This window comes from Ostrinia nubilalis, chromosome 1 (assembly GCF_963855985.1).
Source record: "Ostrinia nubilalis chromosome 1, ilOstNubi1.1, whole genome shotgun sequence".
Classification (NCBI taxonomy): domain Eukaryota; kingdom Metazoa; phylum Arthropoda; class Insecta; order Lepidoptera; family Crambidae; genus Ostrinia; species Ostrinia nubilalis.
Genome location: NC_087088.1, coordinates 5,683,664 through 5,755,752, shown reverse-complemented (window position 1 = coordinate 5,755,752; position 72,089 = coordinate 5,683,664). Strand labels below are relative to the sequence as shown.

At 37.0% G+C, this 72,089-nt stretch overlaps 1 protein-coding gene and 2 non-coding genes across 8 annotated transcripts; 2 read left to right on the top strand and 1 right to left on the bottom strand.

The window, feature by feature from the left end:
• Positions 1–26,276: 26,276 nt before the first annotated feature.
• Positions 26,277–26,348, top strand: Trnaa-cgc (transfer RNA alanine (anticodon CGC)). Its single transcript has one exon. It is a non-coding gene; the product is annotated as a tRNA-Ala (tRNA).
• A 24,921-nt stretch (positions 26,349–51,269) lies between these two features.
• On the bottom strand, positions 51,270–51,402 carry LOC135077322 (U4atac minor spliceosomal RNA). The gene has a single exon (XR_010258442.1). It is a non-coding gene; the product is annotated as a U4atac minor spliceosomal RNA (small nuclear RNA).
• Positions 51,403–54,059: 2,657 nt separating this feature from the next.
• LOC135087791 (uncharacterized) lies at positions 54,060–60,305 on the top strand. Of its 6 annotated transcripts, none has more exons than XR_010260917.1 (3): positions 55,155–56,358; positions 59,306–59,456; positions 59,878–60,302. XR_010260917.1 is itself a non-coding variant. In XM_063982587.1 (3 exons), exons 1-3 carry the CDS (start codon positions 56,333–56,335, stop codon positions 60,273–60,275), a joined length of 558 nt encoding a protein of 185 aa, XP_063838657.1. In that variant the 5' UTR covers positions 55,155–56,332; the 3' UTR covers positions 60,276–60,305. The 6 variants fall into 6 exon arrangements, 2 of the variants coding, with proteins under 2 accessions (XP_063838664.1, XP_063838657.1); XM_063982587.1 differs by lacking the exon at positions 59,306–59,456 and adding an exon at positions 59,127–59,260 and having other exon boundaries at positions 59,878–60,305; XM_063982594.1 differs by lacking the exons at positions 55,155–56,358; positions 59,306–59,456 and adding an exon at positions 54,060–54,881 and having other exon boundaries at positions 59,878–60,303.
• Positions 60,306–72,089: the final 11,784 nt, after the last annotated feature.

Sequence of the window (72,089 nt, the reverse complement as noted above, 5' to 3'; positions counted from 1 at the left end):
TGTCAAAATAACTAAGTTCAGTCAACTGCTTAAAAAAGGTTCCATCAGCTTCAATTTTTGTGAACTCCTTGCTAATTCCAGTTGTAATTTTAACCTATAGATGACCCACGCTGAACTGTCCCACCAAACTCAATGACAGGGGGGCGCTACCATCGTTCAACTATATGGTTTCCAACATGGCAAAAATCGGAACCAGCGATCCGGTATTGACGGTGGCGCCCCACTGTCAATGTCATGCATAGGACAGTTCAGTATTTTGGAACTATATTAACATAACTTTTATTACCTACTTGATTTCAAGCTTAAGATAAGTATGTCTGAAATTACAATACTATCTAATACAGAGAAATCTAATACCAAATTATCGCTTTGCGGCTACCAGATTGAACTTTCACGGATATAAAAGAGCGTGTGCAAGTGTTCTTAAGAATTGGTACATTTTATGTAGGTAAGTAATCTTATAACGTTTTATGTAAAAATACCAATTTAATTTACTAATAACCTAAAAAATATTTTATTAATAGTTGGAAAATATAGAGCTTTGAGAAAACTATTAATCCTGATTATTGCTTACCTACGTGACTAAAGCTAATAATGTATAGTAATACCATATCTTATATCAAATACGGATCTACTTAATTAGTTTGTTCCGTATTAATTAATCTACAAATCACTGTCTACCTAATGTGTCGTATAAATGTTGTTAAAGATAGCATGTAATTATAATTAGTCTGTAGTATACGAGACACATTGAACTTAATTATTTCATCATCGGCAAATCCCCAGAGAAATTTGGCCTACAAATGTTATCAAATGACAGTGGTCGACAACATTCACTGCTGAAAAATACAGCTAGTATTTCTTTAATATATTTTTAAAATAGCTAAAATTAAAAACCTGTTAACAAAATGTTGAGAACGTAAATATTTCAAGAAAGTGAAACCTGGAGGACTGTCCTCGAAACGTGCAATATGTACGTATGTACGAGTAATTATTTATTTTATTCTTTATAGTTTTATTGTAAATTAAATAATAAATAAGAAAATCCAACAAAAAACGGGTTTAATGTATATGTATATCTGAGTCGCAATTTTCGTGAGGCGTGTTCCTCAGTTACTTTACTTATTTAATTTTTTACGCCTTGACACAGCTGTGAATGAAATCTTTTGAAAACCAAAGGTTAGCGACTTCTGCGTAAGGGCAGCGTCAATGTGCGTGCTGGCACGTCTGTCTGACCGGTCGACCATTGTTTATGTTGTTATCATCAAATACCGAAGTTCAGTCCCTTATCATAGGCTGCGTGGACAGTGCGTGCACGCCACCTGATGGGAAGGGACCCGCTGCCTGCTACATGATAGTCACGTCCTATCACTATAGGCCTTTTAAGGAAGCTCAAAGTTGTACAGCGTGCTATGGAGAGGGCTATGCTCAGTGTTTTTTCCAAGATTGAATTAGAAAATCGCTGACATAGCGACAGATCAGCAAGCTGAAGTGGCAATGGGCAGGGCACATAGTACGCAGAACTGATAGCCTATGGGGCAGCAAGGTTGTAGAATAGAAGCCACGTATCAGCAAGGCGTGGAATGAATCCACGAGGTGGACATATTATTTCATAAAGGTTGCGGGAAGATGCTGGATGAAGCTCGCTGCGAATCTGCAGCAGGGGACTTCCTGTGGCTGCAATTATGATGATAGTCTTTTGTTTAGGATGGCCTAAGTTCAGTGGATTATCACCAGCCTGCGTGGCTAGCACATGCACGCTACCTGGTGGGAACCTGCAGCAGTGGACGTCCTGTGGCTGCAATTATGATGATAGTATTTATTTACGATGGCCTAAGTTCAGTGGGTTATCACCAAGCTGCGTGGCTAGCACATGCACGCTACCTGGTGGGAACCTGCAGCAGTGGACGTCCTGTGGCTGCAATTATGATGATAGTCTTTTTTTACGATGGCCTAAGTTCAGTGGTTTATCACCAAGCTGCGTGGCTAGCACATGCTCGCTACCAGATGGGAAGGAGCCCACTGCCTGTTACGTGACAGTCTCATGACACAATTAGTGGAAGATAATTAAAATAATTAAAATCACCGTGTGAACTTTGGCTTTGTTAACTATCGATTAAGTGTCTGTTGGAATCGTTTTAATTATGTATCGATAAATTTAATTGGCGACGATGTCCTTTACCAAGCTTATAATGGATGTAGGTACCTTATTTGCACATAATTATATTATTGAAGATATCTTGCCCATTTGCCTATTATCTTGCACAAGTTTTGATACTGTCGTGACCGTTTTAAAAAATATAGAATATAGAATGAGAGACAGTGATAAAATTATAAAAACATTTGGTCTGGATTTTATACTAAAGAAACGAACTGAGGTACTAAGTAAGTACTACCTTTTAGATTCAAATCTAGGTATCTTCTTTTTATTATGTTTTGGATTAAGACTACCTATCTACTATACCATTCAGATTGTGATCAATAGCGTAAAGTTTAATTAAAGAAAGCGTTCTTATTATTTTATATCTTATACCTACCTTATTGATCGAGTAAGTACCTAACTACGGCCAGCATCAAAAATGGATGGGCACCTTCGACTAATGACTCTACAATCTGTCACATATCTGCTATTGTTGCGGACTCTACGTGTTATTTTAACAGTTGAGGATCCATCGAGCAGAATGACCGTACTTATACTTGCTGCGGAAGTGTGTTATGTAACCGAATGCGCCGGAGCAGCGATCTATACATAGCTGCTTATCTGCGCCACACGCCATTATACTTCCTGTGCTTCCTTGTTTATTGTTGATACTTTTACTATGAATTATCATTACTAAAATATTTAATACGAAGTAACATTGATACTAGGTACTTATCATGTAATTATGCGCTGATTATTTATACAATTACTTAAACACTTTTGTAATAACTTTGAACGACTATACATTATTTAACAAAAGAGCCAATTTATTTTAGTTGCAGATTGGGAAGTTAGCATTCGCAATTAGGTAGGTATTTATTGTTATTACAATGGTTATTACTGAAATACTAAACGTACCTATAATCACTCAGTATTTTGTGTTATTACAGTAACTTAGTAGGTAAATAGGTTATTTTTTCCACAGATTTTTTGAAGGAAGGATAACATGGTTACTTACTTAAATACTTGCTGAAGTCAATTAACCATTAGGTAATTGTTTTCAAAGCTACTGAAAATCTCATTAAATAGTAAATTGAAAACTAACTGTTTTCACGACTAGAAGGAAGTGTTTTTGAAGAAGCTGTGTTTTTTATTTGTTATTTAATGTCATGCTTCGGAGGACATTATATCCGAATTGAAAAACAACGCTTAATACCCATTGCAATCTCCTTCATAAATCCTATCCTTGCAGTTCAACCAGTCAAAACCCTTACTCTAGATTTAGATAGAATCGAATTTTGGCTTTGTTCTGTAATACAGACATTATAACAACGGTTTAAAGCCCACAGGATAAAAAATAAAATCATGATCCACCATAATGTCTGCGCTGGCGCAGCTCGTCAATGGGATCGCGAGAACCGTTAAATCACGCGAGAGCGGCGCGGTCCCATCGAGGTCACTCAGACTGATGAGTGATTGTAGTTAATGATAGGCCCACTTCTGGTTCGCGAATTAGTTATTGAGGTTCCGGATTTGGTACAAAATGTTAAATATGACACTTCAGTGTTTCATGTGGATCCCTAGATAAAGGAACGTACAAATTAGATATAGTAGTTTTAACAAAAACATTAATATAGTTTTATTGCATGAGCCCTCCAAACTACTTAAGGTCGTCCGGTTTAAGTATAGCGAAATTGTTCAGAGGAAATAGGTGAAGGTAATTATGAATAGTAAAATATAAAAAGTAAAAAGGTGCAAAATAAGCGATTTGAAAGTAAGTAAACTAGTTTTTCATCCAGAACCGAGATCATCAGATAACTCACTTGACCTTGCTGGCACTTCAATCGACATGTCTAGCCATGATTAATTAAAAATGTAAAGGGACTTTGCTGAATGCCTGAATTAATCAATTTGCATATTATGTAGTTGAGAACCTTCTTAATTTTGCATTGATTTCCGAGCGGAACACGGCCGGAAGAGATACTTGCCCAATTCACGCTTGGCCGGTTCTGGAGGTCGTCATGACGACTTCAGCTATTTACGAAGGTGTCCTATTCATCTAAATTTAAACTACTGGCCAAATTGTGACGTCATTAAGCGCAAAAAATGTATGCGAAGCTCATGCAGATGCACGTGACATCTGTTATTGTAGCTCAGCAAACATGACAGCATTTCATGATGATTCGTTTTTGATTTGGATGTCGCATGTAAAAAGATGATCAGACCCGAACATAAATAAAAAATAAAGGCTCGTCATTTCAATTATGACGATAAAACTGCCGCTATAAAACAGTTAACATATTTACAAGTCTTATCTTTTGGGATGCAGCGCTGCGTGATAAGATATCGTGTATGGGCGATGGCCTTTACTGTTATCTTCTTTCACTCAACTTTTGCCACGAAGTTGGCAACACATATTGTGACAATGTTGACCACCTTGATGATTACTATGATGATGATTGATTAACGTACCACATTATTGTTAGAGCTAACCCTTATCTACCTTAGGTGTTCCCTAATGACACATTGCAACTACTCATCGTTGTAGATATTTAAATCAAGTTATTCTACCAAATTCTAGCTCTATTAGACAACCTGATAGTCATACCTACCTAACAGGAGATGCTTGGCTTGCGTGTGCCATGAATTATTCAATACAAATAACGAAGTTTATGTTCTTCTTTTAGTAACATATAATTTGTGCCTAATTCACAAATCACCATAAGGGACTCGAAATTCGGGGTATGTGTACCAGTTTTGGGGCTTAGTGACATTGCCCTCGGTCATTGTGGTCAGCAAATCAAATATTTTTGCACTTGAAAGATCGAAGTGCAGCATACAAAGCTGGATGTTATTGTTTGTTTGACTGGCCAACCAGTACAGTGTAAAGGTTCTCAGGTTACTGTTTACAAAACAAAGATAATTCCTATAGCGTGCTCAGTCGAGTATTATTGTATATTCTGAGGCATTTACGACAATTTACTTGAGGTCACTGCAGTCTTTTAATATGATTACCATCTGATTACTTTAAACGCAAGATTATCATAATGTTTATTAAGTTGAATACCAGCGAAAATGTTTTTCTTTGTTACACGTTAAGCGGTTTTCTCTACCTACATTATTCTCTACATTATTTTCACCTACTGAACTACTAACAAAGACTGCGATAATGACATATTGTATTACGGCCTATCTGGGCTACATTCGAATGTTTTTGTCGTTCGTAAGTTTTGTATTCATATTGTTTTCATCTATCTCTAGGTAACGAGTAGTACCACTACCCTACTCGTAAAAATACAATTCTATGTCCTTTATTACATCTTACTAATATCCTACTAATATAATAAATGCGAAAGTTTGTATGGATGTCTGGATGTCAACATGTTTGTTACTCTTTCACGGAAAAACTACTGAACGGATTTTGATGAAACTTTACAGTATTATTGTTTATTTATAACCCAGAATAACATATAGGCTATAATTTATGACGATCTGTGACAAAATAAATTTTAAGCGGGTGTAGCCGCGGGCAAAAGCTAGTAATTTATACATGCGAAAGTGACAACTGGAAGCCAACTGGAAGCATATCAATGAAACTGGAAATAGTTATATGTAACTCACTTTTACATCAAAATAGCACATACCTACGCTATACTATACATATTAGGCTATTTAGTTATGTCAAAATGTACTTATGTAACTTACCTCATAGATGTACCTATAACTCTACTTTTATTTTATGTGTGATCTATGATCTCGTCTTGTTCAATATGTTCAAATTCAAACTCTTCATTGTACCGTAAAGATAAAGTCTTTTCCCATCTCATTTGTCAAATCAGATTTTATTCCAGAAAGTGAACTCGCTAAGTTAATAAGGTCGCTCCGTGTTTCGCCAAAGCCATTGACTCAAATAGAACTTATGTTTTCAGAAGAATTACAGCAGTACAGGATTCCTGAAATTGTAAAAACATATTTAGAATTTCCGATTCTTTTTTGTGATAACCTAGGAAGATGTTGAATAGGAGTTGGACTTTCACTTGTGGTCCGAAGATGAAACTTGAAATAATCTTCTGCATAATAAATGTTTTAGGTACTCTTAAATGTTTTACTTATTGAAAAAAAATGAAGTTGTTCCATAAGAATTGTATCTATTAGTTTCAGAATCTGTTCTGTATCTGTTTCAGAATTTTATCCAATTTTGTATAATCATCATATAAAACTTTCTTGGTAATATAAAACTGAAGCTGGTCTACCATCCGTACCTCTATTATGACATTGATCCAGCGTAGAATGGGAGGCAGGATTCCTCCGGTCAATGCCCCGCAGCTTGTTTCAAAAGGCGCTCTCGCTATTGAAATCTGGCGCTGCTAAAACTTTTAAAAGTTATGCCACCGAATAAATACGAGTACTTTTATACTTCAACCACGAGCTAAGTTCGGCAACTGTATTTGCAAAGTCCTCTTGGGTTTAGAACTTTAAAGGATAACTGCATAAATAATATACGAGTAGGTACACAATTGTGCATGTCAATTTCTCCAATGCAGAAAAGCAAATAAGATTTATTTGTGAAAGATAACATTAAAATTGATTTACATTGGAGAATAATAAAAACATTGGGTAAACCATTAGCAAGTTCTAAATTTTATAAGTACACTAACAATAGATTATCTGATAAAAACGCACTGAGTTATGGATATGTTTAAATTTACAAACACCTACCAACAATAAGACTAGAAAACGTGTTAATTGCATAGTAGGTACGATCAACAGTATTATTCCAATCGTAACCAGTCGAATAAAATTTAATGCTACATAAAAAATTGGCACAAATCGTTTTGCTATAATATACTTATATTTAATTATCTACGCAGTTCCTTAAACAATATTAAGTTATCTTTAAACAATGCATCTATCAATTATTATTTTTCTAGAAAAATATAGAGCTGCAAAATACGTGTAGGTACACACTCCACTTTATGAAACTTCAGCTAAACTGAAAAATGTTTGAAAAATAATCTGAAAAGTTGTAGAGACTGAACACACACTTCAAATAAACCTAAATAACTCCTAAAACTATAAAACAAATTGCCGCAGATCCAGCCACGATATCCTCTCGTGTTACACATCAATTGAACTTCATTGAGGTTTATTTGATTCTTATTGTCGAATGTCGCTCTGTATAGGAATGACCTTGAACTGCTAAAGGCATATCAATTTCGACAAATACCTTATAGGTAGGTATAGGGTTGCCAGGTCCAAAATCACAAAAGCCGGACTTTGTGCTTCATTTGGCCGGACATTTTACCCTAAAAGCCGGACATGTGACGGGGGGGGGGGGGGGGGGGTTGCAATTAGTGTCAGCTCATGAGTGAGTACTATCATCATCGGTTGCTAACCAACATCCTGATGCGTGCGCTTCGTATAATTCTGTGGCTCGGCTTTCGCCTGGCGCGGCAACCAAATAAAAAGCCTAACAAAAGCCGGACAGGCCGGACAAGGCAATATTTGGCCGGACAAGTCCCTAAAAAGCCAAACATGTCCGGCTAAAGCCGGACGCCTGGCAACCCTAGGTAGGTAAGTAAGTACTCGTATATGGATGCAAGGAAAAGTTTGACTAAATGTTAAGAGAGCTCAAATCGCTGTCCTAATCTTAATAGGTACTTCAAAGGCATTTTCTTCCAGAAGACAATTTTTATACGTATACGAATAATACTAGATCAGTCTCTCAACCATTTGCTTATAACTTACTACCTACAAGAACATAGTTTTTACTAACAGCAACATAATAATTTTATTATGTTTGTACCTATATCCAAAATTACCTTAGCATTGAACTGTCATGTTTATTTTTTACTAAATTAACAACTCAACTTGATGAGATCTTTTGATCTTACACGAGTGACGAAAGAACATCTTCACTTAACTGTCATTAGTCGGTATAACAATAGAAAAGTGTACAGATAAAGATAAACCAACTAATAATAGTGTGCCGCATATAGCAGTGTGGCCAATTGTTGGTCTCAAGTACTAATCAGGAAGTGAAAACTAATTTCTAAACCTGTCACACTTGCTGACACAAAGCGCAAAAGATTTTGCATTCTTGCATAATAAAAAAAGAACTATTGTAGAGCAGGATCTTGGTCGAACTCTCTACCTGTAACTTTCTGTTTCTTTCTATTTCCATTTTTATTGAACATTTAAGATTTTGGATGCTTAAAAATAGGAGTTGGAATCGCAGTAGGTAATGGTAAAGAGCGGTGTATGTAATATAAGTATAAAGGTATGTAATACAAGTTAAAATAAATAAATAAAATATAATGATAGGTTTCATTGCAATTAGTGTGTCTACAACTTCCACACAAAATTGGTTTTATTTAATCTAAATAACTGTTCACATTGATATTTTTATGTTACAACCGTAATAAATCTATTAAATAAAGACCTAACTTTAAAAAATAGATTTTGCTCTTCAATTTAACAACAATGCTATCAACGCCATAATAACTTTCATTTCCATTCTAGATTTTAAACAGAAAGAACTACTTTCAGTACCTATTCTGTTACCTATGTACATTGTTTGCGACGAAGTGAAAGACGCTGTCTAGAATTGATCTATTGTATTGTGTCTATCTTCTTCTCATCAGCGCTCTCGATTCAATGCCATAATGAAAACATACTTGTGTGTGACCGATGTCCTTTACATGTTAAAGACATAATGTAAACACTAGGTATATTACATACAGGTTAGAATATAATTATTTTTACAAAACCTGCTTAAATAGTTGGTATGTATCCGACGGTGGGAAGTTTGACCACCTGGGTCTGGTTTCACGTCGACAGGTTTTTAGCTCAAATCTCGATCAGTTCGAGCGATGCCTGTCATTAACTATTTAAAATACTGAGCATGTTTTACAACTGTTAATAAACTTCCTCGACATAATTATATTGTGATTTCACAAATAAGTTTGCCGCTGCAACCGCGATTCGAAAAATAGTCTGTAATATATAGTCATCTGTGCACCTAAAAACGCTCTAAAATATAGAAAATCACTGGTATCCATTGTTTGCACGAATTCCGATTATCGATTGTGTTTCCGCATTCGTTTAATGTGTCGATGGAATAATTGAAAAGTAAATTAAAAAGATAAGATAATCGAGCAAATAATGATCTTGATCTAGCTCTATTCTCTTGGTCTCGAAAATTAAGTCTGTGATAATAAGTAGAGCTTCAACGCTCTACTCTACGCCACCCACCGCAGACATAATATTAGGTATTTGACCCGCCAATTGATTACTTGAGAGCGACCACTGCACATGCCGCGCTGCGCCTGCAGCGCTGTTGCGAAGCAGCTTAAGACAAACATTTTCTTGTCTCCTAACCAGCCTTTTTTCTCATCCCCAAAAAGAGACAGGTGAGTCATTATGGCCGATCTCGATTTGCACCGACCACGCCACTCTCCGAAACCGGTAGGACAAGCCTTCGAGATCAACCAATTACCTTACTTGACCGGACCTGACTGCACTTACCGGTACTTATCAGCTTCAGAACTGATTACTGTTGCCATTGCTGATATTTGCACATACTTATACAACGTTAAAATCTTATCGAATGCACTTAGTAATCCGTTCTTGGTACAATACAAGTATCGGGGTAAAGATAATGTGTTGCGTTACCTTATAAGATGTTTAATTTCGTTTGGTTTTTTTTATACAGATTAACTTATTGAATAACACTTGTATTGAGGCGAAGGAAAACTACCTATAGAATGTAATCAGTACAGCAGTAATACCTTTAAAACAACAGTGCGGTTGAAATACCCAGACGTCGACTTTAAAATACGTAACATAGTACAGGTCTACATGACGTGTCTGGGAAAGAAATATCACATCAAGATGATGTATCGTAATAAAGACGAGCTTGTGATTTTTCTGTCATGGTGACGTCAATTTGGGTGATTTTTCCAAAGTCACCCTAGTCTCCGAACAGATTTATGCATGACAAATTGTTTTACAAATACTCTTTTTATTTACAGGATTATCCCTGTCGCTACCGCAGCATTAAAGTGATATCATGCGCAGTCATGATACAAATTAGCATATTGCGTATTTTATGATGCCGTTATGCGAGACGCAAACTTGTACGGAAGGCGGCACATCAAACTAAACAGTGGTATCTTATTCAGTTGCAATAGGTGCGGTTTTGCAACAAAAATGCAGTCTTATATGCTACTGTTGTAAGTTACACGCGATCTCTACCTAGGTATCGACTGGTTCTTGAATTACAACTTTGCTGGTGAATGTATTGAAGACTCGAATTTCTGCGCTTAAAAGAGCATGTATCTTATTAAATGTATGTCTAAAATTTTAGTTTTATTTGTCAGCTCTACATACTCATGGGAAGCTCTAGTTTAACTGGGTAAGTACCTTAAATGTATACAGCAACGTGTGACAATTTTATTTTTTATTTTTCCAAAACTCATTTTTAATAACTTTGCCAAACGAGTTATTAAAATAAGCTTAGACATGTCCTTGCACTATGAACACCAGACAGGACGTACCTAACTGTGGTTTGTCGTCTCATTATTTACCAAAGATATGTTATTTAAGTGTTGTTCTAAGAATTATTACACTATAGCATAAGCGCACAAACAGACGCCTAGACTTTGCTTTAACTTCACAGCTAGGTCAGAAAACTTAAAACTGCTTGGTCACTCTATAAAAGTCAAGTCAAAGTCAATCAACTCAAGATCGTAAGATTTGAAAACACGTTAAGTAGGTATGCAAAAGCGAGGCCGTTATAACACCTGCAAGTCCGAATATACAGCGAATCCGTCTTCTCGAATAGTGAGTAGGTATGTGAATATCCACATGCTCACGACTGGTGCTGGTGAGCGGCCTTGCTGCTAACCAGTTCCTCTAACAGTGCAAAGTCCAACCAAACTAAACCTAGTCAGCACTTATAGAAACCGGATTTTTTTCAAACAAATAATATTTCCTAAGTCTGTCATCATAACAACAATGTTCAGCATCCAAACCCAACAGGGTTTCGGCAGCAAACTGCTAAACCTCAGAACCAAAGGCAGGAAAAGTCCCTCTGATGTTAGAAACTCCGGGCCAAGTTCGCTTCCACATTAGGCCTGAATTCTGATCATTGCTTGCCTATTTAGGTATAAAAAAATATTAAAGCCATTGACACCGAACCGTCTTTTTTTCCAGTGATAAAGAAATTAAACCTAAATGCTTTTATGTGAGTCGATTTAATCAAAACGTTTACAAAACTGCCGGAGTATATTGGTGCGAACTTTTACGTGCACTTTGAACGGCCTTCTGCTGACATGATTTTGCAACGAAACATAAAATCATTATTTCACACCAACCAGTTCGTCGGACAGTCCAAAGTCCAACCAAACTATGCATTCTGGACCCTGATTTCTGACATAATTTTGCAATGTTACTTATATTTCATAACGCAAAAGTAAATAGGAGAGTTTAATTTCGAAATGTTCTAACAATGGAAAATACATAAGACGGACCAATTAAACATATTTCTATCCACATTTCGGTTGCCTTTTATTGATGGGCCTGGGTTTATGAAATAATGATGGACTTTAGACTGTTAGATTCTGACGACTGACTGAAAAAATATTTACAAGTCGGTATACGATAATTTCTATCAACATAATACACCAAATCGACGCCGGTCCAGTATTCTCTGTTGAGTAAAAATTCCTGTACAGTTATCATTCTTACTTAATTTCATTAAAATAAAGCCCGGCAACTTGTGAAATTAATTACAGTCGTTCAGCTGTGAAACTAATTGCAGTCGTTAACATAAAAGTTAATCTTTTTTCCCTGTGTATGGTGGTAAAGGTCAATAATAGTCTAACTTTACTACAAGTTCAAGTGCTCTTTTTGCCTGCTGATATCACGATGGCGTCAACTAAACACGTCAGTTATTAGGACTAGTCATTTGCGTCAGGAAGTGGACATGAGTAAATATCGTGTACGAGAAATTTTCCTCTTGTAATTGTTGTTGTCGAATGGTTGCCAGCTACATCCTCTTCGGCCATCGAACTGACTGAAGTTCTGTGTGTTTATCTTTTTAGAGACCACTTAGCTTGACTGTCATGTCATCACCTAAAAATAAAACATTGTAACCTACATATCCATTTTGATTAAGCTTTGAAAGTTTGCATTCTAATTTAATTATTTCGGACCAAGATAAATTACTATACTTAGTAACCTAAAAAGAAAACTAGATATTATTCAAATTGAATAAACAAGAGAAAGGGGAACCTGTTAACTGTTAAGTTATTACACATGACTTTATCTACGTATTTTGAAGACCTATTTCTTAATTGATTATTTCAAGACAACTTCTCTGACATCATTGTATGTTATCGCATTAAAATTAATCACAAACTAGAAATTAACTACATTACAGTCAGATCAGAAGAAAACTCAAGACGAGTCATTGTACTGCCTCGAATATAAAAGTAGAGTAGATTTGTCACCTTTCGATTTGCATTCAAGGTGCACCAGTTAGTTATTCGGTTAATACCCGTTACAGATCCGATGTGCAAGGAATTACAATGAAGTGAATGAATAACCGACAAAAGAAAATGCTCAAGACTGTTGTGTCCTTTCTTCTTAAGAGCTTTTCAAGGATTCAATCGTGTTTGCTGTAGTACACAAAGATGTTGAACCATGCTCGTGTTTGCGTGTTGTCGGCCATTTTGATCCTTTTAGTATGCAGGTATTTAAAGTTAAACAACAACCGTTTTATATATTTTACATACCTACGTCACTTTGTCATGAATTTAATATGAACCTTAATATACAGTTTATATTATTTAAATACTTGAATGAAGTAAGACATCGCAAAAGTTCACTTATTTCTTGGACTCGTCACACACTCTACAAAAATGATGTGTCTAAAGAAAAAGACGGAAGACGTAGTGTGGACAGACCTCCCTCCCTCTAGGTGGACCGACGATCTGGTGAAGGTCGCGGGAGGTGCCTGGATGCGAGCGGCGCAGGACCGGTCTTTGTGGAAATCCTTGGGGGGGGGCCTTTGTCCAGCAGTAGACGTCATTCGGCTGAAACGAAAGAAAAACAAAATCAATAATTGATTAGATTTATATTTCTCTTAAGAATTAAAAAAAAACTTATATCCCTAGCTCTGATCTCTTGTCTCTTGTATCATAATAATATGTTGCGGAATGGAGATGAGTATAGGTAGGTATGTAGGTACTAGCACATAACGCATGATTAAGATTCACAGTGATCTCAAAACACGGATGAGTTCGCAAAGTGGACATTAGTATAGATGCGCAATAAGGTGTGAACTACCAGGAAAACCAACCCATTATGTTGTCTAAAAAATATCAAGCAAACAGATTACTTAGAACAGTGTGCGTACCTATGTGATTTGAATGTGAATCACCAGATCAGGCAGATCAGCTGTTTTGGGCGAGATATTTAGATTTAAAAATCTAGGTGGTCTTAAAAATACATGCTAGAAAAACTAGTTTTAATGTAAATTATAAAGCCTCCAGCAGGTTCTAAAAATGTAGTCCAATTTTAGTAAGCCTAATGAATAAGATGGCAAATGTTGAATTGTTGGTATTTACTCAATTGATTTTATATGCAAACATACCTTTTTTAAATAAAAAAAACGACATAGAGACACAAAATAACGTCTACAGCATTCTCGTTTTGTTAATCTCGCCAAATTTTTTACTCACAAATATATTTTGAGTAAGGAAATACACATAGTACGTTTAAATTTGTTCTGAGCAGGTTAACCACATGGTCATGCAACTATTTATAAGTACCTACCTACATCCGGAACAGAATTCTCGACAAAACATATTTGCACAACTCGGTTTAACCAGATCTTAAGAAAAAGAAAAAAGTTACACATACAGACTAATACGAGAAAGGATCACCTCCTTTTTTAAAAAAAAGGACACAAAATCAATCATTAATACGTTTCAAACCGTCTCGAAAAGTATTTTTGAGAATGTAGACATAAAGTAAACAAAAAAAATATGGGAATCACCATGACTATTTATAAAACAAACTGGTTTTCAAGCAGGTGGGTTGTTGTTTTGCGGATATTAGTGTGAGTTTTACGGAACAAGTAAAGTAGTTTTTTAACAACATTAACATAGATTAATAACATTAACATCAGGAGACCTGCGTGGGTATTACAAGTATGACGTCTGTTAGGTAAACTACGTTAATTAAACACATGTAATATCTCTTATCTAAGATACTCCACCGCAGATTCGTGATCAATAAATGTTAGAAAGTAATAAAACATCTATTGCACGTGTGTACAATAACAATCTAGTTATTACCTTACTTTGACGTAGATGATAAAACAATTTCCATAAAAAAAATTGATGTGCTCGACTGAACTTTCAGTATAATTATGTAAGTGTAGTTTATTAATATTTTCCTGCATCAACACTTTACTCAAGTATCAACTTTTGATCCCCAGAGAATGTAGGTAAAATGAAATAAAAACTTTTGAAAAAGCTCCAATTTCTTTCAGCTGACGCAACCCTAAAACAGAAAGAAAGGTAAACAAATAAAAGTATCACTGCAAAAAAAATGCAACTCATTCCAAAAATTTTCCATTTGACGTCACACAACTGGTAAAAGACGTGACGTTCGCATACCTTTCGTACGAAAGGCTTATGATACTTAAGCGGTTATTTTTAGCCTTTAACATTTTATTAATTTGGTTGGTTGATTTTGGAATTAGGAACTGAAAGTAATCTTTAGAAAGTTATCTTTCATGTATTTTTAACGCAAATAAATCACAACACTATATTTATATTTTTTAGATTGCCATGTTGAACGTTACTACGAGTTGTAATTTTATTGTAACTACATATTCATTATGAATCCCTTGTCTCCAGTGGTTAAATCCAGATTTTTTAAGTATTGGCGTAATAAAGAACTTACGAAGTGTATAACACAGTGTAATTATTTTTCTGATATGTAGAGATTTAATTCCAAAAGTTGTTGTATGAAAATCGTACTGTAATTAAACCTTAATTATTTAAATTCCGCTGTATACAAATCTCAGAGTAAATTATTCAATAAACTTTTCGCTTTGAAACAAAGAGTTGTATTATCATTGTTCTACAATTTGCGAGCGACATTCTGCGGGTGCCCTTTGTGATCCTGCATGTAAAGTGGCCGCATAATATAAAATGATTATGTATTTTCAACTACTCTACTCAAATATGTACTTGACCTCTTTAATTTTAGATTTCATGCTAAAATAACCAAAGAAGTATTCCTTAGGCTGAGTTGCACCACCTAACTTTGACCGTAACTATAACGTTACCGGTGTTTTTTCTATGAAGTTTGACTGATTTTTGACGTTTGTCAAAGTGAAAGTAAGATGGTGCCACCTTAATAAACCATTATCATTTAGGCTTAGATACTTTTGTACTTCAGCCGTATCAATAGTAAGAACTATTAGTTAATCTGTACTATGAATACGATAATTAATTCTTTTAAGCATGCTTTGTTCTGATCCATTAACTACCAGGTTACCTTTAGAGTCAAGTTCGTCTCGTTAAAGGTTGCTTGACCCTTCTCTGTTAGGTAAAAAAATAATTTGAATAGCTTTTTTAAGGATCACTAATGTTACGTTACTTTGTCCAGCAGTGGACGTCATTCAGCTGAAACAAATGTTACGTAAACTGATTGTTTTGTAAACTCGGCATCAAATAAATCGCATCTCCCGCAACAAGCACTTTTCAAACGTATGCATCTCCACTTCCCACCAACTTTGGTACCATTTGAAAGCCTAGTTCTAAACTTCATTTCATTAAAGGAAAGGTTTTTACCCCAAAAATGTGTCTTTAGAAGGATCCAGAGTCACTTCTTCAAAAAATAGATAGTTACGCTTGAGCCAATTTTTATGGCTATAAAACTGTTAAGTTGGGATTAATCGCTATCCATCTGTTAAAGAGGACACGTTGAGATCATTATTTGGTTTTATAACCATAAAAATTGGTGTAATTGATCCCAGAGGTGAGCCCAAAGTGAGGTCTTTTTTCAAGTCACATTTATGGTATATGTTAATCATTTATTAAGAAAATAAATGTGTTTTTCTTTAAGGATATTTATTGGGCTTTCAAATAACACCAATATTGTTGGGGCACCATGATTGTGTCAGAACAAAATATTTAAAGTTCGCGTCGCGGAAGGTGCGATTTATTTGATGTTGAGTATATTAATACATATAATATCAGCACCTGCGTGTTCTTTCATAATATTAAGTCGTTAAAGAAGATTTATAAAGGGTTTTTTGCTGAAAATTCCTGGGATGTACCGAAAATTGCGCGCACGTGTTTCTCGGATCTCGAGTCGGCCAGTCCGACCCTTCACCGTTGGGCTATCGTGGCTATAAATAATATCGTGGGCTATTATATTATTAAACCAAGGAAGCATTTTTGTATTATTTACCTATCCTAATGTTGTCCGCTGTCCAGCAGTTACCCGCATAGGTATATGGCGCAACGCGACGCACGCGCGGCCTCCGCCAGAGGTCGGCTGACCCTCCGCTCCAGCGACCCCACCACACGTCATCAACAGCACATGAACCTACACATGATTGTTGCAAAATCACCCCTATCGCAACCGAATAAGATGCCACAGTGTTTCAATTGATGTGCCGTTGTCGGTGCAATACGCATTAGGACGCGTTAATCGTCCACAAAACAATTATCATTACCTTTGAGCATGTGATTAATTTGGCGTGATCTTGTCACGGCTAATAGAATACGTTAGTGCAAGTAAAAACAATAATAAAAATATAATTTCTCAGAAAACTTTTGTCGCTCGAGCCTAATCCAAAAACACTGCTCTTACTTTGAAATGTTAGATAACCATCTTATTTTGAATTCAGGATGTAAACTTTAACCTATCTAATCTAAAAATCATTGCGGAATCGGCGCGTGCTCAGCTTATATCCTTAATTATCCTTAAACAGGAAAAATAACACCTTTCGTTTTATCTAAAAAGTTGATAAAAAGAATAACAACATTATAATACCTACCTTGGTGGTAACAACAAATAAGTTTCATTTGATCGATCAATGCCTGATGAGCTGATAACATTGCAGTTGTTTTAAATTAATGCTACAGGTCATATAGGTACCTACTTTATCCTTAATCGCCGATTATACTTACGTCATAATTAGAATTAAATGTTCATTCTGAATTTATTTATAGGTACGTTATCAAATAAATCTTCTTAAAATTATAAAATCAAAATCGACAGCTTACGAAGCCTAGGAAAACAAGTTAATTTAACATTTGTGATAAAATAGGCATAATAATCCTACTCTACCTCGATATTGCCAGAGTGGCAAAAAGACAAAAATTGGTAGTTGTATATGATGCAGATTTACAACCAAGCAAAAATCACGAAATTACCACTAACAAAACAAAATTCACGTTGCTATTAGACTGTCTGTGTCGTGTTATGACCCCTTGTAGGTACATGTTGATTTTCTAACAACGTCCTTCCTGGATTTGTTTTTGTTATTGTTTTGTGAATATATTTATTTTATAGGTAAAATTAATATTAGTTTTTCAAATACACGCACCTATTACATTTACAACATCCTACACAATTATATTATCAGCTTATTGACATCCGACGATAAACATCTACACATTCTCCTCAGACTTCCAGAAGTTCCTGTACGGTCAAGTATAGCGCAAGCAGCCTGATGCCCGTTTTCACCATCAATCCCTAATTTTTAAATGACCCCTATCCCTATGGTACTACATTACAGGAATTTTGTTTTCATAGGGGTCACTTAAAAATTTGGGATTGATGGTGAAAACGGGCATGAATCTAGCAACTTTATGGTACTTAAGTAAGTATATCATGTGTACGTCGGTCCAGTTTGTAAGCGGTACATCAAGTATGAGTGATAAGATAAGTGGTGTCATTAGCTAATGTCGATTATAAACGAGAATTATCTCTATCCATACTTTTGCCATTTAACTAGAAGAATTCTGAATCACGTGCCACACTTCTTATTCCGGACAACTAAATCAAAAGCATTTATAGACAATGGTAGGAATTATTATGAAAAGCGGAACCCGGACTTTTGCAATAATATCCTACTGAACTGAACCATACTGCATTGAACGTTTGTGAAAATTGGAACGGAATTTCTAGTCATGAAAACCACATTCGTTCAAACGGAAAATCCAATACAAATTCAAAGAATTAACGATAAATTACTATTTCATAGTTGGAATGTGCGTTATGCGTACATTGTATGGGTGATTTATAACAATATTAAAGATCATAAAATTGGTAAACTGAAAATAAAGTCTCTTAAATAATAATTTCATACTCGAAATCCTATTATCGGTTTTGTTTAGCAGTTTTCCAGAAAGTGTAATCATCGTCAATGAATAATCTTCCACGAAAAGTAACGCACTTTATTATCGACCTTGGCAATTCATTCATATGACATCCTAAAGGGCACTGGAGCCGGCAGTTTCCATAATACATCAAACCCTTCTAGAACGAAAGACGTTCTCAATCCAGTAATGGGCCAGCAAGTGCTCAGGTCCAATTTCGATTAGGCCGCATCGCTGCACAAAGGAAGAGCATCGGGAGTCGGGACGCCCACATCCCTATTATCCCGCCTGCACAATGGCGTCTGTTATAAAACTCGGAATGTTCTGGAGGATCGTACGATCGTTACATCACCCGTTACCGCACGATGATAACGTTTGTCACAACTATGCGCTATAATACTTAGTCATATGCTGTATGAGTAATGCGATATATGCTAGGTAGATGAAAAGCTGCCAAAAGTTTACACTGGAGGAAAATCAATACTAAACTTCAAAACCCATTTTATTCTGATTAAATTCGGTATACATATACTGAAAGAACATTTAACTATTCCTGTAGAACTCACTCTCCTTTTACGAGTAAGTTTTATTAAGGGTCAAACTGTACACAAGAGTTACAGTGGTAAGAAAAGTTGGGAATTTATTAGAGTTTGTTGACTTTTATGGGGCATCAGTCTTACCAATAGTACCTACTTACTTGGAGACACAGACCAGCGAGACTTCAGTAGTCTACCGCTTCATTAAGCTTTCTTATTAAGCTCCTCGATGTCACCGCAACAAATAGGAGGTAACATACCTAATAGCACAAAGCGGATAGGTAGTTTTTTTTAAAAGGCTCCATAAAATAATAAAAAGCAAGATTTCCTCGAATTTTGTTACCATGTTAAGTCGTTGTTCGCTATGAACAATACTAAATTGTAAGTGTCGTCGACACTACAAAACCTCGGCTTTCAGAGTTCGGTGACCAAATTAACAGCTTGATGAAGTATATCACTAACTGTAATCAGTCGAAACGAATCTCATTAATTACATAACTTATAAATATAATAAATAGGACCGAAGAAACCGGGCATGAGAATATCAAATTAACTAGTATTTCCTCACGTACATAAAGCATCTGCATACCAAGTAGATTTAGATTTACATCAGACTTTATATTCCGAAAAAAAACACTTAGAACCCGAAAAAGTTCTATAGCGGTAATTCAATCTTCTGAGAATAAAATAGGTAACTATAGTAATATTAAAAACAGGTTAATTAAGCGACATAAATGATCCATTAACGAGAGTAAATATATTTTTACAAAAGACGTCATTTGGCTGAAAAGAAAGAAAGAAAGAAAGAAAAGAAAAATAGATCACTAAAGTAGGACTAGCGAAACTAAAATTACCTTTTTATAATTACTACATTAGCTTTAGCACATCATGTATTTACGCAGAATGGCTAAATATAAACCATCTACTAACACGTTTTGGATAATCCACACCACTGGTCTTCCTTGAACACTGAATCATCTACCATTACCAGCACTAAAGAGAAAGGAACACACGGAGTGTGATATTTATTTTGCTAGTAGGACTTCGTGGAAACTTTTCGTAAATCACATGATTTAAAAGAAAATATAAACTATGTAGGTACTAACTACTAATCCTAAATGTTTTCTTAACCACTTCTCATAGACAGAGTTACTAACTAGGTAATTCAACAAAATGCACACCAAATAGACGTGATTTTTGTTGCAATATCGCACCCTATACAACTACACAAGATGCTTTAGTGTTTAGCTTGGACTAAAATAAATATTATGCTATAATCTCCGAAATGATTACAAAGTGTAAGGGTGAGTATAGGCTAGGGTATTTCTATGTAATATGGGTACCTAACGTTCTTACAAATGGTACAATACATGTAAAATGTACGACGTTTTGTTCGTCTAGACATATCGTAGAGCGGCTCGTTGTTCTGTTACAAGTAAATACGTAAATACTCTAGTAGTCTCGTTCGTTCGTTTCAGCCGAAAGTACGTCCACTGCTGGACAAAGGCCTCCCCCAAGGATTTCCACGAAGACCGGTCCTGCGCCGCTCGCATCCAGGCACCTCCCGCTGGTGAAGGCATCAGATCGTCGCGTCGGTCCACCTAGTAGGAGGCCTGCCCACGCTACGTCTTCTGGCTCGTGATCGCCACTCTAGTAGTCTATACTCAACTTAAAACAAATGACGGAAAAAACCAGTGTATAACAAATGACGGCCAAAAAACCGTTTCATAGCCCGTGCGCAAATGACTTAACTAACCGAATTATCACATCTACGATTATTGGTACAGCAAATCGCAAATCCATAGATCCTGTGGAAAATTCATTGTCGCAGGTCATAAACGGCCAGAAATAGAAATTACCATACTGATGATTTTGATTCAAGCCATTGATGATTCTTGATGATTATTGAGAATAAAACAAATGTTTGATAAATCATTAGCATGCAAAAATCAATGTTTTTAGAACTACATATTGCTGAAAGTAAGTAGGTACGTACTGTACTGTACTATGAAACCGGATATTGCAGTGCGCTACATTGCAACCACTGTTAAATAATGGAGAATGATCGAACTTACTAGAAAAATTACAGCACTCATTACTGCAGTTAAACAATCTCATTTCAGATTCAAACAGAACCAAGAACGTATGTGTATGCTCTACATTTTTCTGCAAAACTTGAGTTACCGTTGGTAGTTAGAGTAATATGTAATATTACACTATGTAGTAAATAGTAATTGAGTCGAGATTATGAATAAATTAGGAAGTGTGTTGAGAAAATTCACATGACGTTTCTCAACACACTTTTGAGACGTACCTATCTATCTACATAATTATACAGTTTTGTGGTCCGAAAGTACGAATATAGCTATGCGATAAATGATATTACTTACGTTACTTACATTACATAAGTGGTGTAACTGCAACAAAAATACCAGTGCGAGTATGTATGCGGCCAGTTCATCAGATCTGACACGGTTCTCATGACAAAGCTGACTTTAGGTGGCAATTATATAGAAATCGGTATACACGGCATTTACTCACGCTGCCACATATTGCTTAGTACATTTTGTAGAACAGACATTAATGATCTATTCATGCCTAAATAATTAATTACATTAAAGCGGAACGTTTGTATTGAACACAGAAAAATCCAATGATAACTGCTGCTAAAATGCATCGTCATGATGTTTGCAAATCCAGTTAAAATCTAGTTGTACTACTCTGGTAGTAAATATTACACTCCATTGATATTAATCTGACCGACCGGCTTGTCAAACTAGTTGTGTTTGAAAATAAACAAATTATAAGACTACATCAAATTTTACCTATTTTCAAAAATTATAATTTGATATTGTGGAAGATAAAGACGATGCAATATCACAGTCTAGTCGTAGACAAGGTCGTGGCGTGGCAAAAGATTATTTTTTGTTCAAGTGACGAGTGTAGTTAAAGTGCTGCATCGATTGACTGCGAGTTCGGTAAGGGTACCCATACGTTAAGCAAGGAAAAAAAATGTATTTCAAGACTATCTAAAATTATGCTATAGTACGAGTATGAGTCTTGTGAAACATCTGTCTAGTAAGTGCCTGCCTTTTTAGTGTAAGTCCAACTCCTCTTCTCAAAATATGTATCCGGATTCCGGGCTTATGGTTTTAAGTTGTTCATTTTGATTAATAAATTACACTTGAACTGCTAAAACATTCCACACTGTAGGAAATAATGATGACTGAGATAGTTTGCGTTCTTTCGCGATCATGTGAATGGCACTCGTTATCCAGTCGAGCCGCGTCGCTGTTGTTTGTCTTTTCATACACAAAACTGGTTCCACCTGGCCACCCTACTCTATACGGACAAAGTCCACGACAAGGCATAGAACCAAAACAATGGATTCGCATGCATAAGCAAGCGGGGTCGGGTCAGTATTAGCTTTGAATGGCAGATGTGTAACTTCATAGTGCTAATTCTCCCGTTTCCTGATTTTAAAATATGTTTATTATGAAATTTCGAATTGAAATAACAACTGAATTAACAACATTATTTGCCGAAATTATAACCGCAAATAAATACATTGGCTTTCAAATGTGGATATTAGGTTCGTATTAACCTATTACTATTGTTTTGAAAATACGTAAGTCCTAGGTCAATTATTATTAAGAAATACAAGTTAGTTAGTTAGTTAGTTTATACAAATTGAATGCCAAAGTACCTACTATACCACAGTTTTAACAAACATTTTACATGATATCTACCTAGGCACAGCTTTTACCAAACATTTTACTTACATGATAGACTCTATTTTGCTTTAAAAGCTAATCGCTGATATTTTTCCCATCGTCATCATGATGGTCTAATTCGAGATACGGCAAGGGAGAGCTCTATACGAGATCACTTACCTCTCTAAAAATACATAACCTTGTCTCTAAGCAGGATTATCAGATTTAAAATAGTGATTACGTAAACGAACCAATAGTGCTATTATTTATTGAAGCGACCCTCTCATTATATGTACTATCTTGTTTATAAATTATAGGTCGCAGAAAAGTGGTACTTAGTTTCTTTATGTGCTGAGATTTAACTGATTATGGAAAAACTAATTTACATTAGGTTGCGTCTGGGTATTTAGACATATTAAACATAGCCCTTGTAAAGAACTCGTAATCACTTAATAGTAAAACCAATTAAGTATGGCAGGTTTGTAGAGTTTTCAGTTTTTCAGGTAAACCAAAAGAGCAACAACTGTAAAATTTTCATTAATAAGAGCTTGCTAAAAGCAAATAATTAAATTCTCACTTAACTTTCCATTAACCAAATGACAAACAATAAATTGTTTAAAATGTAATGTTACCTACTTAGTAAGGGTCAGGAACTTTAAATAAATTAATGTACATAAAAATTAGGTTGAACGACCTGAAGTTACAGTAAACAAAGCAGTTTAAGCAAATGATTTTGATGAAATACCTGCCGTAACATAACATGCATAAAAAATCTAGTGTCAGCCTAGGCAAAGTACACACTTACATCGTAATATTTACCAACTTGATTAGATATTCTCTAGGCTAGACCTGATTAACAGATATTCTGAAGACCTAATTATTTACAAATTAACCTAGAAATGTATTATGCAATAGATTAGACGTCCGAAGCCGCTGCTATGCAGTGTCGTATCATTTATTTGCTTGGATCGTAAATTGCTAAATATTATTTTATTTCATAATTATAATTAGGTCCGTATCTAATAGAGATCTATTGTAAAATACTGTAATATTTTATGTATGTATTTTTAAAAGGTGCGATTTTGCAAGGAAAATGTACAGTCAGATGTGTTAACAACTGTACAGTACGTATGCTATGGCCTGTTATTGTAAAATGACTAGCTTACATCTTATTATAATAATTAAATATGAAACATTCTGACAATTCATTCCACTGACACACTTCCTGCACGGTCATTTTATGAATTTAACGTGACTCTACATTCATGCTTGGTTGTAACACCTTCCTTTACTTACCATATTTTATTAGTAAAAAAGATTTAAAAATGTTTGTTTTTGCTTATAATTACTCTAGTATGAGTCTATACCTACCTATGTATATCTCATTTCATATCTTAGAAGAGATATCAGTATTGGCTTCCAATATAGTGATATCTTCATGTTTATTTTTTTAAGTGATAAAAATGAGATATAGAAACAAATAAATATTGAATGCTTCAGCGGTTACGCAACTAGCAGTCGGTCGTATGGAGACAATTGATTTTTATTGTGTCTGCAGCTACGTCCAGCCTGCTATGGTATTATGCACTGCAGTCCGCAGGCGAGTGTCGAAGAATTCAATATTATCCTAACGAGCTGATTATTATGAAGATAAAGGCTTTAATTAGATCACCGTTTACTGCAATTAATCAAGATATAAGTTAATCATGATATTATATGAGCTAAAGTGTTATCTAAAGCCTGATAACGGAACGGATTCTTCAAAACTCTAGAATAATCTGTGTTTTTAATTACAGTAAGCCATCTCTACAATTACATAGGTAGGTGCTCAAATGCTTAGAGACCATGACAATTGGCATTTTGTTAGGCCTATACATATTTACATACCTTTTGTTAGGCCTATAGGTGACTAACCTCGTAGTTACGTCAACACATCAAAATTGATGTTCAAAAGCAGCTCTTCTGACCCACCGACCAACTGGAAGACAGCAACTCCTCTGCAAAATCTTTACCCACTTAATGCAGTTTCAAACGTAAGTGTTGAAAGTGGTGATTAAGCAACTGAAACGGAAACTGAAACAAGATTCACTGCACTGATCACAATTAAAATTCACTCTCGGCGTTGGAGAGTCGCCTACTAACCCATTTAGTTACGCGGCATTTAGCGTGGGCTTAGTACAGACTTCGGCATATCAGGATTAATACTAAAGCATCTTATGTACTTTTAAAAGGTGCTATTTTGCAATAAAGGTAGTGTGGTGGTGGACTGTACCCGGGTGTACCCGGCGATAATTATATGACAAATTATTCCTAGATCAAAAGCGACCGATATCGTTTTAGATCAAAAGTAAAAAATAATTCAACATGCTACTAAATACTTACCGAGGAGGCTGTAAACAATTTTCATTTTGGCACATTGTGTCATCATCATCATCTATACAGGGTGTTAGGTAAATGGATATATGAGCCGACACTAGCCCATGTTAACATACATGTTTTCATACAAAACATTTTTTTTTAAATCCGATTTGTATGAAAAATAAAATAATTAAAATGAAGATATCAATTTCCTGACTTCACCATACCATTTATATGACCATGTTAACATAGGCTAGTGTCAGTTCATATACCCATTTACCTAACACCCTGTAGATTTCGATGCGATAATATGTGTTGTGATGATTCACTTTTTTTATTAGTAGCTTGTGGACGATGTAGTGGCGCGACCACAATCTCAAATCTTCTAAACTTTTAGCTTCTAGTTAAAAAAATAACCTACATACTTATATCGTGATAAAAAACCAGTAAGACGTAAGTATAGCGATCTTGTATACCTACTAATATCTATAAAATCAGTAAAAATGTTGTCAAATTTAGTACGTACGAGTACTTACGCTCAATAAATAAATAAATAAAAACCTATTGACCTGATTTTATTGAAAATATACAATAGGTTAGTACCTACTTAAATTATAGAAACTACCGGTATATTAAATTTAAGATCAATAAGTGGAAACAAGTAATTAATATTTCATTTTATTTATTGTTCCTTGTTTCCTTTATCCATTAGTACCTAGGATTCATTACTATGTTTTTCTAAATTAACTGCGTAGCGAATCTCAAATTATTGCCTGTAACTTTTTATCTCTAAGCATGCGTTATTTTACGTAGTAAGTGGTACCGACAACAGCACATCCAGTCTCTTATTTATTTTTATTAGCTATTTTGCAACAAAATGTATAAGTAGACTAATATAATACGTACGATTGTATGTTGATGCACGCATGACCCGATTTCGTATTTCGATCGGTCATATCACGCAGTAACACGCCCATAATACATGACCGCTCCACGTGAAATCATTCATTGAGGACAACCAACTCCGAAACTGTGTCCAAAATAGATTGTGGCGTGATCTTCTCTACGTCATAACTCGGAGAACCGGTTAGCTAATTTCGTCGAGTCAGATATCGGGGGTGTAACTCAGTGGTAGAGTGTCTGCTTCGCATGCTGAAAGTCCTGGGTTCAAATCCCAGCTCCTCCACTCTTCTCTTTTGTTTCTTTTTTTTTTTTACATTTCAAAATAATAATTGAATAACGCTGAGTCTACAAATTACTAACCAGTAACATATTTATTCTTTATCTCTTCTAAAAATTACGTTAGTTAATCTTTTTAAGTTTAAAACCTTTTTAATGACTAAAGTACGATTAACATAAAATATTATACCTGACTGGAAAGAAAACTTTTTTCTGTACGGCAAAAAGCATAATATAAAATGTAGAGCTAGGATGTTGGAACTTAGAAAGTTATCGTCCACGTATTGTATTTTAGAGCGTGGGTGCATTTTGTTGTATAATAAGCGATCAATACTCTCTGAGCACGAGAAGCGCCATCTATTGGTTGTGCTCAGTAATACATACCATCACAAACATTTGCTAAATGTAGAGCGGACATGATGATTAAACCAATGAAAGTTACCAGGCAAAAGTTTACCGTGTAATGTAGCAGAAATAAAATTATGAAGCTTTAAATATTTTTATTTATCAAAGACTGATGGATATGACTTAGATTTTAATACTTATTTATGCCCCAGGGAGCGAATGTGGGTGCGGTAGGGCATTCCGTCCTTAAACAGGGGTTTAACTCTAAAATGTATCAAGGTTGAATAAAGTATTCTGAAATCTTAGTCTCATTGCAACATTATTAAACTAAATAAATATACCAATAAATATTAGAAGCACCCTAGGTAGCACTGTATGATTTCAAAAACAATGTAGAGACGACTCAAATCAATAAAATAAAACTCAATTTCCGTATAATATTTTAATGAAAATTTAACTAAACGTATAAATCTTATTTATACTTACAGTAAACAGTTAATTGGATAAATATTTACATTATTCAGCTGGGGGCGCGTGGTACACTCCGGCCCCCAAAATTGCACTAACAAAAATATTGGACCCACGGGGTCCGGGCGACCCACCGGCATTTGGAACGGTTATTAAATTCTTCACAAAACCCTTCTTTCATTTTAGAAAATATAAACATTATCAACATTATTTAAGTTAAAAAATGCGAAAACAGTAAAATGTATGTAGTTTACCCACTTGGAAAACGCGTAAAATACTCAAATATTGTAACGATAATTCTTAATACGAATTTAACATTAAAACCTGAAGTAGCGCGCGTGAGTATTTATTTAGTTTTAATTTTCAAAATGGGTAAAGTTATACATTGATTTTCTTTAAATAATAAATATCAAATGGTGACAAGTTGACTTAGCTTAAGGTAGCATTCGGATCAAGACGACCGCGACGGGAGACCGCGACTCGAGACCGCGACCGGCGACCCATACGAAACTCAGTATGTTTGCAGTTAAAGTAAAATAGTACCTATCTGTAAACAATAAAAATAAGTACCTTTTCTAATAAAAATATGTATCATTTGAACTTACTTGTTTTATTTAATGCTTTTCCAATTTTTTCCCAAATATTGTCTCTCACAGTATTATCTTTATAAGTTTGAAGTCTCGTATCGAATACAGGTGCGTTTTTACTTACTAATTCTATTAAAATTTCGTCTTCGTGCGAAGAAAACACGGCCATTTTGCATCTGTCGCGCCACGGCACTGCCTTGTGAGCGACCGAGTCGCGCGACGCAAGTAGCCGGCAAGCCACGCCCACACGTCGCGCGACTCGGTCGCTTGCATCCGTCAGCACTTCCTATTAATTCATATAAAGCAGTGGGTCGCGGTCGCCGGTCGCGGTCTCGAGTCGCGGTCTCGCGTCGCGGTCGTCTTGATCCGAATGCTACCTTTACAATAAGTGATAAGTCAAGCATTAAAATAGCTTTGGTCTTTCTCTACCATAGAGTTGGAGAACTCCACAGTATAACACACATCTATAGTAGGTACGTGACAAAGCAGTAATGCGGTTGGAACGTATAGAGCACCATACATTTCGACCGCACTTATACTTTGTCACGTACTGTATTTTAGCGACTTTTCCCAACTATAGTCCCAAACACCGGTAGATCGCACAATATAATAACGAGTATTACAGTGTATACGCAGTCTTTACTAGCGCCTCACCTCTAGCTAGAGACCGCTCTACTACTACGGTATCTATGTATAAATCCACCACACTACATTTGACCTTTTTATTGCACATGGAAATTGATGGAATATGTAAAAGCAACTAAAGCGAATGAACAAGAAAATAGTATTTATTGTCTATCAGAACCACTAGGTTCCTGTAAAGATGAAAATTAGCAGAATGCAAGGGAATATCAAGTATTAATTTGTTTGAAATTCAAACAACTTTATAAATCACCTACCTAATCCCACAATCATAGGCGAATGTACGAACTTATCACATAGACAATATAACATAGACTTATTGACTTATTTCTTAGGAAATAAGAGCGGCTTTTACAGGACAAATGCCCCACTGTATGTACTCTCGAGAGTACTATGAATATACGGAAAAACTAATTGGAATTTTACACATTTTGCGCATAAATCCTATCATACTCCATCAATTTTGAGTTAGTTCGGTCAAATGTTACTTTCGGCGCTAGGTACGTACGCTACATGATACACGCTACCAACCTCTATTTTAACCTGTATGCGTGGGCTGCTTGTCTGTCTGGGTATTCGGAAAATTGGAAATAACTGCCTTAGCATCCGTTCGATTATTATTTTCGAAAGCACATCAACCTACCCCAATTTTGATTAATAGATATCAAACTTAATAATCAAATGTTGAAAATCCACTGAAGATTAATGTGTAGTGTAGGGTAGATTGACCTCCGTTAACTGTGTGAGTTTTTAGAAAAATTCAGACATTGAAATTGAAAACTCAGAATTAATATAGCATTATTATTACTACTTCTGCGATTGAGATGGGATTTAAAACTTTAACTAATCGGATGGAAGACAACGACATCCTGTTCCTCATTCCCGCGACAAACGCACAGCCTTACCGACTATACTAACTACGATAATAAAATGACGCTACGAATATTACTGGAAGATGTAAAGTGGCCTCGCCTATAATAAGTAATAACGGTAACAACTACAGACACATTATCCACTAGACGAGATCTGTGGAGATAAGACACGGAGATGATAAGAAGGAAACTGGTACATAAAGGAGGTAGATAACCACAATTTTCCCATTCAAGTCAATCCATTTGGAGTCGTAGGTATTAAGATATTAATTGAAAGAAACCCAAAATCTAAAACATGAGATCCTTATCTATGTTCGATGTTTTTTTAGTTCTGGTTTCAGTCAGAATTATCATTTTTTGTACCTAATCTGAATTCTAAACCCAATATTTCCCATTTTCTAAAAACATGTTGATAAAAAGTAACTAGGGGTGCCAATCTTTTATTCTTTCGATTTGAGTTAGAGTGTGTCATATCTTGCCACGTAGCTCGTCTAGTAGTTAATTCACATTCACTACACTAAACTAACGGGATTCTAGGACAATGGAGGGACTAGACATAGTGGAAGAACTACTGGCCGTTGCACCCGCTGGGAACTCGCAAAAGAACCCCCACTTTTTATTTCAATAGCTTACCACGTTTTGTTACTCTTAATTTCCCTTTATAGAAAAGGAAAAGGGTAACTGCTGGATGATTTAATTAAATATGTCGCTGGGTTCAAAAATACGACTAGTTGATGTGTTTAATTTTTTAGAATAAAGTCAACCAACTCTACAAAACTGATATTCAATAGTTTACGTTAAATGTTTCCAAGAACAATAAAATTCAAGTTAACTTTTAACAAGTACTTCCACATTTTCAACTTTCCTAAAAGATTACAATATTATTCAAAATATCGCAAATGTTATAGCATAGAAAGATTGTAAATATTAGAAAGTTTCTCAAAACTCATTTTGAAGAATTTGAAAGAGTAGAAAATCTTATAAAGATACAAGTAGGAGTATAAAAAGTTGAGCTACAAGATCCACAAGAACATTCATCGTAGATATTTCATGATATAAATGGAGTAGATACTTTCCTCAGTACCAATATCTTTGTTAGGTAAATATATTATCAAAAACAACATAACTTATCAAAAAAATATTGGCATAATTGACTAACCTATTTGGCAAGTGTAACGGCCGCTACTTTGGACTAGGGTCTAGGAACAAACGAAACGGGTCTAAGCTAAGGTTTGGCAGGGACGGGAGCATAGCTGGGCATTAACTCGTTAATCCGTTAATCGTTAATTAACGAAGTTAACATTTCTATTAACGGATTAACTTTTAAGTTAACTTTAAAAAATGTTAACGGACTCGTTAACTTCCGTTAAATTATCCTAAGTCCGTTAATCGTTAATCCAGTACTTACTATTTACAAAAAAGATACAGCAGGCACGCTGAAAAACACTAGAAAAACGCGTTCTGACAAGTACGTTCGGGCTTCCAGAACTTCCAGAACCCAAAACAACCGTTTTTGTAACCAGAAAGAAACGATATAAAAATGCTATTTTTTTTTTTATTTACAAGCTTATATAGGGTGGAATTTGGAAATGCCACCTGGAGGAAAAGTACTCATAATACAGCAGATAAAAAAATTTACTGAAAGAAAACATTCCTTTATTTTTGAAAAGAAAGAGAACTGCATTCATAGATTTTCGAAATTTTTTCGAAAATTCACTACCATACCATACAATTTCTGTACATAATTAAAATAATTTAAGATTTTATGGTTTTCCTTTCATTTCATTTATCAAGTTTGTTAGAGAGATTTCATCCATAAACTTGACCCTAGGTCAGGGTTTCCCAATTTTTTTTTGCCAAGGAACCTTAGTTGATTATACTTTTCCTAGCGGAACCCCCATACTACTCCGCCCGCACGCCCTGCCCCTCCCTTGTGCGTAAACAAGTCGGTGCGCGCGAACAACGTCGCGTCGGTCACGAAACGTGGGATAATATTTTTTACGGAACCCTTGCGGCCTTTCCACGGAACCCCAGGGTTCCGCGGACCACCTTTCGGGAACCGTTGCCCTAGGTAACGATCGATGCAATAAAAATACAGGGTGTAATTTTTAACAGATTTTAGTTTGTTCGATTCCCGGGTGTGGCAAATATTTTTTGGAAATCTTTGAATGCAGTTCTATTTGTTTTCAAAAATAAAGGAATGTTTTCTTTGAGAATTTTTTTCTATCTACAATATTAAGAGTACTTTCCCTCCAGGTGGCATTACATAATTCCACCCTGTATATTGACTTCACTTGTTAGTATGTGTGGGACAAATCTTGCATCTGAATTTAAGACCAGTTCTCCTCAACCGATTGAGCTGCAATTTGGTATACTTATGTAAGTACGATTAAAATGCAATGTTGTGGTACTTGAACTGGTCTAATGAAGGATTGATGAATGTGGAAAACCTTGGAGGAGGCCTTTGTCCAGCAGTGGACATCATTTGGCTGAAACGAACGAATGAATGATGGAGTCAGGAGGCGGCCATAGGAACTCATAAATAAAACGGCGGAATCGCATCGAATTTGGGGTTGTTGGATTTGTCTTTTCGAGCACTTTTGGTGCTAAATTGTATTGTAATTGAACCAAGGCTCTGAGTTTGAGATACTATACAGGGTGGAAACGATAAGTGATCTCACTCGATTATTTCTAAACTATACAAGATATCCAAACACTAGTTATTGATCCTGAAAGTGCTTCACGAGCTCTATCCAACGGTTTCAATAATAGGTTACAAAATAAACTGGATCTATCTGAAAATTCAATGTTTCCAGCCTCCATGCAATTACTACTGCCACTGTCATGGCACTCATGTCTTGATAATATTGTAGCAAGTAAAGACTAAAGCCAATGTTTTCCATGAATAATTTTAAATAAGAATGCAATTTACGAGTTAATTTTAAGTGTTTATTATTTAAAATGAAAAAAATAACACTTCTAATATTGTGTGGCTAGCATAGTGGCATACATTTAGTATAAAGGCTGAAAACATTGAATTTTTGGATAGATCCAGTTAATTCTGTAACCTGTTACTGATATCGTTTGAAAGAACTCGTGAAGCACTTTCAGGATCAGAAATCAGTTTGTCGATATCTTGTGTAGTTTAGAAATAATCGAATGAGATCACTTATCGTTTCCACCCTGTAGACTAAGAGCTGGTGATCGCCAGACCAACGTCATTTTATAAACGCTGAAAGTTTGTCAGTGTATGCTCCCAATATTAGGTTAGAATGTTGGTGGATTATGAAGTTTGGGTCATCGTGGCTTTGGCAGCTATCCTAAAAAAAACTGTCTGGCAAGGAGTTGGAACTGTCAAAACTATCTGGCTAAAAAGAGGAATAAATTCCATGCGCGATACAAGCTTTCGAAATTATTTGAACCTTGCATACAACTATTTTTTTCGTTTTATTATAATGTGTTAACGGATTAACGATTAACGTTAACTTGCGTTAAATCTTACTAAATGTAACGTTTTAACGTTTAACGAAGTTAATTTTTTTATTAACGGTTTAACGATTAACGAAGTTAACTATTTCATTAACGGTGCCCAGCTATGGACGGGAGGCGATAGTGCTGCCGACAGCCACAACTATCGATAACCCATCGACATCGATGGGGTAACATAGTTGTAATCTTTACTAAACTCCAATATAACCAATGCTCTCATATTTATCGAAAGCATAGCAAAATATTGTCAGTTTAACACGGTTTAACAACGCCACCACTATCATTAATACTGAAGTTGATCCTGAAATGCAGCAGATAAACAAATATAACGTGAATGTCCGCGTTGCAGAATCATCGTCAATATTTTAATAAGTTCATGTTACAATATCGACAAGTCTTTTCAAAGATGGCCTCCTTGAAATATCCCCCAAGCATCAAATTTGATAGATGATGGCCAGAGGCAGCTATAGGGAGTCGAGTCGCGTGCGCTGCACAGCCAACAACGCTGACTGTTGCTGGAGACTCTTGCGCAGCCCTTCTAATGTTTGCAACACCTGGAAAGAAAAAGTTTTAGTCGCATCTCTTGAAACAGAAGAATATCGACTTACGTTAGGGAAAATCATGAACAAATTGCTACAATATCGTTTCGCATTATGTAAGAAAATTGTCTGAATTAGTACTACCGTCATTAGTTTTCCCATTACTTGGTCAAAAAACATTAATTTCATCATGACTCTTTCTTGACCTCTATTAAATTATGAGATTTAACGATCTGTTGATTAACCAAGTATGATGTTGATTAAACATCCTTTGATAATTAACTTTTAACGACATAAGCAATTTAAATTGCGTCTGATATTATAAGAATGTGGAAATATTTGATGACGTTTGATGATTGCGTAATACAAGAGGTAAAGACTGATGTCAAGGATATTCCTCGTTCCTGTTTTTTTTTGGTCATCGTTTGTACCTTTGTAAGTATCTAGGTAACTTCTAATGTTATAACAACTGTTTACACTGATATTTGCGACATTTTCTGTCCAATAGACGTTCTGGCAGTTCTCGCAAGTAGAAGCGTGTATCTTGAGACTTTTGTCCCTTGGTGAATCGTTCGTTTCAGCCACATGACGTCTAGAGCTAGACAAAGGCCTCTCCCAAAGATTTCTATAACGATTTGTTCTGTACCTCTAGCATGAACAACTTTAGTCTTCGAATCGTTTGCGTATTCGATAAAATTCAATACTCAATCTTCGAATTAAACGATAACGTGACAATTTTGATTCTCAAAACAAGTTTCGTGCAACCACATCTCATACTAAGTTCACTTTACGACTCGTTCACAAGGGCGCTGTTGTAGATTTCTTACTAAATCTTTTGATGGCGATTCGAGTACGCAAACGATTTGACGTCGAAAGTTTTTCGTGCTAGCCGTACTGCGCTGCTGGCATCTAGATACTTCCTGCGGCCTTCTCCAGATCTTTGGGACACCACGTCTCCCAGCCCGTGGTCGCCTCTCGAGAACTTTTCTGCCCCAGCGGCCATCATCTCTACGAGCTACGTCCCCTAAATACGTTAGTGCTTACCTCATCTCTGGCATACGCCTTTCTTTTCGGTGGTTCCGAGTGCGGCCGATCCGTAGGCGAGGGGGGGTGCACCCGGGGGGCCACGGGCGGGGGGGCAGGCGCGGCCAGGGGGGAGCGGCGGGCGACGGGAGACATGGTCCTCCTCGGTTCGGGGGAGTTGGCCCTCATGAAGTTTGTGATATGTGTGCGCTCTGGACTCCGGCGAGGGGCTTCCACCTTGGGTAGGGAAATGGGTGATGATTAGTGCTGGGTTTCTATGAAATTTGGTGGAATAAAAATGAATAAGTCACAAAAAAAAAATTTATTAATCTTAAGCAGCTGCACAAGTTCAAAAATATTGTACCGTCTCTTCTCTCAGTCACCATAACTTTTTTTTTTATTAACAACGAGGCAGCTCTTGGCCTGTATCTCACCTGATGGTAAGTGATGATCACTTAGAAGACGCAAAACGTTTTACTTTAATACTCATTGTTTATTTTTTTTTTAAGAATAAGAATAAGAATGTCTTTATTTGCTTCAAACATGGTATAAGGATGTTGGTTTTTACAATGTGCTCATGTTTAGCCTTTTAAAAATAGCATGCAAATCATTTTCAACCGACTTCAAAAAAAAGGAGGAGGTTCTCAATTCGACCCGTATGTTTTTTTTTTTTTTTCTATGTTTGTTACGCGATAACTCCGCCAATTATGAACCGATTTGAAAAAATCTTTTTTCGGCGTATAGGTAATACCTCAAGGGTGGTCCCATTTAAATTTAATAATAGAAAAAACAACCCCCAAGGGTGGAAAATTGGGGATGAACTTTTTTATACGCAATATCTCCGCCGATTATAAATCAATTTGAACGATTATTTTTTTGTTGAATAGGTATTATCAAAAGGGTGGTTTCATGCGAATTTGAAGAAAATATTTCACCCCCAAGGGTGGAAAATTGGGGATGAACTTTTTTATACGCAATATTTTTAATTTTTAGTTTTTTTTTGTGTTCACGCATTTGAAGTCGGTTTTATTTTTTTAAAAAGTTAATTATCATAAAATGTCATTTCAATAAAATATTTTATACCAAATTACATTAAAGAGAGATTATTCTATTACATTCATTGTCAAACAAGTATTTATGTCAAATTCTATCTATGTCAAATTATGATTAAAATATTCCTTAATACTGTAAAAATTTTTGTTATGGAGCCAATCATACAATTTCTTTTTAAACGGTCCAGACTTCAAATCTTTAAATTCATTCGGTAACTTGTTGAACACTCTTACACACATAGCCAGGCAACTTTTACCGTATTTGTCAGATTTTGGAATAACTTTTAACACCAATTTATGCGGGTTTCTGCGCTGTCTAGAGTTTTGTATGTCATTCGCTTTTTTGAACAATTCTTTGTTTTTATGTACAAAGTTACAGATTTCCAAAATATATAGTGAAGGTAAAGGTAATAAACCAAGATCTTTAAACAATGGTCTACATGATTCCCTAGGCGGAATTCCACAGATTGCTCTGATGCATCTCTTTTGGGCTATAAAGGCTCTATTTTTGTCTGTGCTATTGCCCCATAGCATAAGGCCGTAGCGTGCTATTGATTCTACATATGCCCTATAAGACATAACAGCCGTTTTACTGTTTGTTACCTTTTTAACGTGATTTAGGGCATATCCAAATTTATTTATTCTGTTACATATGTTCTCAATATGCTGCTTCCAGTTTAAATCCTCGTCAATAGTAATACCTAAAAATTTTATACACTGTGCTTGCTGAATTTTATTAATATTTAGCTTAAAATTATACTTCGCGTGTTTTGATTTGTTAAATTGTACAAATACCGATTTATTTAAATTAATTGTCAAATTGTTACTCTCAAGCCATTCCATTATATTATCAACAGTGTCATTAATGTCAGTCTCATGATTCAATATCGAGTTATCTGTCTTATCCGTGGTCACTATTATTGAGATGTCATCAGCATATAAGATGCACTTGTGGTTTGTCGCGTCAGTTATGTCATTTACATATAATAGGAACAATAAAGGCCCTAGAATACTTCCCTGGGGAACACCCTTTTGAGTTACGCGATAATGCGAAGAATGAGAAATCATCTCTTTTTTCTCAACCTTAGCAATGGTGACACACTGCTTTCTATTGGTCAAGTATGACTCTATCCATTGATTCGTCACACCCCTTATGCCGATATCCTCTAGTTTTTTTAGTAATATTTTGTGAGAGACGAAATCAAATGCCTTAGACAAATCAAAGAATAGACCGGTTGTGAGGCGATTTTTGTTAATATTATCTAGTATAGAATCCAAGAGTGAAAAAGAAGCTAATGTCGTAGATTTCTCTTTTTGGAAACCGAATTGATCATTTGTTATGATCTCAAATTTAGTACAAAAATCTAGAAGCCTTCTATACATGCACTTTTCAAATATTTTGGAAAATATCGTAATAAGTGTAATAGGACGATAATTGTTAACATCGTCTTTATGACCTTTTTTGTAAAGTGGCTTTACCACCGACACCTTAAGTGCTTCTGGGAAAATTCCTGATTTAAAAGATATATTTACCAGATGAGTCAAGATGTCTGCTAATTCATTCATACTGGATTTAATTATTTTTGTACTGATCCCGTCATATCCTTCTGAATTTGTATTTTTTAATGTCAGTATTTCTTTTTTAATGTCATAATGTGTCATTGGTTTAAGGAAAATTGAATTTGATATACCATGTCTCTTTTTAAATTGATGCTGCATATTAATTGGCAAAGGTTTATTGGATATGTCAATGAAATGGTCATTAAATACATTAGCTATGTCACTTGGGTTTTTAATAATAATGCCATTGGAATTTATTGAGGAAATGTCATTAAGGTTTTTGTTATCAATTTCGTTTTTTATAACCGTCCAAGTAGCTCTACACTTGTTGTCACTTTTATTTATATACTGTATGTTACATATTTTTTTCGATCTATATACAGGGTGTCCCGTAATGTAACGTCAAGCCGGAACTGGGTGTTGAGGCAAGTTGTGCTGGTTATCAGAAAAATATAAAAAAAAATCTATGTGGCATATTTTAAATATAATAGGCATTTAAAAAAAATCAAAAAATTCTACTCCAGGTGACGGTCCTTTTGCTCGTGTTGCCACAAATCTTCACTTTTTCCAAATTTTTTTTTTGTTATGTAACCTTGAATAATGCTTCTCTAAATTGTTATCAAAATTACAAAACCAGCTGCTCCAGCTTGGACGAAAAAAATACATTATTCCCAAAAAAAATTTCAAAATAAAAATTTTGCCTAGTTTAAACTGACTGTACTGAAAAAAAATTGTACTACGCGAGTATGGCAAGTGACGTCATAATTTGGCGCATTTAGTAAGGATTCCAAAATGGTATAACACTTGGTAAATTCTTGCGGTAATTGTCGACAATTTTTGGTTTTTTGGAAATAATCCCATTTTTAACTTTATCTACCTTGGTTAAAAATTATTATTCTAATGAAACCAAAATTCAAGTTTCTGTGACTGACTACCGTACAATCAGTCACAGAAACTTTTGTCACCATGACAGTAATTAGTAGTTGACATACTGTGACAAAAGTCACCCGTGCGCGCGCGCCTTTACTACCTGCCCTGTCTGCACTTGTACTTGGTAACAGGGATAATAAGGATATGAAGTTTCGGTTATGGATACGGTTACGGATATTAGAATAATATTATACCGGTTTCGGTTACGGTCACGGATATGAAATCATTTCAGATTATCCGAAAGTCTCGGATAATTTCGGTTACGGAATTATTAGAATTTAAAAAATGTAGGTATAATACAAATAGCAAGATGCTGCGTGAGAGTGACCCACATAGCTACTTTATGTACCAACTAAGACGACACCTATGTATGATAAAGGTAAAACAGGCTGGCATATTAGATGGTGCCAGCGAATGCCAGACAAGTTGGTAACAAATATTAAGATTTAAGGTACAATTCCAAGACGGGCCGCAGACCGCAAACTGCAACCGCAAACTGCAAAACTATGAAATCGGCAGCGCTGCATTGCAGCTGCGGCGTGTATACTGCAAATTTCATAGAGTTTTGCAGTTTGGCCTTTATCCGAAACTATCCGTAACTTTTGAATCAGTTTCGGTTACGGTTATGAACATTTTTTTATTTCGGATATCCGATAGTTTCGGTTACGGTTACGGATATCCATAACATCCCTGCTTGGTAAGATGGCCCTCTCCGTCCCGCTCATACCTTTTAAAATGGCTTCTCCACCTCACTTAAGCCAGAAACTTAAATTTTGGGCACATTAGAATAATATTTTTAACCAAGGTAGATAAAGTTAAAAACGGGATTATTTCCAATAAACAAAAATTGTCGACAATTACAGCAAGATTTTACAAAGTGTTATACCATTTTGGAATCCTTACTAAATGCGCCAAATTATGACGTCACTTGCCACACTCGCGTCGTACATTTTTTTTTCAGTACAGTCAGTTTAAACTAGGCAATATTTTTATTTTGATATTTTTTTTGGGAATAATGTATTTTTTTCATCCAAGTTGGAACAGCTGGTTTTGTAATTTTGATAACAATTTAGAGAAGCATTATTCAGGGTTACATAACAAAAAAAAAATTTGGAAAAAGTGAAGATTTGTGGCAACACGAGTAAAAGGACCGTCACCTGGAGTAGAATTTTTTGATTTTTTTTAAATGCCTATTATTTTTAAAATATGCCACATAGATTTTTTTTTATATTTTTCTGATAACCAGCACAACTTGCCTCAACACCCAGTTCCGGCTTGACGTTACATTACGGGACACCCTGTATACATTTTTTTAAGATTTTAGAGTATGTAAGGTATTTTGTTCTATTTGCTGTTGATTTATTTTTATAATAACGAAATCGAAGAGCTCTTTTATTTGTACAGCAATTTTTTAGCCCTTTGCTCATCCATTTATGGTTGTTTCTATATGTGACCTGTTTCCTAATTCGTATGTTTGGAAAGCAAAGACTATAGAACATGGCGAATGTTTCTTGAAACTTATTGAAAGCTATGTTAACATTAGTTTCCGCATAGATCTCAGACCATGATAGTCTGTTCAGGCATTCTTTAAATTTTTTGATATTTAAGTAAGAGTAATCTTTCCTAAATGTAAAATAAGAATCAGGTTTTAACTCTTTCTGGCTTACTGGGAAGCTTAAGAGTTGTGCAGTCTCATGGTCTGACAAACCCAAAGGTAACACAGTTGCTTCCGCATTTTTAATATTACTAAGAATATGGTCGATGCAAGAGTCCTTTCGCGTGGGGACGTTAATATGGATTTTTAAGTTGTATCCATTGCATAGATCCTGTAAATGAGACGTGATTTTACCTATTTTGAAAGTATTTATATTAATGTCACCTGCTATAACGATTTTAGTACTAGTCTTATATTTTCTTGTTATGTCATGTAGAGTAAGGTTTAATTTGTCCAAAAATATATTAGGGTCAGATGTAGGAGTTCTGTATAAGCAGATTATGACCATATTATAGACAGGAATCTCAATACCACAAATTTCAAATAATTTCTGAGTTGCATATTTATGGAGGTAAGTTAGTTCTCTAAAGTCAATGTTATTCTTTATTAAAATGCATGTTCCGCCTCGTTTTTTATCCCTACAAAAGGAAGCCGCTATATTGTAATCTTTTACTTTTATATAATTGTCATACCCAGCTTTTAGGAACGTTTCGGTTAGACATAAGATATTGGGAATGCAATCTTCCTCTCGTAAGTTTTCTAACGTTAACTCTAGCAAAGATTGTTTGGAAAGAACACTGGCAATATTCTGATGCATTATTTTAAAACTTAAAGGTTTAGGATCGAAAAAAAGTGTTCTTTGTTAATTTGGGAAAATAATGGGGTATAGTTCCTTTTTTATATTGTGACACTATATTATCATCAGAGTTGCCTGAGGAAACCCGCCCCACATTGTCATTCAGAGGTTGTTTCCGCGTAAAATAATATGGAATTGTACCTTTACGTATTTTTTTCTCCAGACTTGGTTTATTACGAAATATCAAATTCTTGAGTATTTTAGGGTCTAAGTATTCTTCATGATAGTCAATACAATTAATTACGTGGTTGATGGAATTACATATGTTATACAAATTATTATAATCGCAGTAAACAAAGTGGCAGTTTTTGTATTCTTTACATGTCTTTTCAATATTTTTGTTTAAATCGTACACATTCAGGTATTTATTTTTAAAAACATTGAGAACAATAATATTGTTGTTGGCAAATGTTTTACATAAGGAACGAATCTGTGATAGAACTATATGTTGACTATAATCGTTTTCACCGATACTAATTACAAGCTTATCCTTTTCCGCTAGCTTAAATGTCTGATAATCCCGTAATACCTCGGTGCTAAAAGCAAACGGCTTTAATTCTGCTCTCACTTTATATTTCCCGTAGACATTATTTTCTCTGGAGCGTATTAGCGCGGCTGATAGGTTGATACATTGCTGTGTGCCCACAATAAAAATTTTCTTTGTGTAGTCCTGAATATCTCCTCCTGTACTTTTAGGCCTTTGCTGTGTAGAGCTTTTAGGAATAGTTATTCTTTGTTTGAGCGAAATAATGTTGTTATTTAGATCAGCTATTTCATTCTCTGCAGTCTTCAATTTGTATTCGAGGTGTGTTATTCTGAGTTGAAGCGTTTCATTATACTTATCCGTTTTATTTCATTATACAGGGTGTCCCAAAAACAATGGATAACCCTGTAACCATCGATAGGCCTCGCCATGGTCTCCCTAACGTCCAATTTTGACCCCAGTAAAAATATCACCGTTTTCAAGATTTTTAAGTTTTTGAGCATTTTTAGAAAATTGCCACCTGCGATTACTTTTTCTCATGCCATTTCTACAAATGAGGATACTTTTCAATCTAGTTTTTTTCCTTATCACAGGGGATAGTTGGGCTATCAAAAGAAAATATTAAAGTTCAACAAACTAGTTTAAAAGTATGAAAATTTTAAGAAATTGCAGAGAAGAAGGAAAAATTAATTCATTGTCTTGCACTTTTGATCAGCCATAGTGTAAAAAAAATGTAGGAAGACTATCGTGCCCATTACCTTAAAAACTTCCTTGGTTAAGTGAGATTCTAAAAAGGTATCACAAGCCTATGTATTCTGTATTATTTTTATGTTATGGCCACTTGAATAGCAACTAGTATGAAAACTGCAAAAATGAGTTTTTCTCGTAATACACTCGACATCAAATAAATCGCACCTCCCGCGACAAGCATTTTGAAACGTATGCTTCCCCACTTCCCACCAATATTGGCACCATTTGAAAGCCTAGTTCTAACCTTCATTTCATTAAAGGAAAGGTTTTTACCCCAAAAATGTATCTTTAGAAGGATCCAGAGTCAATTCTTCAAAAAATAGGTAGTTACGCTAGAGCCAACTTTTATGGCTATAAAACTGTTAAGTTGGGATTAATCGCTATCCATCTGTTAAAGAGGATACGTGAGATCATTATTTGGTTTTATAACCATAAAAATTGGTCTAATTGATCCCATAGGTGGGCCCAAAGTGAGGTATTTTTTCAAGTCACATTTGTGGTATATGTTAATCATTTATTAAGAAATTAAATGTGATTTTCTTTAAGGATATTTATTGGGCTTTCAAATAACACCAATATTGTTGGGGCACCATGATTGTGTCAGAAGAAAATCGTTAAAGTTCGCGTCGCGGAAGGTGCGGTTTATTTGATGTTGAGTATAGTTAAACTAGGACTGCATAGTGGCATTAAATACAAATGGATAATTTTTAGCGTAGGAATTTTAATAAAGCAACATTTAATCATCATCATCATCATCATTTCAGCCATAGGACGTCCACTGCTGAACATAGGCCTGTACCCCAATGATTTTCATAATGACCGCTTGGTAGCGGCCTGCATCCAGCACCTTCCTGCTTACCTTTATGAGGTCGTCGGTCCACTTTGTAGGTGGACGTCCTACGATGCGCTTTCCGGTACGTAGCCTCCACTTGAACCCTGTTGCCCCATTGGCCGTCCGTTCTGCGTTTTTGTGATTACTTAATTTTTGTTTTAAACCTTATAAATGTGCCTATAGGCAGATACCCGTGATAATACACGGCTCGGAAACGTGGATTTTTTGGACAGCGTGCTATGGAAGGGGCTATGCTCGGGTTTCTTTACGAAATCGTATCAGAAATTAGAAGATCCGTAAACGACCTAAAGTCGCTGACATACCTCGACGGATCAGCAAGCTAAAGTGGCAATGGGCAGGGCACAGTAGTTTGCAGAACTGAGGCAGCAGGGTTAAAGTGGAGGCTACGTACCGGAAAGCGCATCGTAGGACGTCCACCTACAAAGTGGACCGACGACCTCATAAAGGTAAGCAGGAAAGTGCTGGATGCAGGCCGCTACCAAGCGGTCATTATGAAAATCATTGGGGTACAGGCCTATGTTCAGCAGTGGACGTCCTATGGCTGAAATGATGATGATGATGATGATTAAATGTTGCTTTATTAAAATTCCTACGCTAAAAATTATCCATTTGTATTTAATGCCACTATGCAGTCCTAGTTTAACTATTACGAGAAAAACTCATTTTTGCAGTTTTCATACCAGTTGCTATTCAAGTAGCCATAAGATAAAAATAATACAGAATACATAGGCTTGTGATACCTTTTTAGAATCTCAATTAACCAAGGAAGTTTTTAAGGTAATGGGCACGATAGTCTTCCTACATTTTTTTTACACTATGGCTGATCAAAAGTGCAAGACAATGAATTAATTTTTCCTTCTTCTCTGCAATTTCTTAAAATTTTCATACTTTTAAACTAGTTTGTTGAACTTTAATATTTTCTTTTGATAGCCCAACTATCCCTTGTGATAAGGAAAAAAACTAGATTGAAAAGTATCCTCATTTGTAGAAATGGCATGAGAAAAAGTAATCGCAGGTGGCAATTTTCTAAAAATGCACAAAAACTTGAAAATCTTGAAAACGGTGATATTTTTACTGGGGTCAAAATTGGATGTTAGGGAGACCATAGCGAGGCCTATCGATGGTTACAGGGTTATCCATTGTTTTTGGGACACCCTGTATCTGTAGGTCTTATTAATTGGGATGATTAATGTATAAAAATAAATATAAAAATGAAAACAACAATAACGTGGAAAACAATAAGCAACACTCATCCAATATGAACTAAATAAAAACACCAACTTCCGGAAACACTACTTCAACGGCTTCGTTAATTAACAATAGACATTGTGATGCGCGTAATTATTATGATAATGTGTGGCAGTAGACACAACAATGAAGGAACAAAAGGCTTTTCATGCAATACCAATTTCACTTATCGGTCATCCATATACAACGCCAGGGACTGAACCCAATTTGTGGAATTTAAGTACCTGTTACACACACTTAACTAGGTATGTATTTAAAATTCATTTGAAGAAAAATCTTCTTTACCTAGACCGTCGGCACTAAAACTTAGGTAACTCCTAAAATCTGAAGATAGACTTGTACATCAATAGACGCAGAATGTAGGCGGTGATGTATGCAAACTCATGCAACCCCACGGCCCAAAATTATGGTCATCATCATCAGGTCATTTAATCCCCAAAGCAGAAGGATGATTCTATCCTATATCATCATCATTATTCCCATAACTTCAGCCATAGGACGTCCACTGCTGAACATAGACCTCCCCCAATGATTTCCATATTAATTGGTAGCGGCCTGCATCCAACGCCCTCCTGATACCTTTATGAGATCGTCAGTCCACCTGATGTATATGTCACCGTAAAATTGTGAATTACGTTAGATTATAATTTGACGTAGTTAGATTACAATCTAACCTAACCTTACCCACTGTTAGTTTACAATCTCACGCGTTATATTATAAACTGACGGAGTTCCCAATTTCACGTTGACATATTATATGTATAATACATCAGGTGGACAAATTAACCATAAAATATAGCTTACCTCAGTAGCCCTCAGCTCCCTCACCCGAGGGTTGTGAGGCGGCTCCAGGGGCGCCCTGGAGACGGTGACGAGCAGCTTCTCGGCCTCCCTGATCAGCTCCCGGTACTTCCTTTCGGCCTCCCGGTCGGCTTCTAACAACGGGTCCCGCTCCCGCACGGGAGGGGCGGAGGGCGCGTGGTTGCGCCGGCGCACGCGAGGTGGTGTCGCCCCTGAAGTAATACAAAACAAACATTATGTATTTTACATGCATATCTATCTTATTTTCTTAGATATTTTGACTTTAGAATTGAGGACTATCGACACAAGTTACCTACCTAAGTTTCAAAGGCTTCATTTGTTGTAAGCCATTGAATGAGATAAAAAAAAATAGTTGGACGAGCGTATAGTTTTGGTATGATGATCCTTACGTTTTGAATGTGTCACAAGAAAAAGATCGTGGGTCAATACAACAATATGACCCATGAACCCACCAGCTTTACGTTTCTTCCAAAGCACACAATCATTTATAACTTATGGTGGTTGTAAATTGATGCAAGACTACATTATCCTTAACAAACTGAAAGCAGGCAGAATCAGACAAACCGTACCGAGAACTTTTAGTTCGCGATTTAACTTTGAATAATAGACCATGGAAATTTTCTCAAATAAAAAATAAGAATTATCTTCACCTGCTGAACGAGGCGGTCGCCTCGGCGGCGGCCTGCGTCGCCTCGCCCTCCTCCTGCCAGGCGAGGCGGTCTCATCCGGCTCATCCTCATCCCCTCCATCCAACCCCGTGTCTCCGTCCGAGTCTATATCAGCATCCGAAAGAATCGCAGTCTCCCTGCCCCGGGGTCTCAGGCCTCTGCATTCCTCGTCGCTGGAGGCCCCGCCTCGGTAGTACGGAGACCGGTGGGGCTCCGGAGACCGGCGGGGTGAGGGACGTGGCGAGAGACGCGGCGACAGGTGCGGAGATAGATGCGGAGACAAATGCGGGGAGAGGTGTGGAGATCTGGGTGACCTTAAGGCCGGGTAGCAGAGAAAATGGCGAAAATGAGGTTTTCATTTTTCATTTTTGAGGTACTAAACAGTAAAATTAAAGGCTAAGATTTTTTTTGGGCATAGTTGAAGATATTTTCTAGGGCTATTAACGGATGGAAACACGATTTGATGAAGTTGACTCGATAGAATAAATTCCCAAAGTTACCTCTATTCGTTTCCTATTTATGGTTTTATTTTTAAAATAAGCGATTTGAGATTCTGAATCTTTTACTAAACTAAAGTTCAGAAATAACTTGAGGGCTTTTAACGGATGAAATTTTTATATTGCGTCTTATTTAGTTACTATGTTAAAAAATGTGGAAAAAATCGCCCATGACGGCTTGGACAATCTCAATCAGTCGCGCGGTGGCGCTTACGGAGGTCGGACGCGTGTCAGTTTTATGCACGTGACAGTTCGCAATTTGTCAATATTTTTGACAATGATGACTTTGATGAGTCACAGTATAATAATATCAGTGTTACTGGAGAAAGCTAAAATTTTTGATAATTAAGAATTATGAATTTTGTCTACCTATTGAAATTTAAATCGTTGGCATCCTTTTAAACTAAGACTCTACTCATGATACATAGTACATTCCTCAAATATGAGACAAAAGCAATGAGTTAAAATTACATTTTAATAGTAGGTACCTACCTACATACAATCGACTTACACTCTTTAGAAGAGCACACTTACACAAGTAAAATAATAAAAAATTAGGTCAGTGGGCAGCTGCACGTCACTGAAAGACGATTCTGTTTACTCGGCATCTGGGCTAGAGAACATGAATCCTTGCTTACAGATGCAGATGTAAATAGAGTTATAACTGGACAAATTTTACATGAAATGTTTATCAGAAATCAGTTAAAAGACATATACATGGAATACCATAAGGTTGCGGAGGGAAAGCTACCTATTATAAACTAGCGGCCGTCCGCTACTTCGTTCGCGTGGACCTCGTTTTACCCCCGTTAGATATGATGTTTTACCTCGTTTTACCCATGTTGATAGATGGCGTTTTACGGCTTCCCACGAATGAATATTTACAAACGTCATACCGTAGTTTGTCCAGTGCTGTAGATTTTAACCAATGACGATAGATGGCGCTTTTTAGACACGTCTTATTTATTTTATGAAATTTATTTGCCACATATCGTCATAATGTTTATCTGGGTTATAAACAATAATATTATAAAGTTTCAACAAAATCCGTTCAGTAGTTTTTGCTTGAAAGAGTAAACATCCAGACATCATGACATCCAGACATCCATACTTTAGCCTTTATAATATTGGTAAGATATTTCACAATCCAAACTAATATTTACTATTTAGCATTTACTTACAGTAAATATTAGTTTGGATTGTGAAATATTTAAAATAAAAATAATAATAAAACAAAATAGGGTTTCAAATTACCTATCTATATCTAATATTATAAAGAGGTAAAGTTTGTGTGTTTGTATATTTGTTAAATTGTAAGGGGTAATCTCGGGATCTACTGAACCGATTTTAAAAAATCTTTCACCAATAGAAAGCCACATTATATCTGAGTGTAATATGTTATATAAAAACCGAAAAATTCCACGCGGGCGAAGCGGCGGGCGGAAAGCGAGTTTATTTATAATTATGTAAGAGCATAATTATTAAAGTCGAAGTCAAACATTCTTTATTTGTGTGGGCCTATATTAACAAGAGATTTTACAAGGCGTCAAATATTTCAAGAAAAAAATTAAAAGCTATTATAACGCTAAATTTTGCTCTCATGGAGCCTTTACCTACTCTGACAAATGAAGACTTAGAGAAGAAACTAATAATAAAACTATTTAACTGTCCTGCAATGAAAAGCTTGATCGGGTACAACACCTCAAGTTATTTCAGAACTTGATTTCATTAAAAGACTCCGAATATCAAGTCGCTTAGGTATCTAAAGTCAAACGATTCTGAAATGTCAAGTGGCATAAAGTTGAGACTAATAAATAACCCATTAAGATAGTAGCGCCCTCCTGTCAATGACATACCTGGAACGATAGAGTATTAGACAACTAATAAAAATTCTTTGTCCTAAATGACTGACGGATATCGTAGAGACCTGAAAGTTGGAGGGTGTGTTCTTTGTATGACGTAGGCATCTCATAAGAAAAGATTTTCCGAAATGGGGTCATGAAATGAAGGGGGTGAAAAAAGGGCGCAAAGTTTGTATGGGACAAAGTGATTCCTTGGTTCAATCTACTTGAAATTTAGCTTAACAATTCCTTAATATAATTCATGAAAGACGTGTGGAACGGGTAGAAAGTAATTTTGGCAGTCATTTTCTTCGAAGTTGATATCAATAGTACTTAGTGCATTTGATTTAATTACTTTTTATTTTTACAAGTGTTTGAAAACTCCATGTCAGATTGTGTTCAATGTCAAGTGAAATCTCAAATTGAAATGTCTCAACCTCAATGAGGAGACTCTGTATTTATTCCTAGAATTCCCCTAACACCGTCAAATTACCCTTTCGAATACAAGACAGTGCAGTTTCCCATCAGTCTGCTTCGTAATGACTATAAACAAAGCTCAAAGTCAAACTTTAGGGACCTCTGCTTAAACTCCCATGAGTGCACAGAGGTACGCAGGTAACGGCGTGTGATGCTCATAGTAATTTTCGATACAGAACCCCGTACATACGTCATACATATTATAGAAAGAAAACACCCAGACCAATACAAACAAATATGTTTCTGCAATTTTAGTATGATATTTTTATTTATTAATAAACAAAGAGACTGAACAAAATGGATGCGTGTACTGATTAATGTTATTAACCACACGCAAAGTTTCGTGAATTGCAACAACTATAATTTATTATCCAAGCTCTAAATAATCGCTACTAAGAGTAACTTATCATAAAATGATTTTCCAATCGCTCAAGCTCCCAAAGGCCTACCGATAGGTCGGGTGACGTAATCTTGAAATTCTGTAAGCTGGCGCAGAACTTCCAGAAGGTCAGGCGACGCCACGGCCACTTTGAACCGTGTTTCTGCAGTTATATTTTATTATTTATTCGATTCTAGAATATATTCCCAAAAAGTCTGAAAGGTGTTTTAATTTGTATCACTTGGATATGATTTGTATTAGAAAGTGTTGTGAGTGTGACGCTTGAAGGGAAGGAAGTCAACCTAACCTAACCAACTGCGTATTTCTATACTGTGTAGCTGGAAATTGTGGCGGGAGCTCTTTGGCGCGCTGTCTTCGGCGAAGAATTGCGCGCGCAGATTTTGACAGCGCGAAATACCTACTTTAGCAGAAATACCAAGCCTTAAACCAAAAATAAACAGCAATTATAAAAAGAATAAATTACACACGATGCACATCTTCGTAATTTTTATCATCATCAAGTCATTTATTTTAACCCTTAAATGCATGATTTTTTATTTAGTTATGAAAAAAATATTTCAATTAGATTTTTAGTCACAGATAAGGGGAAAAATAATAAAAAAAATCTTAGTACGAAAAAAAAGTATATTTTTGAAAATTAACAGTATGTAGCCAAATGTCTACACCATGCGTTTGTATGCCGTAAACTTGTTCTATGGTTTGTTTATTTGGCTTTTCTTTTCAGCATGTTTGGCTCGCTATCTGAAAAGGAAATTGAGGCAGCTCTTGCTGCTTTAAATGATGGTGCAGTCTCAGAAGATGATGAAAATTTATATGATGATAACATCGATTATTACGCAAACGTACGGGATTTGTTGCATGATCGGGATGAGGAGTCCATAGATCATAATCTACCCTTGGAACATAACGAAGACCCTGGAACATAACCCTCCCATAGTCTATGAAGAGGAGCATATATTAGATCAGATCTTCGTTATGTTCCAAGGGTAGATTATGATCTATGGACTCCTCATCCAGACCAGATCATGCAATAAATCCCGTACGTTTGAGTAAAAATCGATATTATCATCATCTAAATTTTCATCATCTTCTGAGACTGCACCATCATTTAAAGCAGCAAGAGCTGCCTCAATTTCCTTTTCAGATAGCGAGCCAAACATGCTGAAAAGAAAAGCCAAATAAGCAAACCATAGAACAATTTTATGGCATAAACGCATGGTGTAGACATTTGGTTACATACACAAAAATCAAGTCGAAGGCACATTCGGGATAGATTACCAAAAAAATAAGTTATAATAATGAATTCTTACATTATTTCTAACACGTATGTATTTTTTTCCAATCGTTTTAGCAATTAATTCTCACTGAATCCGAAATTAAAATACCACAAATTTTAACACTACCAATTTTTTCTCTTTCGCAATCGCTACGTCAAATATCGGTTAATTTTTTTTCAAATCTACCTTCATTTGCGTTTTTTTTATTTTTATTATGATGTTTTCTATGATATTAGCGTACGTTCAGAAACGCTTATAAAATGTGTTACTTTTTATAATTAAAAAAGTACTTCGTAGACATATGGCAACACTATGCATTTAAGGGTTAAGCCTCCCCTAAGATGATGACGGTGTCTAATTTACCAGAGTCAAATGGAGTGTTTGGCCTACACTTCAAGCCAGTGAGACCAGTTGAGGAGCCCTATGATTTCCGCATATTTTTCTCTGTCACCACATACATTCACGAGAACGTGGAAAATTTTGCACATCCCTAGAAAAATACGGCTTCAACTGTAATCGGACTAAACACACATCGCAAAGCCTCCTCCGCTTTACACAACCTATTGACCCAAATCTTGCTTCTTTCACACGCGGCATTCGCGATGCCATTCATAATAGCTACCTCGACGGTACAATTCTACTGAAAATAAACAACTCACTAATCTATTGTACAAGTAAGGATTCACACGTTCCGTAAATAATTTATGTAACTAAACTTAGGTTAACGAGTAGGTATTACTAGATACATTTAAGCTTATAATACTCGTAGATTTACTCGTAAATATTTAAATTAAATCGAAGTTTTGAATCTATGATCGAATTTGGTTCTAGTTTTGTACTTCGTTTCATAATTCATCATCATCATAATTTCAGCCATAGGACGTCCACCACTGGAAATAGGCCAATCCCCCAATGATTTCCATAATGGCCGGTTATAGGCCTGCATCCATCGTTTCATAAATCAATGAATAGATGTACCTAGACCCGTATCTCGCAGGGTAGGAATCTAGCGAGTACGGTGCATGATGCAACTGCGGCGGCTGAGCCTGGGGGCACTGCAGCGACTGCTGGTGCAGCAAGTGGGGGGCCCGCCGGCGGCTGGGCGACGTGGCCCCCAGCCAGGGGTTGGTCTTGATGCGGCAGCGCGGCCGTGGCGAGGGGGTCGCGCAGACCGGAGCCGGCTCTGGCGCGCACCGACGCGAGTTGACGGTGGAGCGGCGTTGCTGGAATGATAAAAAAAAACCTTTAATGAAACTCAAACGACTTGCTAATGCTGGTGGCTAAACAACGGACTAAACAACTAATTCACATAAACTAAACTGTATAATCGATTGGATACTCATTAATATTCTTAAATCAGATTACACAACATAAATTAACCCATGTGAAAAAAATATACAGAAGATGGTTATCGTCTTTTAGAAATTGACTATTGTCTGTTTTCACCATCCCTAATTTTTTAAGTGACCCTTATGCTATGGTAACACATATCAGGAATTTCGTTTTCATAGAGGTCACTTAAAAATTAGGGATTGATGGTGAAAACGGTTCTAAAATTACGGTCAACTTTTATTAATTTGGTAGGTTTCAATAATATTTTAATTAGGTAAATGGTATTATAACCAATTTATATAGCAGTTTTAGCACACCTTTTATTCGTATAAATTATTTCCTATAATCGAGGAAAGTTTTTCGTAAGTCATTATTAGTCGATTGAGTTATTTCCTTTCAAGCCCTCTGTAAAGTAAGAAGGCCTTTCAAAAATTGCGCTCGGACTCCCTGACGGCAGCCGGGCGCGGGCGTTATACAAGATAACTTGCGGGTGTCAGCATTAGTGCTCTCACTTTACGATCACTGCGCACTATGCTCCCCGAGACAAGGAAGTGTTGGCCGACAGCTTGGCAGAAACTAAATAAACGGGAAAAAAACAAATCGAACCGCGATTCAGGGTACACCCAGCGCCATCTCTTGGTAGTTGTTGACACTAACAATTTGTGCTTTCATGGTCAGCAACCGTGTTTTTTAAATGATAAAAAAATTGTTTCTGCTAAATTAATAAATGAATAAGCAATAGAAGATGTGTTTTTTTAATATCTTTATTTTACAGCTACTGAAAAAGTTCAATTTTAAGTAGCAGAATACCGAACCGAAGTATTAAAGTTTAAAAGTAGGATTTATATTAGTCATTAAATATGTAATGAATTAATTTTAATTTAAAATACGATATTATTTTGAAACATGACCCGAACAAAAACAAAATGGATTAAACAACAAACTCGTAACAATTAGAAGCGGACCTACATCAAAACGCTTAAAAACCAAAACGAGGTGGGTTATTGTGTTTCGGAGCCATTTTAAATCCACATAATTCTTCCTATGTAGCGTGCAACGGCTTAACAGACAATGGGCGATCAGCAGGCTTTATTTAGCTCGGACAAAGGTCCACCCCATCAATTTATACGGTCTAGTTAATTAATAAAGTAAAGCCGGGCCACATGAACGCCGGTCGGCCATTGTTAGCACAAACGAAACGCAATTATGAAACCGAGTTTTAATGAATTTCACGAAACGTGATTTGCAATAATGTTGATCGAATAATCGAATAAGACCTCCGAAAAGTTTACGTCCGAATGTTGAAAACAAAGCACCATCGTACGCACGCACTACTTACTTAATGAATTCCGAAAGTTTAACTGTGCGATAGGCGATCATGATGCGTTTCCTCTATTAATAATCGACTTCATTACCGCGGATAAGGGCATCCGTTTTAATTCGTTGAATAAATGATCAACTTTATTTTATGAAAACACAAATATTCTTGAGACAAACCGGCGATTTTGTGTAAACTTACTTTCTTGTTCTTCTAATACATACAGGGTGGAAACGATAAGTGATCTCACTCGATTATTTCTAAACTATACAAGATATCAATAAACTGGTTACTGATCCTGAAAGTGCTTCAGGAGCTCTATCAAACGGTATTAATAATAGGTTACAGAATAAACTGGATCCCATCAAAAACAATACTTGTCAAAAAAACCAAGTCTCGCAACTCAGTTGTTCTACGGTAAAAAGTTGTGAGATCCATGTAATACCAAGTCCAGGCCAGGAAATCTTTAACGTTTTACATAAATTATTGACTTGGCCATCGCACTAAATAATTTAATTTACACGTGTTTTCATGCGATGGCCAAGTCAATATATTTATGTAAAACGTTAAAGATTTCCTGGCCTGGACTTGGTATTACATGGATCTCACAACTTTTTACCGTAGAACAACTGAGTTGCGAGACTTGGTTTTTTTGACAAGTATTGTTTTTGATGGGATCTCATTTCTTTTTGTATTTTGTAGACAGCAGTTATGTATCTAGAAAACTGGACCGAAATTGAAAAATTTTACTCGACTTGGCGGTTGCGCTACCGTGCCCCCAAATATTTTAGTTTTTCCTTGATTCATACACCAAACACTACTTATATTCCAAATTTGAAGCTTCTAGGTCTGCTAGAAGTGCCTTAGAGTTTTGATGATCGGTGAGTCAGTGAGTCAGTGAGTCAGTGAGTGACAAAATTAAGTAACTTTGACCCGTTATAATTCTTAAACTACTGGTTCAAATTGAATGAAATTTTAAATATACCGTGTCTTTACAATGCCTGCATAGCTAATGAAAATTCAGCCTTCTAGTTTTATCCACAACGAAGTTACAGGCGGTCGAAAATGGCCTGAATTGCTTCGAGAAAAGGATGGTACGGCCGTGCCGCTTTTTTGCTCGACTTGGTGGGGGCACTGCCGTGCCCCCAGATCTATCCGAAAATTCAATGTTTCCAGCTTCCATACATTTGGTAAAGTCACATTATTTTAAAAACTACACATGATATCGTAAAACTGATTACTGATTCTAAAAGTGCTTAACAAGCTCTATCCAATGGCATCAATAATAGGTTACAGAATAAACTGGATCTATTAAAAAATTCAGTGTTTCCTTCTTCCATACATTTAGTACTACCACAGTCATGAGACTCATCTCTTGACAATATTATAGCAAGTAAAGCCTAAAACCAATGTTTTCCATTAATAATTTTAAATAAGAATACAATTTACGAGTTTATTTTAAGAGTTTATTATTAAATAAAAAAAATTTAACTTCTAATATTGTGTCTGGCATACATTTAGTATGGGAGCTGGAAACATTGAATTTTCAGATAAATCCAGTTTATTCTGTAACCTATTATTGGTACCGTTTGAAAGAGCTCATGAAGCACTTTCAGGATCAGTAACAAGTTTTTCAATATCTTGTATAGTTTAGAAATAATCGAGTGAGATCACTTAACGTTTCCACCCTGTATAATAGAGACTGTTGGCGCTTCTCGGGTCCTCGGGCTTCTTCGACATCGATCGGCCATCATCGTCTCCGCGCGAGGCGCCGGCACACTCCGTACGTGCCCGACGCCCACTCAGCCTCACGACCGTCACCGGTGTCAGACGCGGCCCTCCCACGTAGGCGCGAACTAGCGATATATTTAATCATTACACCTATGAAATACAGTCCGCCTTTAATTTATATCTTAAGTCTAGTAAGACCCTAACATTGGTCCTTATCTCGCCGTCTACTCGTCTGGTTCCTGAGTGATCGCTGTACAACTGCGTGTCACCGTTCGTCGTGGACTTTGACCGGAACAACGTGGAACCGTCGTCACCTTAGCCGCGTGGAAGAGGATCCTGGAGCTGATGTCACCTTTTGTTGGGGAGTATACAGTTCATGCGTGAGTCGTTCCAATTAGTCGCTTCCCTATTTGTCTATTTTTTTTCAACTTTGCCGAAAATCGTTCCTATTTGCCAACTTAATTCATATTTTCTCATTCATCGTCTTGCTTCTCACTTTATCAGCCCGCAAACCTACTATCTGTCTCTTTCTTTGCGTATTTTTTTGCCAGCTCGTGTTTACGTACACGCGGTCAATAACCCTAACGGGACCCGCCTTCCTTACGTAATCGCACTAAACTGCATTGACTGCATCAATCAGCTGTTTGCGCGCTATTCATTTCTTTTATTACGCATAATTTCCTTTTCTTTCATTAAACTTTACACGTGCTTGCTCAAATCAAAATGGCTGACATAAAATCTTTACTTAAAAAACGAAGCACTTATAAGTGTAAGCTCACAATCTTTAGCAATTATTTAAATTTATTAAACACTGGATCCAAAATTTCAGAATTACAACGTTTAGACCTCGAGGAACGCTTTAGTAGATTCAATGTTATGTACACTGAATTCGATGCATTGCAGAGCGAGATCGAGATGCTCGAGGAGGACCCCGAGGACCTGCTCGAGGAGCGCGAGGACTTCGAGCGCCAGTACTTCAGCCAGGTGGCCCTCGCACGCTCTCTGCTCAGTGGCGGCGTAGCATAGGTTGGCACCCGGGGCGGCACCCCCCCCCCCCCCCCCCCCCCCGTCATAATATAAATTATAGCCTAAGGCACGGCACCCCAGAATGGCACCCCCCTGTCATGACATCACGACCGTCCTTGCCATGCAGATGCGTCAGTGAGTACTAATCTGCGCGACTTTGTCACCCCCTGATGCTTGGCACCCGGGGCGGACCGCCCCCACCGCCCCCCCCTTACGCCGCTACTGTCTCTGCTTGGGGTTTCTTCCAAAGGTTCCGTATCAGACTCCAAACACGATAACACTAATGCACAATTCAATAATAACTTTGTTCGATTACCCAAAATCAATCTACCTAGCTTCGATGGGAACTATCAATACTGGCTCGAGTTTAGAGACACATTTATTTCGTTAATTCATGATAATAATAGCATAGACAATATTAACAAATTTCATTATTTGCGAGCTTCACTCCAAGGCAATGCAGCCTTAATTATAAAAAATATTGATTTTACCGGCGATAACTATAATGTGGCATGGGACTTATTATGCGAACGTTTTAATAACAATCGCCTTCTTATAGACAATCATTTGCAGACAATATTTGATGTTGAGCCCGTATTGAGGGAGTCCAGTACTTCTCTTAGAAACTTAGTTGATGTAATAAATAAAAACATTAGAGCTCTTACAACATTAAAACAACCTACTGAACATTGGCATACTCTTCTTATTTTTACATTGGCAAAAAAGTTGGACATAACAACAAGTCGTCACTGGGAAGAGTATCGCAATGAGTTGTCTATTGAACCCACTTTACATCAATTTTGTACTTTTATAGGAAGGAAAGCGGACTTATTGGAATCAATTGAAACAAATCATAACTCGTCTAATAATAATATATTGGTTGCCTTAAATAATAATCATACAAACTTAAATAAACAAACACAACAAAATAAAAAATCAAATAATAACAGTTATAATAATAGTAAACAAAACTTTTTAAATTGTCCGCTTTGCTCCCAACGCCATTTACTATTTTCGTGTGAATCTTTTAGAGCTTTGTCTATTGAGAACCGTATACAAAAAGCAAAGGATTTTAAAGTTTGTCTTAACTGCTTACGCCCTGGTCATTTTGCTAAGCAATGCAAGCTCACTCATTGCAAATATTGTAAAACTAAACACAACACTCTTTTACATTTGGAATCACAAAATTTAGTACCTTTTATTAATCCTTTGCCTTCTGCTATTGACAATGTTACCTCCGCAGCTACTTCCTTGCAGATTGCTACTTCTTCCCATGTTTTACTGTCCACAGCATTGGTGAACGTCTTGAACACTTCGGGCGAGAAGTACACTGCCCGGCTACTACTGGACAACGGTAGTACAGCCAACTTCGTAACGCAACGCTTGTGTGACAAGTTGGGTTTGTCACGATGCGGCACGAGAACAAAGGTCACAGGTATTAACAACCATATCTCTTCAAGTACACAGTCTTGTAACCTCACAATCGAGTCTTTATGCTGTGCCTACAATCTAGATATGGTGTGTCATGTCTTGCCTGAGATCTCTAATGTTCTACCCTCTTCTTTCGTGAACATAAATCACGTACCTATTCCCCCAGGTCTTCAGTTAGCTGACCCGAATTTAAATATTCCGTCGGTCATCGACATCCTGGTAGGCGCGGAAGTCTTTTGGAATGTCTTAGGTTCCAATTTCATTGATTTAGGTAAAAATCTCCCCAAATTGTGTGAAACAAAGTTTGGCTGGTTGGTTTCAGGAAGCGTATCATGCCAAAAGAATAGCACTACCTTTCAGTCCTGTAACCACACAAGTTTAGCCCCTACTCCTGACCTATCTCAATTTTGGGAACTTGATTATGTCTCACCTAATCACTCACACTCCTTAGAGGAAAGAGCATGTGAGAAACATTTTTTTGAGACAACCTTCCGCAAGGACGACGGTCGTTTTGTCGTCTCTATGCCACTGAAACAAGATCCAAGTTTACTGGGACTCTCTTACGAAAACGCTAAATGTAGGTTCTTGTCGTTAGAACGACGTTTTCACCGCGATCCCATCTTCAAAGATCGATATTTTGATTTCATGCACGAGTATGAATCACTAGGTCACATGACATTAGACAATGATTGCGCCTCTAAGCCTAACAGCTCTAAGGGATATTATTTTATTCCACATCACGGCGTTATTAGGGAGTCTAGTTCCACTACTAAGCTTCGCGTAGTTTTCGACGCTTCAGCTCCCACTTCTTCAGGAGTGTCTCTTAATGACCTCCAAATGGTAGGGCCTGTCGTTCAGGATGATCTATTCTCCATTTTAATACGCTTTCGCCAACATAGGTACGTGATTTCGGGCGACGTAGAGAAAATGTACAGAGCGATAGAATTAAATCCCATCCAACGACCCTTACAAAAAATCATATTTCGGTTCGATACAAAGGAACCTCTTAAAACCTACACTTTAAATACAGTAACGTATGGTACTGCTTCTGCGCCATATTTGGCCACCAAATGTCTAGTGAGCCTCGCGGACAATTTAGAAGACAGTCAAGTTAAATCCGCTATACAACGTGATTTTTACGTAGATGACTTCCTCCATTCTGCTAGTTCAATTCCAGAAACTATCGATGTTGCTAAACAAGTAGCATCGGTACTGTCTTCAGCCCAACTTCATCTACGTAAATGGAAATCAAATTCTCCCGAAATTTTGTCTCAAATTAGTGGCGCGCATTCTGGTGAGCCAAATAATTCTATTGACTTTTCAGAGCAGGGCCAAGGCAACTGTCAGTTTAAAACTTTAGGTCTTCATTGGATTTGTAATACAGACAACTTAACCTTTTCAATTCATGTAGAACATTCTAAAATTATAACAAAACGTCACATTCTTTCGGTAATAAGCCAAATTTTTGATCCCCTGGGACTTGTAGGACCATGTGTCGTCGAAGCAAAAATCATTATGCGACGTTTGTGGCTAGAAAAGTACGATTGGGATGACACGGTTTCACTTGAAATTAGGGACTTATGGTTTTTGTTTGAAAGTACTTTATCTTTTCTTAACAAGCTTAACATCCCACGCTGGATTTCCTGTGAGGAATCGTCTATTTACGAGGTCCATGTTTTCACAGATGCATCCGAGAAGGCCTATGGAGCTTGCCTGTACATTCGATCTTACAACCCTGGCTCAAACTCGGTGCATGTTCAACTTGTGGCGTCTAGAAACCGCATAGCTCCCATAAAACCCACCACCATACCTAGACTTGAACTCTGTGGTGCGTTGTTAGGTGCAAGACTGTGTACAAAAGTAGTTAACTCGCTTACTTTGCACATAGATAAATGTAGATTTTGTTGTGACTCCACAATAGTTTTAGGTTGGCTGTCAACTCCATCTACTCAATTAAAACCCTTTGTGCGAAATAGAGTCAACGAAATTCAGGAGAGTACTTGTGGTCATACCTGGAGCTACGTGCCGTCAAAGGACAACCCGGCAGATCTCGTTTCACGGGGCCTAAGAGCTGACGTCATTGGCGACACCCATCTATGGTGGTCTGGACCTTCATTTTTAACACAGAGTGAAAATGAATGGCCCGTCATGCCTAATGTCGTAAAGCGTGATCTACCTGAAGTAGCTTCTCACATCATTAGCAGTAGTGATGCTGTAGATAATGCTTGTAGTCGTAGTAGCGCTTTCTTAACCAATAACATTGACTTAACAATTATACAATCTTTAATATCGCAATACTCAAGCTTTACTAAGTTACAGCGAGTTGTAGCCTATTTGTGTAGATTTGTTCATAACCTAAAAATATAAATAATAAAAGGTGTGGCAATCTCTCTTTATTTGAATTGAAAGGTTCTCATGACTTAATTTTACATTGTGCTCAACTTCAGATGTTTCCTAACGAATATAAATTATTGCAGTCCAAGAAGACATTGCCACACAAAAATAAATTAATTTCATTATCACCATTCTTAGATAACAATGGTCTTATAATTATTGGAGGCTTGATAATTCCCCCTACGACTATAACTTAAAACATCCAATCTTATTATGTGGCTCTCATTACATTACTAAACTTATCTTTCAAATGCAACATATAAAACTTTTACATGCCGGCCCTCAATTACTTTTGGCTAGCGTTCGCCAAACCTATTGGCCTCTTAAAGGCAGAAATCTTTCAAAGCATGTTGTTAACAAATGTGTAATTTGTTACAGACATAGAGCTCAAAATGTACAACCTGTAATGGGACAGCTACCTCTTAATAGAACACAATTAGATTTTCCATTTCAAAACTGTAATGTTGACTATGCTGGCCCAGTTTTGATAGCCGATCGAAAGGGACGTGGTTGTAAGTTTTTGAAATCTTATCTGTGCATTTTTGTTTGTTCTGCAGTGAAGGCTGTACATTTGGAGCTTGTTACGGACCTCACCACCGAAGCTTACATGGCTGCTCTGAATCGGTTCGTGGCGCGGCGAGGCAAGCCTCAAAGCATCACGTCCGATAATGGCACTAACTTTGTCGGTGCATCGAATGATCTGCAAAGGTTCCTTTCGAGTAATAATAATCTAGCATCTCATATAGCCCAGGAAGGCATTGAATTTATTTTTACTCCTCCCTACACACCCCATTTTAATTCATTAGCCGAAGCTGCAGTCAAATCATGTAAGCATCATTTAAAAAGATTATTGCATCTCACACATTTTACATTCGAGGAAATGACAACTTGCCTTTGTAAAATCGAGGCCGTCCTCAACTCACGACCTCTTACCTCTCTTTCTTCTGACCCTAACGATTTTTCGGCTCTTACACCTTCCCATTTCCTAATTGGGCGACCATTGCTGACTGTACCTCACCCTCATGTGGCTGACGTCACTATCACCCGTCTGGATCGATGGAAACGCATCCAACACGTTCAGCAACACTTCTGGCGACGGTTTCATAACGAGTATGTCTCTCTGCTACAGACCAAGACGAAATGGTTGGCATCCACAGGCGAGGTCAAGCCTGGACAGCTGGTGCTCATCAAGGAGAAGACCCCGCCACTGCTCTGGTCACTAGGGCGGGTCGTGAAGACCTATCCAGGCGTGGATGGCATCACCAGGGTGGCCGAGTTGAAGACAAAGAGGGGGACCATACGTCGAGCCTTCAACTGCATCTGCCCGCTTCCACTTCATTGAAGAAGATGACTCTTCAACCCGGGGAGTATGTTGGCGCTTCTCGGGTCCTCGGGCTTCTTCGACATCGATCGGCCATCATCGTCTCCGCGCGAGGCGCCGGCACACTCCGTACGTGCCCGACGCCCACTCAGCCTCACGACCGTCACCGGTGTCAGACGCGGCCCTCCCACGTAGGCGCGAACTAGCGATATATTTAATCATTACACCTATGAAATACAGTCCGCCTTTAATTTATATCTTAAGTCTAGTAAGACCCTAACAGAGACTCTATCGAGTCGATTGTACGAGTGAGTAATAAATGAGTTCAAGCTTGGCGTGGGACTTAATTACTCGCAGTCTACACGAATTGGCTTCATTGTCCCAAATTGAAATCGAACCCAGAACCTGGAGTCTAGAAAATATATCGAATTAGAATTTGCATTAACAAGTCGACAGTGACGAGTAGTGCCCCAGCGAAGAGGTCCATGGAAAAGTTGCTCTGGTCTGCGTTAATCCAGCACTAACCGAATTTGACTATTTATGAAGCACCCTTACATTTGCAGGTTACCTGCGCGGGCGGCGGTGGTGGTGCGACCAGAGGCGCTGCAAGAGGCGCTACCAACGCTCCTGGTGATGCCCCATCAGTAGAATAACCAGTGCTGTATTCACTCTCCAGTGAAGAAAGGTGCGGAGGTGGTAACATTGTCGCTGGCGCTAAGGGAAGGTGGCCTTACCTTTGCGGGTTCATGGTAAAGATGTGTTGTCGGTGGCGCAGGTGGCGGTGGTGGAGCGACCAGAGGCGCTGCAAGTGGCGCTACCGGCGCTCCTGGTGACGTCCCATCGGTAGAGTAACCAGTGCTGTATGCGCTCTCCGGTGAAGAAGGGTGCGGGGGTGGTAACGAGCTGGTCGCTAGAGTTAAGGGGAGGTGGCCTTACCTTTGCGGGTTCATGATAGAGATGTGTCGTTGGCGGCGCGGGCGGCGGTGGTGGAGCGACCAGAGGCGCTGCAAGAGGCGCTACCGGCGCGCCTGGTGACGTCCCATCGGTAGAGTAACCAGTGCTGTATGCACTTTCAGGTGACGAAAGATGTGGCGGTGGTAACGGGCTTGTCGCTGGCGCCGCTGGGAGCCGGCATTGCTTCTGCTTACGCTTCTTCGCCCGGCCCAGCTGAGCTTCCATCCATGACTTTAGCCGCGCCCCCAACATGCCGCTGGCGGCAGCTGTGGGGTAAAAACTATAGTTAAGCAATGCACAATTAACACTTTTTTAGCTATACCTGACTGGGTCGACATCAACCTTTATTTCTCTATCTACTATTACATAATACGACTTTAATTTTACTAATTATGCAATAAAATATTATGTTGAACTTGATAAGTATTTCGCTGGTTTCACAAAAATGTATTTTAAAAATCATAAGAGATCCCAAAACAACGTTATTCCATCGCTCCCATCTTGAATATTGCGTTGTGTTCTAAAACAACAACAAAAGACAAGCAAGAGGCAAAAATTCAAGTGGGAAAAACGCTCCTGTCGAGTGTCTGCGGCGGCACAATCCTACCTACGTAAATATTCATACGCGAGCTTCCCACCCTCTTACACACAAAAGGCTGTTCATTATAATATCACGTGCGTAAACAAAAGATTTCGCGAACTGCGTTAAATGTGCGACAGAATTGCTACGGCTGCATCACGTTTTCCTGTCATCAAAACTCGCGCTTTGAAGTAAACAAAAGTGTGACATAAAATGTTTTATCGCGCTGTCATTTCGTCGCGGTGAAAGCACAATGCGACCGTCTGCCAGTGGCCCTCGCGGTGTCGCCTTTCAAGTAACTCTAGATGCCCGTAAAAGGGAAGAGCTCCCCTAGCTTCATTTCCATCACGAGAAACTCTCGCAAACGCATTACGACTTTCATTAGCGTAATATTGTACATTGAATCCAAATCAGACATTCATTTTGATACTTTGAATTGAGATAAGTTTCAATTGAAAAAGTTTCTCGGCCGGTCTTGTAGAGTTACGCCGAAGAAGCGTTAAGTATTCAAATAAGAACAATTCGTCATAGAAGTGCTTTAAAATGGAATTTATGAGAGGTATAGGTATGAAAATATTCTCCGACTTCTAAAAAGGTAGAGCCGTATTATAAAACTTGCAAGTTATGTACAGCATCAGTTCCTTTTCGGAGAAACATTAATGTAAGTAACTTTATTTATGTATCGTCATCCATCAAATAGTTTTCCTGGTGCGCAGCTGTTTCTCACAGCCGGAAAGCAGCGTAAAAATTAACTGATCTCATCACGCAGCTACTCTATCATTTACAACTCATCATGTTCTTCAGCCCCTCAGCTCAGCAATAATAAATAGAGCGGTCCAATACAAAATTTTTCGTACAAATTGTGCATACTACAATAAAATACATACAGGTATTTTCACCATCGTCCTTTGAGAATTCTGCCATAGCAAATTTCAACTCGAAACTGGTTATTATTCAGTGGAAATTGACACTGCATCGCTTCACTCCCGTTCGATAACTTCATTATTACTCGGAGATTGCACTTGACCCAACCCAATCAACTATCAATCACAACGCCCAGTATCCCTCGGATTAGGTTTAGCGTTACCCTAACTGTACATGTAGCACTTCACAGTTTCAACACCCCACCCTCCTCCGGGCCTGTGGGAAACGTATAGCTGCAGAAAAGACGGATGAAACGGGCTTATCCAGTGGGGAGGGGCGAACTTACGAGATTTAGCTAATATTAGCAATCCATTACCGAGCGTCTTGCAGTGAGCTTCCCGGAGCGATCTAAAATTCAGGACGCCTGACTTATTGATGAAGTGGCTAGATCGACCACTTTACCTACCCCAAGACTAAGTGCCGTCTTGTGAAAATTTAAAGCGTGTTTAAGGTCTTACTGACATCAATTGATTATAGAGGATGTCCTGAATACAGGTTTAGTTTGGTTCTGATAAGACAGGCATTCAGATTAAACTTTTGATCGAACTTTACGGTCCACTTATAGGTACGAGTATTACGGTCTCACAATCGTAAAAATTGTCTTACATTAAATTTATGATCGCATGTTCCTGACTATGAAGTGAAGCCAAAATAGAAGCCCATTTCAAGGTTTGGTACTAACCATTCGCAATTTCTATTGCAGAAAAGCTATAAAACTATATTACCTGCTACGAGCAAATAGATTACTTTTGGATTTCAAGCGACTGGTAGAACCGATCAACGTTTATCCCACTCCCTTTTATCGTAAGCATGTTCGTTCGTTGGTTTAACAAAATGGGCACGCATTAAAACAGCGGCATAGCAAAGGGCTATACGTTATCCTCGTTTGTGATCCGCCTGCGCTTCATCTCACCCTTTTCACGAAACGGTGCCATTAAAGAACAGCGTGAAGTTTTGCAAATTGGCTTTTATAAGAGCAATCTGTCTGACACAGATATTATTTGGAGCGAAAAGCGTCAAGTACCTACGTCGCTACGGTATTTCGTGTTGTATGATCTTGCTAATATTTTAATATGTACTTCATTTCTACCTACTTACTTAGCTATTACTGCTGTAGATATAATTCTCTTAGAAAAGTCGGCTATTCTAAACGTGATTAAATTACGGTCAGTAGAATCACATTGACAATAAATCTAGTTCTTAATTCTTTCCTAATCTCTTCTTTCGTTCTTTCACAATCTGTAAGTAACGTAACAAAACTTTACGTCAACATAAAAAGTGGACAATAAAATCGTTCCCCCCGGTAAGCCTTTCTAGGAGTAATGAATTGAAGGCAAAGTAATAAATTGTGGTTTCGGGACAAACGATCCTACTTTCGTGGTCGGGCTGAGGCTATTGAGTTAGGCTGCCAACGGTTCCACATTATACGGGGACTCTCCTATATTTGACATCCTACTTTCGAAGTAACGACAATGTTTTATTTATTTTAGTTATTTGCTGGATAACAAGTTGTTAGAATTGTCAAAATTATTGTGGTATTGAATATATTCAATAGCTTTACAAAGAAATGTTAAAATACTATCTAAATATCCTTTGTAAAACAGCGTGTGCTTCGAGACAAGATAGTGTGACGTGACCCACAAATCATTCAAAAATAAGCACGTGAACATAATATCGCTTAATAAGCTGTGCATTCTAAGTTTCAGGAGGCCTTTTCCCGACAGCAAATTCCGCATTTTTGGATCAAATTATCTCTACTTGCAGTTGATTGTTACATGAATATTGCGAACTATTACTCGTATCTCATGTAAAGACCACGTTTACGTTTACTCCTGAGAAACCGTAGTCCCGAAGTTTCCGTAAGAAAAGCCAACCCTCGTATTGACACCGGGAATGAGTGCGACATAAACAAATGTGGAGGGTGGGCGTTATCAATAAAAGTGCCGAGTTGCGGGCACACTTACCGCGTTATTTGGCACCGAAGTAGTCAACAAGGAAACTTTGGGTTGCATGTCAGAAATGTATTTGAACGTACACAAAGTATTGGTTAACTTAAATTGCCGCAAAGTTTTGTTACGAAGTTGGTAACGAGCAGTAAAAATTACTTTGATGTTCTCAAAGCGTTTTGACATTTTCATAATTTTGTTTTATGCGAGCGCTACTACAGGAGCCTAGACTTGTATTCTTATCAATCTAAGAAATTACTTTAGAAATTAACCAAAATGTAATAGATATATCATTAAATAAAATTTTTAACATGCCTGAAAGCGTTTTGAATAATTCAGGAATTAGTCACTGTCTGTCTGAATATTTCTAAGACACGCAAAACTAAAAAGAACTGTACATAAAACTCCCTCCAAAAACTCAACATCATTTCATCCTTCAATACACATTTATCAAAATAACGCGCGAGAATATCTAAATGGATCGTTTGATAATAATAATAACATTTGATCGTTTTATTGGGGGAGCCACGCCAGTTTGTGTAGCCATAATCTTATTTTGCAAACCTATTATATTTATCTTAATGGAAAATAAATACTTTAGCTTCTTATTGCTCGCTAACTGCTACTTGCTTACATTTTAAAGATAATAGAGGCACAAAATTCAAGAATTGAGTAACATCAAAAGGTAACATCACTTAAAAGTAAGCATTTGATGCAAAAAAGAGAACATTGGTTGGTTGGTTCAAAACATTTACTCATTTCCTATCTTTTACAAATTATCAAAAACATGATTAGGACAAAGCTGAAAACAGAAACTTCATTGTTACCGCTAAATTGTTACCTATTCTCCGGGTTGCTGACGTTAATAGAGAGTCAGCAAAACGTTTATCCGCACAAATAGACACGAAGAAAGGTGAAAAAGCCACGCGCGCTGACGCGGCTTAATTAATAAATCAAATATTCATTTATGCGGGTTGTTAGGGGAGAAAAATAACATGAACCGACGGGATAGGTAGCTTAATGTTGCTCACCTGTGCTTCCTTATTTTAAGATTATATTCATTCAATGGGAGAATCATTTTATGTTCCATTAAATGACGAAAAGCAACATTGTCGAAGTAAAAATATCAAGCTTGAAAACAGTTTTAATGTTTTTGGTGTACTAACTGGAGTAGAAAAGTATAAATTACAATACTGTAAGATATTTTCCCATACATCTACCGTTTTGCGATCACGAAAAGGAATATACTACGCCAATCAACAATAATTTCACCTTTAAACCCAAGTAAGTATTAAATGAAATTATTGTCTTATTTGCCTGACTACCTGAAAAATATGAAAAAGGTCTCTTCATTTAAGAATTTCGAAAACAAACGCTTTTCCCAGTCTAATCTGGCTTAGGGAGCAAATAATTAAATCAATGTCCAAGAGGGTCTTAATTCTGTATATCAAATTTTGAAAGCATTTTGTTTACAAAATCCATCCCCGACGGTTCTGCCCTCACTTGGGTTTTATTTTTAATCACTCCGCTTTGCTCAGAGAAATATCTTTTGAGCAAGCTTAACAAGTTATCAGCGTTCTTTACAGGAACAAGGTAAAATGAGAATTTTCTGCTCCCCTCGTCTCGACATAATTACGTTAATCTTAACATTAATCATGTAATTAAGATGGAAACGTTGAACGAAGTTTGACATCATAGGAACTTTGTTGGAGCCTACGCGGGCCTACGAAATGTTTCCTATTAATCCAAAGCCAAAGTCATTATTATGGAAATCGCACATAATTAACTTAGATGAAGTAATTTATGCTTAACTCGTATTTAAGCTAGGTATGTTGTACATACTAATTAAATACAATCTCTATTAATCAAAGCACCTCATCGCCGTATAAATGTAAGTATAATGTTATATTGAAATATCGTTTCAGTCGCTTCTTGAAACAGTAGTGCCTACCTACGTGTAGTTATCACTACAATAAAAATCTACGACCGAACAGTTCTTTGAAAACGCTAAGAAATTAGGACACAAAACTCAGTTCCCTTATGAAAATTGAGAACAATTTTCTTTCCATTAACAAAAACAACAATACACATAAGCGTTTAACATTTCAGCCGTCCGTCGCGGGTGTGGATTAAAACTAAAACAACTATCTCTTTGAAACGTCCACAGAGCGCAGACGAACTATTCCCAAGTGATTTAAAAATTGCTCCGCTAGACGACAGCGGAGAGCGGGCTAATTGCGGGCGCTTTCAAGCGCTGCCAGCGCTGGCTGGAATTGCGGAAAAACGAAACTTTGAAAGGCGAGCTTCCCAGTTTCCCAGACGGCGATTGTGCCTCGTGCGCCGACTCGCTTGCTCTAAATGAACAGCTTGCCACGACCATTCTGCAGCTTAACATTCAGCATTTTCTTAATTGTGAAGAACCTGAATCGACCAATACCGATGAATAGATAGCGATTTGATCGAGAATCACTAAATTGAATGAAAGTAACTCAAGATGGTATAGATAGAGGAATTGGCATTCGAATTTTAAACCAATCACAGGCTTGGTACTATTCTGGATTTATATTCAGCTGGTTTTCAGAATACGGGAACAAGTTTAGTCACATCACATACCTTCATACAACATTGCTTTGTAGTCAAAAATTAACTTCTATAGAATTCAGTAATAATTAACCTGTCGGCACCAAGCAATTTCAGTCACAATAGCTATTGTTGTTACTCTAATTGGAACTTGTGGGCTTCAAAACGTTTAAAGCCAGTTCAGCTGAACACATCTAAAAACAAAAAGGTCCAACCAAATTGAAAATGGAATGAGATTTGCCTGAACCCGTGGAGTGCACATATGAATACATCATAGCGTACCATAGTCGCACGTCCTCATAAATCCAATAAGTATGACGTAGACTGGCGTACCAAGTTTGTTTTTCCTCGAAATATGAAATTCTTCTTCGAAGACCATATAAAGGAGAGGTTACATGGTAGAATTTGATACATGAATATAAAACAAGGTGCAATTTGAATGTTGAAGTGGAAGAAACCTGTCTGAAAGCCTACGCCTTATGCCTCCGTTTCTATATGCCACGTCACTTGCCGTAAATGAACTGTCTGCGACAGAGGCGTGAGCAAACTCTGCCGCGATGTAACAAAAGCTCCACATTTGCCAATTATTTTTTATTCACAGAAGTATAACGATGTTCCTCACAATCACAGTACAATATGTACCTACTCTGTATGTTGTTACCACACACATAATGATAAACTTAATCGTACTTAGTAATTTTGATAAGTACCTATACGAATTGTAACTAACCTGCGCTATGTATGACTATCAAGTCTTAAACCTTTTAGTATAGAACATTTTAGTATAGATAGACGGATACGGGATCGGAGAAGGACTAACCTTTGTCCGCAGAAATAAATCTTACAGAGGATAATAGGGAATGAAAGATTGCATGGGCAACCAATTATTTCTCAAGTAAGGGTTCTGGAAAAAATATAGGTAATATATTTAACAAGATAGAAATTGGATTTGACCGCGTGACGTGAAAACCATAATTTCGTGAATAAACGTCAACAACTGATATAGGTAAACTTGCTATAAAGGCTCTGAAATGGGTAAGTATAATTACGTTTTCAGAGGCCTTTCATAAACATTATGTCCTTAATCCTAAAACAACATTAAACAATACGGGATTCGTGTCACTGTCGCAAACTACGGCAAACTTTGTGCCGTGTTATCGCAAATGACATTCAAGCGACGTCTGAGGCCTGATCTTAGGTACACCTTTGGGTAAGTAGCTACGTGTCTGGAGACTGTCGTGTCGCGAATATCAAATTATACACTTGTGTCTGTTGCACAACCCTATTCGCTATTATTTAAGGCTCTACGTGAACACAAAATTGTATCGGGCGATGTGATGTGAATGTTTAGAAGGACGGGTAATTTATTGGCAGTATGTTACTGAAATTACTGAAGTAGAACATTGAGAACTGTTTACCAAATAGCTACATATAATAATCAAATTGTCTAGAATAGTACGTAAATATGCAGACATATAGTAGTGCTTTTTATACCGGCATTTTAAACGCAAAAGATTGTTAGGACCAATGGATGTTTCAGAATCCTGGAGGCAAAATATACTGAATGGGTTTTTCTGAAACTTCAAACATCTCGAATAAACATTACTCGTATGAGATGATGACTGGGTAATGAAATCGAAATTCTATTTAGTCCGTCAGACAGATAATAAAAAATTTTTGGACATAATATTTTTTAATTTTTTTCATAATCGTATAATAACAGTATTATATTGAGTTGAAGTGTCGCGTGACGTCACTTTTAAGTAGAAAATCTACTCAAGCGTGATAACGCGCCATTTCAACTCGATGTAGCTCTGTTATTATTTAATTATGAAAGAAATTAAAAAATATGAGTCTAATATAATTTCTTCTAATTATCTATTTGTCTGACGGACAAATAATTGAAATTTTGACATCTAGCCTATTTCATAGTGACTCTACCTATTTAATTCAGAATCATTAATCCGTGTCACTCAGGACACTTCAGCGCTTATTCAGGATCGGTGACATACAAGTGGCACTCTATTTTGCAAGGTTTCTTTGATTTCAATTTTGAAGCCCTAAAAATGTGAATATTTATTCGCGATCCCCTCTGTTATTAGTCGACCCTTATTTGAAAACGCTGATTGTGAAAAAATACAGGATTGGATTTTTCAGGATAGATGAGAGGACTTTATTTGAATGCAAATAAAGGAAGTGTGTTTTTTTTTCTACTTGTGTTTGCTATGATCGCTGAAAAGTATACATAGTTCATCTGAATTATTTGTTCCTTGTTTCCTAAATGACTTAATAGAAAAAACCTTTTAGCACTCAGAACAAAAATAGGAAATCCAAAAAACATAAAACGCATTCTTTCTTTTCCTCAATAAGGAACACGACTATAAATTACTTCCGGTCACTAGCAACAACCATTCGTCTTGGCATGACCAGCGCTTTGAGAAGTAGATTTTATACCAGTTACAAATGAACGACTTTATTTACTACTTACTCTACAAACATAGAGAAGGATACTTAACCTAATAAAACGTACAAAGTGACATCAAAAGGGACGAAACTAAGAGATAAGTCAGAGAAAATCCGGCTTAACTAGATTTATTGGGTTTACGTGATCTCCTGAAATAAGTCCCTACGAGTATAAGCACGTGTCATGCTCCTGTCCCATTGGGTCTAACCTGTTTAGCGTTAGTAAACACAAAATAAGTAAGTAACCAAGGAAAACCCGCAAATAGAAAATAGTATTATGTATTCGTCAGAACCTTCATAAAATCCCAACAAACAGCATGTTACGAGAGAACGGGCAGTTCACATCACATCTCTCCTTATTCAATACACGCTTATTAATTTGAATTCAACACAACCCTTCAGGAGAGATCACTCGGGAGCATCTTACAGGGGCAGTGGGCTATCGAACGAACCGCTCATTTGTTACTGTGCGTTGAGAGAGCGCCGGCAAATATGGATCCACGTGCGGAAGTGTTCAGTACAGATTCTACGAATGTTGAATAAAAAAGGCTGATTTTAATTTAGAGTTGGTAGACTTTGAGTTTTTAATTGAGAATAGTGATGGGATGTGTGTACTTACAGGGGCGCGCGATGGTGCGTAGCGGTGGAGGAAATGCTCGAGGCGCCGCGACGCATGCCGGGCGTGGTGCGGCGACGCGCGGCGGCCGCCGACTGACGCACGCGCGCCGCCCTGACGCTACGCGCTACGGCGCTACGATGGGCGCGTTTTGCCGTAGCCGCGTAGCAAATCATCCCCTTCTGTTACTGCCGATCAAGATAAATGTTTTTTTTTATTAATTTTATTTTTTCCTTGTTACAAATTTTTCATACGTTTTATTTATATTTAAAAAATAAGAAAACACATAACGTAAATAACATAACCATTTCCTTATTTACTTTAAGAGCCATTTTACATTTTCGTGCGAATTTCTAAGATTTTGGAAGCATGAATTACTATCTTAAGCAACACCCAGAGATTATTTAATAACTGCGAAAGATAGGTCGATCCTTGGTGTTGACCATTAATGAAACGGATTTACTAAAACTCTTTTGCTTAATTCTCAGTGCCCCATCTCCCACAACCATTTTACGGAAAAATTGCCGCAGACTCTATTTCAAAGTCCTGTATCTATTATTTATGCTCATATAATAAGCTTAAAAATATATAGTAATCATCAAACATATATTCTTGTAGTCCATTAATGAAATAGATTCTTGAATTTCATTACCATTATTGAGTAAAATCTAAAAATAATTTGGCAAATTTGAAGATTAACGTCACATTTTGATCGTGGTTTTTAGTTTAAAAACACAGCAATAACTGCAATAAAAGTATCCCAAAATGAAGAATATTCATTGTAGTATTGATTTCTACAGTTATTGTTTTAATATTAGTAACCACTTTGTCAAAATATTGATGTGAATATCAGTATAAATTACAATGCGCAAGCCGACATCGATTAGTATTAGAGATGGGCCGACTAGTCGCCGACTAGTCGGGAAAGCCGACTATTCGGCATCATTTATAGTCGGCCGACTAGTGACGACTATTCGGCAAAATATGCCGATTATAATCGGCGCATTACAAAATTAAATATGTGAATGAAATAAACTCATAATCACCAAGATAATTATGAGGTAGACCAAGGGCGTTTATGTAAACCACTTTTGACTGCAAAAAATCAGTAAAAGTGGTTCTCCTGATTTAAAATTTTGGCAATCAGTCTAAATTTATATACAGTTATGATTAGTTAAAATTACCAGTAAATCATCAAAAATGTGTTAAGTTTATGTAATTAAAAAAAAAAAACCAGCGTCGTGGCCTTCCCCACCGTGGGCCACGGCATAGGCTGAGTGGAGTCCCATTGCGATGGGCATCGCTGTTGCAACAGGGTGGCAGTGTGCTCAGTTCACTTTTTATTTCCTTGTAATATTTATTTGCTATTTCTGTCTTCTTTCCGTATACTTTCTTTGTTCTCTGAGTGATGTTCATCGTAATAAATATTTCTTTCTTTCTTCTTCGACACTTTTTTTCGGGGAAAAATGCATGGAATTGCTTACCTATCCTGCGGGGAAGTGGTTTGGTGGAAAGATTATGTGGGGATCCTCTCATCGGAAGGATGAGGAATACCCACATAAATAACCCCCGAGATCGCCTTACTAGTGTGAAGAACTGTGGGAATCCGGACAAAGTCATCAACTATCACAGTCCGTCCCGGCAATTGCCCACCTGTATGGCGGGCCCTGCCTATCCGACGGTGGTGGTAGTCCGTGCTATGCATTCGGGGGTACCCCACGCCCCCAGCTCGCTGACCATCACCGTGGAGAGTGGAGATTAATCAGTGGGCCTAGGATGCGTGCCGCGATAAGTGCAATTTTGCATATACATTTTGACGTCGATAAATAAGAATAATATCACGGCGCGTATCCTAGCCCGCAGGAGGCAATCATGTTTTCACCTCCTCTAACCCCTCCGCCGTCGAAAATTATGACTACCTAAGGTACTGTTAGGTGATTGTAATGTTGCTTTTTAT

Excerpts from the sequence above, each read along its gene's own strand:
- LOC135087791 (XM_063982587.1), top strand. The coding sequence starts at position 56,333 with ATGCGGCACGAGAACAAAGGTCACAG. Across the intron at positions 56,359-59,126 it reads CACGAGAACAAAGGTCACAG|ACATAGAGCTCAAAATGTAC; the intron begins GTATTAACAACC and ends AATTTGTTACAG. Across the intron at positions 59,261-59,877 it reads CGATCGAAAGGGACGTGGTT|ACCAAGACGAAATGGTTGGC; the intron begins GTAAGTTTTTGA and ends TCTCTGCTACAG.